This window comes from Crocuta crocuta, unplaced genomic scaffold (assembly GCF_008692635.1).
Source record: "Crocuta crocuta isolate KB4526 unplaced genomic scaffold, BGI_CrCroc_1.0 scaffold107, whole genome shotgun sequence".
Taxonomy (NCBI): Eukaryota; Metazoa; Chordata; class Mammalia; order Carnivora; family Hyaenidae; genus Crocuta; species Crocuta crocuta.
Window position 1 is genome coordinate 201,245 of NW_027531877.1, and position 72,089 is coordinate 273,333.

The following is a 72,089-nucleotide window of genomic DNA, read 5'->3' on the forward strand; positions in this document are numbered from 1 at the left end:
TCCTGTAACTTGGTAGTTATATCTAGAGTCTTTTTAAAATTTATTTATTTTGAGAGAGAGAGAGCCAGAGAGCCAGAGAGCCAGAGAGAGAGAGAGAGAGAGAGAGAGAGAGAGCATGAGCAGGGTAGGGGCAGAGAGAGAAGAGGGAGAGAGAGAAAATCTCAGGCATGCTCCATGCTGTCAGCATAGAGACCAACACAGGGTTTGAACTCACAAACCGTGAGATCAGGACCTGAGCCAAAATCAAGGTCTGATGCTTAACCCACTGAGCCATCCAGGTCCCCCTAGGTCTAGAGTCTTGGTTACTTGGACTTCTAGGCATCACGTTCTGTTGTCCCATTATGAGACTCCTCTTTCTTAACCTTTTGAGGGCATTCCTTTGGGTGACTGTGGCATAATTTATTTAGTTACTCCTTGGACAAGGATTATGCCACAAGGAGCTGCTGTGAGTAGGTACTTTGTAAACCTGTGTAATAAGGGAAGTGCAAAATCTATTGTCAAATGGTATGCCCCAAATACTGTTTATGAGATGTAGCCATCTGCAGTCTTTTAACTTCCCCTTATTAAGTTTCTATTTATATATGTTTTTAATTTATGAATGGATGGAGGAACATACAGGTAGAATCAGCAAAACAAACAATGGATAGAAACCAACTTGCAGAATATGAAAGCTAGGAGTCTAATTCCAACATTTGTAAAGAGTTCATACAAATTATGTACATACAAGTCAAGGCTGAGATGCAAGTCAGTTAGCCCAAACACACAATATGATGATAGAGAAGGCACTATAGGTTCTTAAAGTGGTGTGTTTTAGCCTAGTTTTTTTTTTTCTAATTATAATCTTTTTTTAAAACTACACTCCACTTCCAACGTGGGGCTTAAACTCACAACCCCAAGATAAAAAATTACATGCTCTACTGAGTGAGCCAACCAGGTGCCTCCCTTCCCCACTAATTATAATCTTTTAAAATGCTAATTGAACAAGTGGAAATAGAGAAAAGTAGGAATGTATAAATAAACCCTCATAATTTCGTTACTTGGAGCCAACAACATTTTGGTTTTTGTACTGTTCTTTCCCATGTATTATTAGCAGTTTTCACAGTTTTGAGCATACCTGATAAATAATATTGTAAACTGTGTTTTTCACTTCACAGTGGGTTTTCTCTTGCTTTATTAAGAACTTTGTGCAAACACAGAGTGTGTTCATCGTAATTAACCATATTACAATTATGAGGCATTGATTATATATATTGAGTTCCAGTATGATAAACATTTTTGCTAATATGAAGAGCCAACAAATATTTATTAATCCTTTCATTGTTACAATGTAAGTATTTGTGACAGATGTAAAACTTTTCTTTTGCTTTGGACTACATTCTTCTTGATTCAAGAATAGGAAGAGGAGAAGGAGGTAGAGGAGAAGGAAAGGAAAGGTGAGGTAGAATAGCAGAAAGCAGATTAGCCTCCTGGTCCAGTGATCCTAAAGTGTCAGTGTGCATAAGAATCACTTGCCGTGCTTATAAACTACTGGCTCTTGGCTCCATTCCCAGATGCTGATGTAATAGGTCCAGATGGGGTCAAAAGCCTGGTTTTGTTTTTAAGCAAATTTGTGGATGTTTCTGCCACGAACAGTCTGTTTCTCCAATTTGGGGAAAATGGAGTAGTTCTTCAGGCACCAGTGTGCTGGTCATCCCAGGCTGTGTGTCCTCTAAATGAAACTGTTCAAGGACTCGTAATGGACGTTCTATGAGTAACTCATCCATCCTTGGCTCTGTTGACCACTTCGATCTCACCCATTATAAAGATATTGCTGACTTTCTGCAAAAGGAGAGGGGTGAATCTGTGGCTCCAAAACAATTTGTTTTTTACATGGGGGAGCTGAGCAAACACCCAAGGGTTTGAAGAGCCCCATTATTGCCAGGCAGCTCTACTCCAATGGAGGGAGAGATTTGGAAAGCTCCCTATCTTTCTGAAAGAGGAAGTGCTCTGGCGTGGTCATCCCTTTTATTTCTGAGGGTAACTCCTCATTCTGGCTCTCTCTGATTTTCTTATTGTCTCTACGTCCTCAGTAGCCCAGCGTTCAATAATTCTGATTCGTGCAGGTAAGTTTGCTCTTGGGCTCCCTGGAAGCCTCATACATGATTGGTCAAGATGATTTGTGGTGCTGCTGTCATGTATTACTGAGTTATGCAGTGAGGCTTTCTGCTGATAGAGTATGTGCTTTTGAGCAGGAAATGGCCTTTATAAATCTTTTCTTTAACAAGGGCTTCAAAAATTTGTTTCATTCATTGAAGCTCATAACTGTGTCCTCATATCAATAAACTTTGCACCAGAAAGATTGGTTGCCTAAATCGCTCCTCTGTCTTTGGATGCCACTGAGCACAGGACGATCCATCCATCGAGGCAAGGAAGCTATCATATTTCTCCAGGTAACTCCATGAATTATAAACAAGGATAAATGAAAGCAGGAATAATCCAACACCGACTATTGCCAGAATTAAAAAGTCTCATGAGTGATGGCATACACGGCAACACCCTCTTCTGGTGTCTAGACATTTTAGTAGTACTTCAAAATAGTGCTATGCGGTAGAACCTTCTGTGATAATGAAAATGTTCTGTAATCTGCCCCATGCAATGCTGTGGCCACTTACTCCCTGCAGCTCCTGAGCACTTGAAATGTCAGTGGCATGATTGAGAACTAAGTTTTTAATATAATCCAGTTTTAATTAATTTACATGTAAATGACTACATGTAGTTAATCGCTACCAAATTGGGCAGTGAACCTTGAAACTATACAGTGGATATTCTCACAGCTTTGAATTAGAAAAAGGTCAGCCAGATTGAGTTAAAATAAATGTAGTCTTATTTATTGTAAATGCAACTCCCCTGTCCTCTAATTGTGCCCCCCAAATTTGAAGACACAATCACAATTGCAATTAGATAGTTCAAAAGATGGTTTTTCCATTTCATCATTATTCAATCAATAGAATCCATGCTCTCTGGTTTTCTTTCTTCTTTTCTCTTGCTCCAAGCTCCTTTCAGCAATTTTATGCCTTTCCATTCCTCTAGGATCAAAACAACTCACTGAGTAAACCATGCAGATTACAAAACCATGTGGATAGTTTCTTGTAATTTTGGTAAGGGAAAAGTATACAAAGAAAATGTTTCATGGGACGCCTGGGTGGCTCAGTGGTTGAGCGTCTGATCCTTGATTTCAGTCAGGTCATGATCCCAGGATTGTGGGATTGAGCCCTACATCTGACTCTGTGCTGAGTTTGGAGCCTGCTTAGGATTCTCTCTCTCTCCCTCTACCCATCTGCCCTGCTCATGCTCTCTCTCTGTCAGAAAGAAAGAAAGAAAGAAAGAAAGAAAGAAAGAAAGAAAGAAAGAAAGAAAAAGTTCTGTCACAAATGAACTAGTATTTATCTCTAAGAGATAGTTTGACAGCTGACTTTAATTTTCTTGTTTTAACTTCCATCTTTCTCTAAAATCCATTTTGTACAGCGTTTATGTAATACTTGTGTTCTTTCATTTTTAATAAAATTTAAGTAAAATTTGAAAATGCAAAATTTTCTCCTCCACAACAAAGTTCTTGTAACTTCTACTTCCTTCTCATTTAGGCTTTCTCCAAAAATGCTCAGCACATGGACTCATGTGCCCATGAAATATAAACCAAAAGGAACTGGAAAAGAGCCACGAATATATTGCATTTTCTTTTATTCACTCTTTGAGTCACTTTATTATTTTTTAAGCCTTGAAAAAAATAGCTGTGTCCTTATTTTCATGTGGGTATTAAAGCAGACATTTCATTGCAGTCTCTAAGGGGCCAGGACCAAGTTCATTGCCTTGAACTTCACATAAGTTGCCTGTTTCCTATGGACTCCAAGAGGGAGGACACCATCCTTTTTTCTCTCTTTCCTGATCTTTAAAGACACAGAATACAAACCTACATGCTTTTTTCCCACATGTGAAATTGACAACAGAGTGACTTACAGCCATGGACATGTTAGAACATTTTGCAAAATCATGGAGGAATAAAGACCTTTTTTCACCAGTGCCATCCAACATCGCCAAGGTTGAGAGTTCTTGGCAGTTGCATTTCAAACTTATTATTGTCCATAAAATGATTTACTGTCCTCTTGTATACAAATGAACAAACTCACATACTTAATTTTAGATTCTTCAGCAGTGGTATCATTTCTATTCCAGTCCCACTGCTCGTAATTTAAAATGGAGAAGGCTTATCTGCATTCATTTCTTAGATCATTGCTTTGGCACTTTCAAGATTTTATCCAAGCATGACTTTTATAACCTTGTGGAAATTGCAGTGATAAAGGATGCATCAGCAATTTTCAAACCCATTTCTTTTTGTGGAGCTGTCCCTTAGCCTTCCTTAACAGGGCTGTAGAGAGAACCACAGGTCTTTTTACTGTCTTCATTTTTAAAGAGCTTTGTTTTGGTCAATGAGACATACACTATGGAAGCCAGGCCAACACAAAGTTTGTGGTATTTTTCCATTGCACATTTAACTAACCTTGATTAGATGTGAGGCAAGGGGCTGGTCTGCCATCTTAGCCCTTAAAATTGGTTTCTGAGGAATTGGTTGTAATGGAAATGTCAAGCCCTTTAAATATCAAGCCTTTAAATACCATACAGGCATATGGATGTGCACATAACTTAGCCCATTCTTAGATTCTACTATGTCACATGTTAGAACTAAAGGAAGAACGATAAAGGGAAATAAGCTATGGTTCTGGAAGAAATGACTGGAACAATTGGATATGATGAATGGCTGAGGCCAACTGGTTTATCTTTAGAGTAAGATCTTTTCCCTGAAAGAGCCAAAATGGGATGTGTAGAACATTGGCAGCTATGAAATTATGCACATACCTCATCGTTGCTTCCACTCTGCTTCTTCTCATGCCCCAGAGGACTTCTTTGAAATTAAGCAATTGTGAGAATAGGTCTTAGCAAATAAGTTCAGGACATTTTGCCCTTTTAAAAATAATACACAAGGTCCATCCATGTTGCTACACATGGCCAGATTTCATTGTTTCTCATTGCCATGTAGTATTCCATGGTATAGATAAACCACATCTTCTTGATCCATTGTGTTATGCTGAGCGAAATAAGTCAGGCAGAGAAGGACAAATATCACATGTTTGCACGTATAGGAGGATTAGGAGGAACTTGACGGAGGAACAAGGGGGAGAAGAAGGGCGGAAATGGTGGGGGAAAGGGAGAGAAGCAAACCATGAGAGACTCTTGAATGCTGACAAAAACTGAGGACTGATGGATGTGGGGGGAGGGGGGGATGGGCATGGAGGAGGACACTTGTGGGGATGAGCACTGAGTGTTATGTGGAAACTAATTTGACAATAAACTATTAAAAAAAATACACAAATCTCCTTATATTGGAGAGACAAATAAAATCTGCTGTTATATGCCAAATACATGTTAGCTACTAAATATATATTTACTGAATTGAATTCAGTTCTGATGACTGAGGACTGCACTATGCAGGGAGCAGTTGGAATCAGTGTCACTTGTTCTTAACTATTATGTGACCCTGGACAAGCCACTTCAGCTCTTTGGGCTACGCTGAAATAGTAATTTGAAATACCTACCTTGTGAGGGGGTCTGGGACATGATCACCACAACTACCTTGAAAATATAAGCTGCAAATAAAAAAGATCAAACTGATGTGCAGAGACAGACATTTGCATGAAGAGCAAAGTTAGACGGTAACAAATTCAAGCATGATCGAATCAATTTCATTTAATGGAGAGATATAGGGGGAGAAGGCACATATGTCTATATTAGAAATAAGGCCTCTGGGAGTCCTGCAGTTATGTAGGGTCTATAATTCTGTGGAACAGCAGCGATGAACTTGCTAACTGTTGCCCAGAGGAAAGGTCTTAAGTCAAAGGAGTCCCCAAAACTCTCAGACAAATACGATCTTAAAAAATATTGAACGTTAATCTTAGATCAGGGAAATAGAAAATACTGATGGAATGACATTTTTAATAGGAAGAAAGTCTTTTAGAGTCACCTCACATAACGAGCTGGCTCCATTTTCAGGTTGGAGATACTTTGTCACATAACGGAGACTTTCTCTGTAGGTAAAATAATAGAGCACTTCTGTGACACAAGTAAACTAGATCTTCTCCACTTTGTCAGCTACCACAATGAGCCAGCTATATTGCATTTATTATCTTGTTTCGTTGAAGTAGGTTAGCTGGGTTAATTATCACTTTCCAAATGAAAAACTGAGGACGCCCTCTATTTAGTGAGGGGGGATGCAGGTTTGGTCTGTTCACCCCACGGTCTGTGCATGTTTCAGAGCAGCAGTGTTTTCCCAGACTCTTCTGCTGAAAGGTTTTGTGATCAAATAATTTGGGTAAATTGTGCTTTGCCCTTTTGAGATATTTGCAATACCTACTAACAGGGAAGAGGCTCAGCAAAGTCATATGGCTGAGAATCTCAAAAATACGTTTACCTAAGTTTGCCCTTTTTGTTTATAACCAAAAAATACCCATTTCTTGTGTTTCTCAAGAAACACATTTGAAAGACAGATACTTGTACACTGCGAAACACAATTGGAGAAACGTTTGCCTCTTCCTTTCTTGGGGATAAGCTTGTTTAGTGTAAAACTCTCACCATCCAAATGTAAGAGTGAATAATTCGAAGGACCTATATTTGGTATGTTGTTTTTCTTTCATAGCAATATACCTTTGTTAGTGATAATTAACTTTGCCATTTCCTTCCCTCTAATATGTTGGAAAGTAAATACAAAATTGGAGTCCAAATTCCCACCCAGTGTAGACTCTCCTAAGTCATGGGATCCATCAGCTGATACTTGAATACCTCTATGCCTGGTAAGCTCATTAATTGACAGCTGGTACAAAGCAGTCTGAATAGCTTTTTGTGTACCTATAAGACATACAAATGGTGGGGCGCCTGGGTGGCTCAGTCAGTTAAGTGTCTGACTTTGGCTCAGGTCATGATCTCACTATTCTGGAGTTCAAGCCCCGCGTCAGGCTCTGTGCTGACAGCTCAGAGCCTGGAGCCTGTTTCAGATTCTGTGTCTCCTCTCTGTTTCTGCTCCTCCCCTGCTTGTGTTCTGTCTCTCTCTCTCTCGAAAATGAATAAACATTAAAAAAAATTTTTTTTAAAAGACATGCAAATGAAAAAGGAAACATTCAGTCAGTTGGTCATCCAAATGCTTGCTTTGAGTAGCAATAGACAGTTCAGGTATTTTCCAATATACAAATATTGGAAACCCTAGATACAAAGATCTAGGAGGCATTATTGATTGAGTCTGTTGCTGTTTTCCCCTGGCTGTGACCCTGATAATACCTAGCTTGAGTAGATTAACATAAAAAAGAATATTGTTTTTAAGAGGTAAACAGATATGCCAGTGGTGCGTCCTATAAGCGGGTAAACTTGGATAGGTTACTTAATCCCTCAAAGGTCTGAGTCACACTGGGGGCTAATAATTGTATGCTCTCCTTAGGGGTCTGTTGAGAAATAAATGAGTTAGTGCCTGTAAAACATTGAATAAAGTGTGTAACACCTAGTAAAGGCTTTATTTCTAGTCTGCCAAAAGAGAGTTCTTCTTTTTTTCTTAACATTATAGAATATTTTTTTACACAGATCTTCTTGGGTTTTTTTTTTCCTTTATAGTTTATTGTCAGGTTGGTTTCCATATAACACCCTGTGCTCATCCCAACAAGCCCTTCTCTATGCCCATCATCCCTTTTCCCCGCTCCCCCCCATCAACCCTCAGTTTGTTTTCAGTATTTAAGAGTCTCTTATGGTTTGCCTCCCTCCCTCTCCTTGACTATTTCTTCCCCTTCTTCTCTCCTATGGTTCTCTGTTAAGTTTCTCCTGTTCCACATATGAGTGAAAACATATGGCATCTGTCCTTCTCTGCCTAAGTTATTTCACTTAGCATAATACCCTCGAGTTCCATCTATATTGCTACAAATGGCCAGATTCCATGCTTTTTCATTGCCATGTAATATTCCATTGTATAGATAAACCATATCTTCTTGATCCACTCGTCAGTTGATGGACACTTGGGCTCTTTCCATGTTGTGACTATTGTTGAGAGTGCTGCTATGAACATTGGGGTGCATGTGCCCCTATGCATCAGCACTCCTGTATCCCTTGGGTAAATTCCTAGCAGTCCTATTGCTGGGTCATAGGGGAGTTCTATTGTTAATTTTTTGAGGAACCTCCACACTGTTTTCCAGAGGGGCTGCACCAGTTTGCATTCCCACCAACAGTGTAGGAGGGTACCCGTTTCTCCACATCCTTACCAGCATCTAGAGTCTCCTGATTTGTTCATTTTAGCCACCAAAGAGAGTTCTTCTACCTAATGTTCCTTCATGGATCTTCACTATTCCTAACACTCTAGAAAACATCATCAGTAACTGATATTTTCTCTCAGGCCTTCCTAATTCTTATATAGGGTCTCCATCTGATACCAATATGTTGAGGTCTAATGTGTAAGGATTCCTTCTGTATTCCCTTTTTCTGTGATAGCATCACAACTGAGAAGTAAAGCTCCATCTGAGGCCTAGGTTGATCCCAATGCTTAGGGACAGAGCTCCTAGGAGTCATTTATAGAAAAATAAGAGCAAGGCCTTCTGTGTTTTTCCATTCACATACATGACATTATGACACTTATCACCGATGTGTCTGCAATTAAATTGAGGTGTTGTTGAAAATAGTGATGATAATAATTAAGATAATTGTAGCAGTGACATAAACTGAACATGTATCATGTGTCAAGACCCATTCTAGTGGCCTTACTTCTATTATTTAATATTTCCTCAAACCCTCTGAGTAAGTTTTGTTATTAACTTCCTTAGAAGATTGATCCCACAGCTAACGAATGATCTAGGTGAGATTAGAATGCTAATCCTAATTAAAAAAAAATTTTTTTTAATGTTCATTATTTATTTTTGAGAAAGAGAGATGGAGTGCAAGCAGGGGAGGGGTGGAAAGAGGTGGAAACACAGAATCTGAAGCAGGCTCCAGGTTCCGAGCTGTCAGCACAGAGCCCGATGTAGGCTCGAACTCACGAACTGTGAGATCATGGCCCGAGCTGAAGTCAGATGCTTAACCAACTGAGCCACCTAGGCGACCCTCCCACTAAGGTTTTTAACCAGTGTAGTAGAATAAGGCAAAAAGGAGGATAATATGATGTTGATAATGATAATATTTTTTTTCATATTTTATTTATTTCTAGGAGAGAGAGAGAGACAGCGTGAGCAGGGGAGGGTCAGAGAGAGAGGGAGTCACAGACTGAAACAGTCTCCAGGCTCTGAGCCGGCAGTCAGCACAGAGCCCGACGCGGGGCTCGAACCCACGAACCGCGAGATCATGACCTAAGCGAAAGTCGGACGCTTAACCGACTAAGCCACCCAGGCGCCCCGATAATGATAATATTGAGGATAAGAGTAATCTACCAGCAGACATTTAATGAACACTTAATATATGCCGGATATTTTACTAAGTGTCTTGTATTTTGTTGTCAGATTTTTATAACACTTGTATGATCATTTCTACTATTATAATTTTACTGAGGAACAAATGTAAAGATACTAACTTTCTCAAAGTCACATGGCTAGCAAGTGTCAAAGCTAGGATTCAAATTCAGGTCCCTTTATGGATTAAGTTATTTTGCTAAAGATACAAACAATTTAACAACAGAACTTGCACTGTACATGTTGGCTTGCAAGTTAGGGTAGGTGTTTAGACTTAGTCTGTATCTACATAAAATTTTCATTGATCCAGGCCCCACTGGTTGGTTTTCTGCATCTCAGCAACGGATTCATGTTTCTAAACCTGGCACAGAGGCTCTGCAGAGTCCAGGGAGAGGCTTTGCTGAGACAGAGTGCAGGGAGTGACAAATCAGCAGGAGCAGTGAGCCTTCCACATTCCCTTGATCTTTCTCCTGGCCTAACCTGAGCAAGGACTGCTTAAGATGAGTCACACTCCCAGTATAGGAGACTTGCCAAACAGTTTTCCAGCCCTTGTCTTCAATTATCAAGGTTAGAGTTCTCTGCCTTTACCCTTTGGGAGAAGCGCCTGATTTACATGTGACCAGCAAAATGCAGCTTTTGACACAAGTCAGAAGTAAACAGCAATTACCTCCCTTGTCAAAACAGTGCCTTTTAGGAGAGAGAAAGTAAATGAAGAAGTGGCCAATGACTTTAAGTCTGGGTCAAAACAGCTAACGGCTGGAGACCCAGCCTAAAAACTCAAGGTGAGACCTAGGTGGTGCCTTACTCAGATTCCTTCCACATGCACAAAGTTAGATGATGCAGGTGCATGCCTTGTAGGATGACTTCTGGCTTCAGCTGTATTTATGAATGCTGTGGATACATGCAACAAATGACCATCATCCATACAATGAACTAGACCAAAGAGCCCTGTCAGTGGCTGAATATAAACATATATGTGGACTCTCAAGCAAAAGCAGAATTTAAGCTCAGGGCTTCACTACTCTCTTAGGGAGTTTATTTCCAAATAAACATGCCCATACACCCTGCTCAAGACTGGACCAGGACTTGGAGAGAGCTTTGATAAAGATAAGATGTCTAGATATTTGCTCTCTCCTCTTCGCAGTATTTCTCCACCCATGATGGAGTTAGCCTTCTTAGTAATTGGCATGTCCTAGTTCCAGACGGCTGCATTTCTCCTTGGACCATTGCGACTATTACTGCTGCTCTCCTGCCACCAGCCATGCCTGGCTTCCACGCATTCTCTTTCCACCTCCAGAAGGCTTCTTGAAAGTTATTGATGGTATGTTATTACTCACAGCTCTCCACGCTCCAGTGACTTCCATTTCAGACAGAACAGAGCCCCGATTTCCTAACTTACCATTCTGTACCATTGATGATTCAGCTGCTGCTTACTTGACAGAACTCATCCTCTGCCTCTCCCCACTTATTCTGGACACTATCCCTCAGTCATCAGGGTCTAACTGCTGCTTTGCTAACTCATCATTGTCCTTCCTGTTTCTCTTTAGTCATTTTGCTCTGGATCAACCTGTCTTCATTCTCTCTTTGGTAAACCCCTACTCCTCCTTCAATCCTGCCCTTGATAACTTCTATCCCTTCCTCCCTCGGGTGTTATCCTTTTCTAATGATTTTCCATGTCACTATATAAATGTTTTTCCAGCTAGGCTAAGGGCCTGATAAGGTCAAATACAGTGTCTATCACTCCGAATAATTTCCATCCACCAGCAATGAGCAAAGCCACTATAGAGACTTAATACATTTGATTAAATGGAGTTATCTCTACTAGAATTATATTCTGGGAAAGACATTGAACTAGAAGTCAGCATTCTTGAGACTGAGTCACCTACTTGCTGTATCACCCAAGGCAAGCACTGTCTCTTCACTTGGGCAACAGAAATAACAATGCCAGCTCCTCAGAATGAAAGGAAAAATAGATGTAAAAATATCTGAGAGTGTAAAGTAATATTCTAATACAAAGTATTGCTTTTAGTAAAGCAGATCATAGTGATTATATGTAGTCCTTGTGCTGGCAAAGGTGTGAGCAGGAAGAAGGTTGAAATAATTGGTCACCTCAGGCACTTTGATGGCTATCTGATCTAAAACACTGCCAACAGTATAATCAAGAAACGGCTAGATTTGTCAAATCACTATGTTGTACACCTGAAACTAATGTAACATCGTGTGTCAACTATACTTCAATAAAAAGTTGGTGGATATGTAGGAATAAGACAGTTCTTAGACATATAAACATGGACTTCAATACTTATGCTCAAATGTTGTCTCCTCAGAGTCCTTTGTTTAACACACTATCTGAAATAGACACATAGCTTTTCCATATCACATGTTATTTTGTTATCTTCATAGCTTGTCTATGTTTTCTGTTTATATCTATGACTAGAATGTCAGTCTTCTTAGAGGAGAAACATTATCTTGTTCATAGTTGTGTGTCAGTGCTCAGAACAGCATGTGAGACCGTTCTCACATGGAGGAGGCATTCAATCAATACTCGTTAGTAAATGAATAGTCTATCCTTGAGGACAAGTGACGGGATTGCTAAATTTCATACAGAATCACAATTCTCAAGATTATTCAAGTGAGATAATGTACATCCAAGTACGTTGTAAACAATTAAATTATAAGAGCTGATTCATAGCTGTTGTCCAGTGAAAATTCCTGGTCTGACCATTCTTGTACCTGCTGGCTTGTCTGCTTCCTTCACTGGCCCTGAGAAGTTGGTGCTATTGTATTGCCACCCCTATTTCACAGATAAAGATGTGGTAACAGAAGTTTCTGGCACATAGTAGGCATTTCACAGGTACTGGCTCTTTGTTATGGCTTGCAGTTTTTCAACGGTTTAAATTCATAAGTTAACTGTGCTTAAGCCAAGCCAGGATACGTAATGGCTGTCCCCCTCAGGACATCTGTGGATGTCTAGCTTGTTTTGGGACTCCCATTTAGCAAATGAGCCCAAAGACTGGTTCCTTGTTCAGAGATATTTCATCCTCAGGTCTCTCTCTGCCAAATTCCAGACCATCTTGAGAGGTTTATGCGATCACAGAAGCTGTGAAGAGAATTACTGAAGAACCTCATTTCAGGCATTCACCTCACAAGCTTACCCCCCACCCTTTTTACCACAACTAATAGCTTAAGGACAGGTGATGCTGGTGTTTCTAGGTGTCCTTGCAGCCAGTTGTCTATTGGAAACATCTCCATCTGCCCAGGTGTCTGGTCTATCTCTCCAGATCTATCCCACTGCAGTAGATGGCTGTGAGACCAGATCCCAGTCCCTTCCCTATGCTATTATTATTATTATCATTGTTACTGTCACTATCATACACACCCTGTGAAATAGGTATTATTAATCTTATAGGTAAGAAGGCCACCTAGGTGGCTCAATCAGTTAAGCATCTGATGTCAGCTCGGGTCATGATCTCACGGTTTGTGAGTTTGAGCCCTGCATCAGGCTCTGTGCTGACAGCTCAGAGCCTGAAGCCTGCTTAAGATTCTGTGTCTCTCTCTCTGCTCCTCCCCTTCTCGTGCTCTGCCTTTCTCCCTCTCTTTCTAAAAAATAAATAACCATTACAATTTTTTTAATAAAAATATTACAGCTAAGAAAAGTGAGGCTTTGAGAGATGAGGTGATTTTCCCAAAGCCACAGAGCTAGACGCAGGATAAATCAGTCCTGTTGGGCTCAAGGTATGTTTTCTTTCCATGTTAAGTTTCAGAATGATCATTTGATTAGTAAGAGAAAAGTTAAGTTTTTTTAAAATAGTGATCATGTGTTTGCATGTGTGCGCGCCCGTGTGCACCTAAAGAACACTTAAGATCTACTCTCTTAGGAAATTTCTAGCATAAAACACCATATGATTAGCCATGGTCACTATGCTGTCCATCTCTAGATCTCTCAAACTTGCTCATCCTACATAACTAATCAACATCTTCCTTGATCAACATTTCCCTACTTCCCACTTCCCCTTCTCTCTGGCTCCCATTACTCATCATTTTTTGTGCCATCTTCACAACTCAAGAAAAATAAGACTCAATGAGGTCTCTGTTGTATTTGGTCATGTGTTCCCATTTCTTGGAATTATATAGAGACTTTATAACTAGTTTAAATGCTTTGACAAATTCAGTATGATTGCCTCTGGTTAGCACAGAGTGGTAATTAAGTCCGCAATTATATGTTCAGATTTTCATATTTTTCCTGTATGTGCATTTTGACAGTAATTGAACAAGGCAGTATTTGCAATATCCATTTTGAAACTGTTACACAATATTTCATTATGTGCCAGATTAATTTGTTAAACTCACATAGCAAATGAAAACTTCAGCGTTGATCCAATTAATCCAACTCTGGGAACTTTCTGCTAATATACCATAGCATAGAAAACTGGAAGAGTTGTTGGACATGGTGTCTGGAAAGATTAGGGGCTTAATTGGGGGATGGTGGAGAGCTTGATGTAAGCTTTATTTTTCTTCTTTTCTATGTTGCTCCTTTTTTCTCGAATATCATTTATTTCCATGAGAATCAGTACAGGGCAAAGATGAATAAACATTGATGAGATAATGCATCTGAATCTTGAAAAAAAATCTGTGGAAATTCAATTTTCTCTTTAGGTATCTTTGTGTGTGAAGGAGAGTGACATGTGTGGGGGAGAGCTGCTTCAAAGTGAAGGGCTATGATCCAACACACAATGGAATTTTGATTGTCTATGGCTCTATTTTTTCCATGTATTCCAGTCTGCCTTATGAAGAGTAAGTGAATTAAGATCGCTTTAACTCTGATAAAAAGTGAAAGATATGGGAATTTTAGATGAGATGTCAGGTCCCTTCAAGTGCAAGTGCTCTCTCTTGTGAACTGATGATGGATAAGAAAGCCTGCCCTCCGTTGGGTGAAAAGTTTTCTTTATCAAGTACTGTATGTCTGTCAGCTTCTGTCAAGATAGGCTTATTTACTTTTTTAATTCAGTCTCTTAACAAATAGTTCCTGAGTATTTGCAATGAGTCTAGGACTGTGATAAGTGCTGAGTACATTGTGGAGAACAAAATCAGATCCAGTTTTTAATCTCATGGCGTTTAAAATCTAGTGAAGAGGATTGTCACTTACATCGAATCCCAGGTATATAATGAAACACTTACAGATTTTTTAAAAGTTTGAGTAGAGTTGACATACATTGTGACATTTGTTGAAGTGTACAACATAGTGATTTGACAAGTTTATATATTATGCTGTGTTCACAAGTATAAATACCATCTGTCCTGATACATCACTATTACAGTACCAGAGTATATTTCTTATGCTATGCTTTTTATTCCCATGACCTATATACATTGCATAACTGGGAGCCCACTTATGCATTTTGCCTCACCCTCTACCTCCCTCCCCTCTGAAAATCATCAATTCTCTGTACTATAGGTATGATTTTGCTTTTTGCTTGTTCATTCATTTTTTAAGATGTCATTTATGAGTGAATTCATGTGGTATTTGTCTTCCTCAGTCTAACTTATTTCACTTAGTGTAAGACCCTCTAGGTCCATCCACACTGTCACAGATGGTACAATCACATCCTTTTTTATAGTTATGTCATATTCCATTGTGTATATATACTACATCTTCCTTAGCTATTTGCCTCTTGATAGACAATTAGGTTGTTTCCATATCTTGGGTATTGTAAATAATGCTACAGTAAACATAAGTGTGCATATATCTTTTTAATTTGTGTTTTTGGGTTTTTTTGGATAAATACAAATAGGCAATTTTGGAATTATTGGATCATTTGGTGTTTCTGTATCTAATTTTTTGAGGAAGCTCCACACCAATTTTCACAGTGGCTATAACACTTTATATTGTCACCAGCAGTGTTTGAGAGTTCTTTATTCTCCACATCCCTGGTAACAATTGTTGTTTCTTGTCTTTTTTATTTTAGCTATTCTAACAATGTAAGGATATCTTTCTCATTGTGGTTTTGATTTGCATTTCCCTAATTATTAGTGATGATGATCACCTTTTCATGTATCTGTTGGCCATTTGCATGTGTTCTTTAGAAAAAAAGTCTATTCAGAGTGTCTGCCCACTTAAAAAACTTTTTTAATGTTTATTTAATTTTGAGAAAGAGAGATGGAGCACAAATTGGGGAGGGGCAGAGAATGATGAAAACAGAATCTGTAGCAGGCTCCAGGCTCTGGCCTGTCAGCACAGAGCCTGACACAGGGCCCAAATTGACAAGCCATGAGTTCATGACCTGAGTCGAAGTCGGACTGAGTTACTGAGGACCCCCTCATCTGTCCATTTTTTAATCTATTGGTTTGTTTTATTGGTTGTCTAAGTGATATAAGTTCCTTATACATTTTGGATATTAACCCCTTACCAGATATATATTTGCAAATGTATTCTTCTATTTGGTAGGTTGTCTTTTTGTTTTGTTGATGGATGGCTTCTTTTGCTGTACAAAAGCTCTTCATTTCGATGTAGCCACAAGAATTTATTTTAGCTTTTCTGTCCCTTGTCTTAGGAGACATAGCTAGAAAAATATTTCTATGTCCAATGTCAGAGAAACTACTGCCTGTGCTCTCTTCAAGGGTTTTTATGGTTCAAGTTCTCACATTTAGGTCTTTAATCTATTTTGAGTTTATTTTTGTATATGGTATAAGAGTGGTCCAGTATGATTCTTTGACAGGTAGCTGTCCAGTTTTACCAGCAACATTTATTAAAGAGATTATCTTTTTACCATTGTATATTATTGCCTCCTTGTCATAGATTAATTGACCATATTACCAAATGGGTTTATTTCTGGGCTCTCTTTTCTGTTCCAGTGATTTCTGTGTCTGTTTTTGTACCAGCACCATATTGTTATAACTATAGCTTTGTGGTATCTCTTTATTTCAGTTACTGTTTTCATCAACTCCAATTGGTTCTTTTTTTTTTTTTTTTTTTTTGAGAGAGAGAGAGAGAGAAAAATGTTAAGTAGGCTCCAAGCTCAGTGCAGAGCCTGATGTAGGGCTCAGTTCCATGGCACTGGGATCATGACTTGAGCCAAAATCAAGAGTTGGATGCTCAACAGACTGTGCCACACAGGTGGCCCTCCAATTGGTTCTTTTCTGATATTATCTCTTTATGGAAGATTATGTGTATCTTTATAATAATTAAAATTATTTATCAGACATTTTGGTCCTCTCTATTTCATATAGCTCTTTTTATGAATTTTTATTCTTATTGCTTCTTTTAGAGCACAGTCCTCTGTTTCCCCATTTTGCTTGACGTTGTTTCTAGGTTTCTTTGGATTAGGTGGAAGAGCTACTTGTGCTAAACTTAAAGGAATGGTCTTGTGTATGGTTATCTCCTATGTAATTGTGTGTGTTTGGTGACTTTGTGGGCTGGCTAGAGCTGTGGCTGGCATAGATTGAGGGTTCTGGAGCCCTCCACACAGCAGACACCCTGTCGTGACAGATAAAACTGAAATAGGCTGGGGCGTCCTATTCTGGGTGGCTGGAGCTGATTAACTGTGTGGGCCAGGAGGTTCCTTAATGCTCTGCACAGAGGATGCAGAATAGTTGAAACTAGAGTGGGTGTAACCTAAGTGGACTTGGAGCACTACACACAGCTGGCACCTTGGCAGGGTAGCTGAAATAGTAGTGGATGTAAATCGGGGTGTCCCTAGACTCTATGTACAGAGGATGTCCTGAAGTGGTGGCTGGAGCCGAGGCATGGTGTAGTCTGAGGGTCCTGGAGTGCTCTCTGTAGGAGGCATCTTGGCAGTACAGCTAAAGCTAAAATGAGCACAGGCCAATGTGATTCCCAGGCTCTCTGCACAAAACATGCCCTGGTGGGAGAGCTGAATCTGCACTGTGTTCAAGCTGAGTGGTCCTGGAGCTCTCCACAGTGAGAGCAACCCAGCAGGACAATTGATGCTGAATTAGGTGTAAACAGGCGTCCCAAGGTGTTCATTGCAGGAGGTACTTTGATCTGAGAGCTGGAGCCAATGCTGGCATAGGTAGGCTACAGAAAGGGTGGCCTGGCAGCATGGCTAGATCTGAAGCAGAGATCATCAGCTGAGATGTTCTGGAGTTCTCTGCACTATGGTACCATAGCAAGCCATCTGAAGCCAAAACAGTGTGGGCCTGGAATGTTCTGGAGAGCTTTGTGGCTGTGTCACCTCGGCATGAATGTTGGGGCCCTAGTGAGTCCTACCCAAGTGTGTTCCATTGTGCACCATTCTGTGGTTGTTTTGGTGGAACAGTGAGGGGTGGGTGGGTTAGGTACCGAGAGCCCCCTGAGGCAGCAGGGTGGTTAGAGTGTCTTGACTGTGCGCTGCTCTGTGCTTTCAAGATGGGGGGAGAGCAGAGACCCTGGCCATTAGCACCCCGTACTCAGATGGCGTTCCAACAACTCCCTCCACCATTTGGGAGGGTTCTCTGGCTCCTTCTTTTTTATGCTAGTTGCTCTTTTAAGCCATGGATTTTGAAAGAAACATAATGGTAATAATGATACTAAAATAAAAAGAAAAAAGAAAATGAAATGAAAAAGAAAAAATGAATAAAAGAGAAAACAAGAAAGAAAAAGAAAGAAAAGATAAAACCAAAAAGAATAAAAACAAGAGAAAAAAACCTCCAAATCCAGGCTTATTTTCTGTGTCCCAGAGCCACAGGGGCTGGTGTGGGCTTGTAGACCCAGGGCTTGCAGAGGCCATAAGCTCACTCTGATGACCGGATCCACCAGCTGTGGTGTCCAGACCCTGCTCTGTTTGGGCTTTCCGGGTAGGGTGGGAATGTAAACCACGTCATCCTTCAGTGCCTCTGACCTGGAAAGTGTTGCCACGACTCCTGCCCAACTTGGCAGAGTTCTAGTGTTGTCTCTTTGATGTGCTAGTTGCTCTCTATGCTAGATAGAATTGTCCCTATCTGTCTTGCTCTTCTCCTTTGGTGTTCTGTCTGCCTTTGGTTGTTCAGGAACTGTTCTGTCAGCCCTCCATTCCTCTTCAGGAGAAACTGTTCTAAATAGGTATAATTTCATTGAGTTCCATGAAGAAGTTGAGTTCAGGTTTCTTCCTACATCACTCTTTTGGACCAGAACTCATGAAATACTTTTTTTTTTTAAATTTTTTTAAAAAAATTTATTTCTAGGAGAGAGAGAGAGACAGCGTGAGCAGGGGAGGGTCAGAGAGAGAGGGAATCACAGACTCCAAAATAGGCTCCAGGCTCTGAGCTGGCAGTCAGCACAGAGCCCGACACGGGGCTCGAACCCACGAACCGCGAGATCATGACCTAAGCGAAAGTCAGACGCTTAACCGACTAAGCCACTCAGGCGCCCCAGGAAATACTTTCTAAACATTTCTACCATCTGAGATAAACACTAGGTAGTAATGAGCTTCAAAAGAGCTGATTAAAGGAGTATTTGACCTTGTTAGTGAGGTCCAAGAAGAATTGTTTAAGGAAGTTAATACTTGCATTAAGATTGGCATGTGTAAATGGAAAAATTGGCATGTTGAATGACTGTAGTAGGTGGTGGTCAGGGAAGGGGACAGTCTGTGGGAAGATTCTGAAGTGGGAGCTGTTATGGTCAAAGCAGAGCATAGGAATGGAACACAGGGCAAGAGGAGACTGAAGAGATTGGCAGAGACTGATACATGGCAGCCGAATTGATAATAATGTGATTGGTATTCTTGTAAGGGCTTTACTATATTAACCTATTTAATCCTTATAGAGGTTTATAAAATTATAAATTACTTCTTACTAGTCAGGAAACTGAGACACAGTTTAAAAAAACTTGCCTGAGGTCAGTGATCCAGTTCTGGAAATATTACAGTCAGGGTTTGAATGCAGGAAGCTGTAGAGTAAAATCTCTTAACCCATCTCAATCCTTGGAAGGGCAAAGTATTGATTTTCTGGGTGTCCTTGACTCTCTCTGTATAATGGAAAAGCACAGAGATTCAGAAGAATTTCAGGTTCTTCCAGAAGTTGAAGAAATTTGATGAAAAGATTTGGGGCACCTGGGTGGCTCAGTCAGTTAAGCGTCTGACTTCAGCTCAGGTCATGATCTCACGGTTCATGGGTTTGAGCCCGAGCTCAGGCTCTATGCCAACAATTCAGAAACTGGAACCTGCTTTAGGTGTGTGTGTGTGTGTGTGTGTGTGTGTGTGTGTGTGTGTGTTTCCCTCCTTTGCTCACACTCTGTCTGTCTCTCTCTCTCTCAAAAATAAACATTAAAAAAATTCTGTGTTTTTTTGTGGGAAAAGAATCTATAATTTTCACCACATTCTCCCTAGAACTCAATAAATTTAGAACTGCAGATTATTCTAGATTATTTTCTAGAATACTTTATTTTGAGATAATTGTAGATTCACATGCAGTAGCAGGAAACAATACACAGAGATCCTGTATAATCCTCACCCAGTTTTTGTCAATGGTAACATCTTGTATAACTTCAGTACACTATCACAACCAGGAAATTGATATGGATACAATGCAGATTTCACCAGTTTGACATGCACTCATTTGTGTGTGTGTATGTATGTGTGTGTGTGTGTGTGAGAGAGAGAGAGAGAGAGAGAGAGAGAGAGATCGAGAAACAGAAAGAGAATTTAGTTGTATGCATTTTTAGTATATGTGGGTTTACATAATTACCATTGCAGTCAAGATACAGAACAATTCTGTCACGAGGATCCCTTATGCTCCCCTGTTATAGCCACAGACATTTTCTTACCCCAACAACTGCTCTCTTGATTATTTTTAAGAAAAAGAGCTTATGTATTACTTTATCATTGTTTATCGTATGAGTCTGAGACATATTGATATTGTACAGTATTAAACAGTTTACTTTATAATGGAGAGAGATTAATGAATAAGACATCTCAGTTGACTTTCAGTTAGCCATTTTCATAGAACAGTACCCTGCAAAAACCAATGAGTAAAGACTTCTCCAAATTATAAAATCTTGCTTTTCAAGTCAGAGAAGACATCTTTTCTAACCCCAAAATTTCCCAAGCTGTATGTTCTCTCTGGATCTCATCATTTCCTCCTGAGTCATTGCAACAATGACAGCTAGCTGCTGCTGTTCTCGTTGGTATTGTGAATAGTGAGATACATCTCCCATGGTCCAGTTTTGCCACTCTCTGATATATTTTTCACAAAGCATTCAGAGTGACTTTTATAAAAGTAAAATCCAGACATGAATTTTTTTCAATGTCTGTCTATCTATCTATCTATCTATCTTATCTATCTATCTATCTATTTGTAGAAAGAGAAGAAGAGAGAGAGAGAACAAGAAGAGTGCAAGGGAATGGCCAAGAGAAAAGGAGAGAGAGAGAATCCCAAGCAGGGCTTGATCTCACGACCATGAGATCATGACCTGAGCTGAAATCAAGACTCAGACACTTAACCGACTGAGCCACCCACATGCCCAAGAAGTAGATGAATGAATGAAGTAGACCAAGAGGGAACAAAAAATGGATCAGGCTTTCCATTGCTTCAGTGTCTGTTCTCTTCAGAAAACTTCTTGTTTAGCTTCAAGTCACTTTTTAGTATGCTAGACATTTGCACCTTTAGATACAAATCCCAAACTCATTCTTACCCCCAGAAGAAATAATAGGTTTCTTACAGATGTTTGTTTGTTTTAAATGCTTACACAGTTGTTTGTCTGTCCTTGAGAGTGAACTGAATCCTCAGAGTCTTTGAATAAAAGCTTATTTTTGCCTGAGGGAAGAAGCATGGGATTTTAAAGAGGTTGAGAAACCATCTTATGGGACAACCACTGACCTGATTTGGAGCCTGCAATCCTCCTTGAGAAGAAGAGTGTTCATCATGGGCTTTCCCTCTTATCTTCCCAGAGCTCCTCAAGTAAAGAGGTAGGGAGGCATCAACTGCCTACAGAACTCAGATGGGAAAAACTCTAACTCCACATTACTTAGAAATTTTAAAAAGCCAGTATATTTGGGACTTTTACTTGTGCCCTGCTCTTGGGTACTGGGTATACATTAGATCCTTCCAGAGATTGCTCCCCCTCCAGTTTACCTGCATCAGGAAAAGCTGTGCAACGTGGTTTAAAATGGTGCAGGAGTTTGGGGGCAACTGGGTGGCTCAGTTAGTTAAGCATCCTGACTTCAGCCTAGGTCATGATCTCACCATTTCCGAGTTCGTTCAGGCCTCCTGTTGGGCCCTGTGCTGACAGTTCAGAGCCTGGACCCTGTTTTGGATACTGTGTCTCCCTCTCTCTCCAACCCTCCTTTACTCATGTGTGGTTTCTCTCTCTCTCTCAAAAATAAATAAGCTCTAAAAAAATGTTTTTAATGGTGTAGGACTTTGGATTTGCTACAGGCTGGATGAACCTAGAAGATATTAATTATATCAAATGAAATAAGCCAGACACAGAAAGAAAAAGTGCACCATCTCACTTATCTGTGGAATCTTAGGAGAAGTTGAATACACAGAGAGGCAGAGAGTAGAAACAGTGCTTCCCAGGGGCAAAGGCACAGGTAAATAGGGTGATGTCATTGAGGGTCCAACATTGCAGTCATGCAGGATGAGTAAGTCTAGTGATGAGATTGGCTAAGAGAGTAGATTGCAGGTGTTTTCATTACAAGAAAAAATTGTAACTACTGAGGAGAGGATAAATGAATTAGCTTGACTTCAGTGATCATCTCACTATACATAAATCATCATGTACACTTAAAATTCCTAAGAATTTTGCTAAGGAGGCTTTGGAATTGGCCTAATTTAACATTAGTCCCATTTCTGTCTCTCACTCAGTGTCAACCTCGGACAAGCTACTTAACCTTCTGAGTCTGGGTTTTCTCATTGGTAAAGAGAACGTGAAATAACCCACATCCTGCTTGTGAAGCATTGAATGAGATGACATAGACCAGAGGCGCAGAATAATAAATGTTTTCTGGCGATAGCTTTAGTATTAGTATTGGTATTAATTTTAGCATTAGTACTGATTTTGATTACTTTTAAAATGAAAAGTGAAAGATACAGCTAACTTGTATCAAATACTTTTTAATATAACAGAAACTCCACAAGGTGTACCACATGCGTTATGACATTTAGGCCACAGAGTAATCCCATGAAATACAGATATTTATTCTCGTCTTGTAGAGGAGAAAAGTAAGGCTTAGAGGTAAAGGGACTGGCCTTCTGTATAGAAGTTATAGAGGTAAAGGGACTGACCTTCTGTATACTGTTCTGTATAGAACTTGTTTGTGTAATTTTTCATGCTTTTCTTTTTTTTTTTTCTGAGAGAGATACAGAGAGACAGAGAGAGGGAGAGACAGAGAATCCCAAGCATGCTCTGCACTTTCAGCACAGAGCCCGGTGTGGGACTTGAACTCACGAAGCATGAGATCCTGACCTGAGCTGAAATCACGAGCTGGACGCTTCACCCACTAAACTACCCAGGTGCCCCTTGTCAGGGATTTCTGCCCCGAGCCACACATACACAACATGAGGGCTCAGCTGGCTTGTGCTCCTTATTTGGCCTCGGGATCAGAATTGGCCCTTCTGTTCCTGACGCCAAGAGGGATTAACTTGCCTCGCCTCCTTGACTTAGACCACAGTGGTCCCCTGGAACGGATCAGGGAGGGAATGGAAGGCATATACACATGCCCAGGTTCCTAAGATTCTGGGATATGATAAAAGAAATAGAGGAAAAAACAAAAATGGAAAACCCAGCTTTCTCAGGCCGCACTTAGGCAAGCTTAATGACTAACCATAGATCACACGTGGGTAGTATATATATTGCTCTGGCTGGAAGAGTTCGTCAGAAGCCTCTGGGGAGGCTTCCTGAGGGAAGGACGCTCTGCCCAGGACCTTCGACCAGGTCTCCAACGGGGATGTTCACTGCAGGCTTCCCCAGCCGGAAGGTTGGATGTTGTGAGTACCCGATTTGATGTACTAACCCTTCTGTGTTCTTCTCTATACTTCTCTCCCTCTTTGTGTTTAACTGTTTAATTTACATATTTTCTTTCCCTATAATTAATTAAGCTTCCCTCCATGAAACAGAGAGTGCGGCTATCATGAATTACTATTATTCAGAACAGTCTCCAGAAGTCGAACTGTTAATCAAATCCCATGACTATAATATCTCTGAATGGTTGGTTGGCCCAGAGTTTTCCATGGTCCTTGAAGCTGGGCCTTTTCTCCGAGGATCTAATTTTGTGGGCTTATGTAATTCCTGATGCACTTTGAGCTTGCACTTGAGCAAGGGACAGACTTAAAGAATTACCACATAGAGAAGCGAGCAGTGTTTCTTCTTTTGTGCTTTGCTTCTAGATCTGCTGCTTCTCCAAGTTACTAATGGCTTCTATTTTTGCTCAAATCCTCACTAGTTTCACTAAGCTGTTTAGCTTAATCAGAGAAGGTATTGTTTTCATCTAGGGCCTCTTTGCCCCTTGAGGCATCTCTCTGCTGTGGAAATCGCCAACACCTTTGAGTGCTCTGGCTGGAGTGCCCCGCATGCCTGCACTGATTCTTGTTCTGATACCCGAACTCCATACTAATGAGGAGGGCAGTCTACTCTGCAGAGATGGCCCATAGGTAAGAGGACTGGATCTCTTGTAGCTGACCTGTGACCCATTTCTGTGAACGGTACTGGAGATGGAGGTTCTGGCCAGTCCTTAGTTCACAAAGAGTGGGTGAGGGGGTCAGCTGAGGATGATAATCTCACACAGCGAGTGCTGTGCTACGGAAGTCTGCCCGATTAGAGAGACCTCTGAGCAGAGCTGACCTGGGGTTTCTGCCTGTTTCTTGGTGGCTTTTTGACCCCTGGAAAAATAAGTCCTCTGAGGAGCAGAATTCTAAAGACCTTGCAGAATGAGAAAGCAATATGCCAATTTTCCTTCTGGGCTTGGACACTGGAGAAATTCTTACTGGCGACGTGTGGGAGGGAACCTGTGCCGGGATGCTCATTGCTACATTGCTTTTAATAAAGAAAAAAATAAAAACAGTTTATCACGTGCATAAAGATAAGGCAGTTTCAAATATACAGATATCACCTCCCATGTTTTCAATGAGAAAATTAAAAGAGATTTGGGACCAAATTGCACATAGGAACATATAGGGATGTAAAAGAAACTGCCAACTCCTTACTTAAAACGTTAAATATACATGTTTGAAATCCTAGAGTGCATAAAATTTTAACTAAAGAGCATTCTTTTTCTGAAGTCACGTATTTGAGAAAATGATTTGACTTCAACTCCTCCTCTGTGCCTCTGACCTCAGGGTTCTCATTAGCAGAGAACCGCTTTCTGAGTCCTCTAGTGTCCCAGGGTTTAGCATACTGTGTTGTTTAGGAGTCCATGATGTTTCCTTTGGAAATTTTGCATTTCTGACTAGAAGAGTACATCTGCTTTGACATTAGGATGGGTCATTTTTTCATGAGTCTTGTAGTTATGCATTTGCTTTCCAATGACAAAGCCAATTACTGTATTGATCTAAAGTGATCTTTAAAGGGCTTATGGATAATGGCACTCAGCACTTGGAGTTATGAGCTCTTACATTAATAATTACCTGATTTCTGTTCAATTTGTATGTAGTATTTTTATTTNAACCGACTAAGCCACCCAGGCGCCCCTGTAGTATTCTTTTTAAAAATGTATTCCATTAGGTGACTTACTTTGCTTAGTATGTAAAGCAAAAAGTTGCATAGTTTTTTGTTTGTGTGTGTGTTTGTGGATAATGTGGCTTCCCCAGTGGTGCTATGCTAAAAACTAAAGCAATTCCAAGATTGCGTTGTGATGTGAAAGGTTTTGTATGAGTACTTCTTTTGAGTGGTAATTTTTGGGGAATTTTTGGCATTATGTTCTGTTGTACATGCCATCATTTAGGAAAGAAAAATGCGGGTGCCTGGGTGGCTCATTCGGTTGAGCGTTCGACTTCAGCTCAGGTCATGATCACCGCTTGTGGGTTTGAGCCCTGCATTAGGCTCTGTGCTGAGAGGTCAGAACCTGGAGCCTGCCTCAAATTCTGTATCTCCCTCTCTCTCTGCCCCCCCCACCCCCGACACACACACTCTCTCTCTCTCTCAAAAATGAATAAATGTTTAAAAAAAATGTTTTTAAAAAGAAAAAAAAAGTATAATGAGGTATATTCATATAATGGAATATAATACAGAAGTTAAAAGGAGTAAAGTGCTTGTCTCTGTCTCTCTCCCTGTATAGATAGATTTTAAATACATGGATGACTGGAAAACCACATTGCAGAATTATACATACAGTATGATGACACGTGTCCTAATTAAAACTCCTAAGATAATATAAATGCTGTTATATATACACATGTCAAAGATATAAAAGGGATTGGATAGACAGATGAAAGCCATGATCTTGAGAAAAAGGGAGGGTGATTGGGAATTAAGAGAGAAATTGTACTTGCGTTTGTAATAATATCATTTATTTAAAGAAAAGACCTGAAGCTAGCATGATGACATTTGAACAGTTTACTTCTTGGTAATGGATACACATCTTACTCAATTTTTGGGGCTATATTTTAATGTCTCCATGCATATGAATGAGTCAAAGAAATAAAAAGAAAAGCATTGTGGCATTTTATTTCCCACTGGTAGAGAGACAGGTTGCATTGCGAAGGGAATAGGTTGAATGAGGTTAACATTTTCTCTGGCAGGGCGCTATTGTGTGGTCAAACACAACCCGAAATGGTGCTTTTCATCCGTAAAATTACGGATGAAATTTCATCTGTAAATTACGACTGTTATCACCAACCTGGTTTTCATAGAGGGAGTGAAGATTGACATGTTGTTGGCAATGGGTTTTTCTTTGAGCTTGGGTCCAGGAAGATGCCACCTGGCTGTGACTGCCTTTTCTGCCCTATACGGTATCTGGGTCAGCCCCAGACAGCATTTCTCACCCCACCAGCTCCATGATCCTTGAGGAACTAAGAGAAAGCTTATGGAGCAGAACTTGCAAACTGAGGGCCCTTGAATGTATCCCTCTCAGAGGTGGGTTTTGTTTGTCCTCCATGGTGACTTTTAAAGAGATTTTAAAATGCTTAAAAATAGGGAGATTTCACAGCCACACCATGCCCCCATTTTTAACACGGCAGCTGTCAACTACATTTAACCCGAGTCTGCTTCTTCCTGTGAGGTGTGGGCTCTCGGTTTGCTGTGTTGTTCCCTCCCAGCTTTGCCGACCTTAACTGGCCCCTGCAAGAATTTGAGCATGCTGTCCCCTCTGAAGAGTAACTGTGTGACAGGCAACAGCTAACACTTTGCATTAGACTGTGCCAATCTTCTATAGAAATGCTGGCAAAGCGTTACATGGGAGAGTTCATTTTAGCTCCCCACTGTGTCTAATTATAAGTAAATGGTTGGAACATTTAAACATGCCACAAAAGAATGACTAGAATCTCAGCAGCCTGCAAGGCTCCTTTCTCCCCCGTCTGGGATTAACTAACTGACTTTTCCTCATCTTTAATTTCTGCGACTGAAACACTGCCCTTCCCATAAAGGCTGCAAATTTGCTACCTTCTTGTCCATTTAGGATCTTCATGCACATTGATTACTTATGCCCCTGGGAAGTATCTGGGGGTCTTCTCTTGCCCGGAAGTTCAAATGGGACCATTTTTAATGTAAACTGTGCTCAATCTTGTATAATCAGGGGGAAAAAATGAGAATGAACAAAGGGAGGATGTGGTCTTAATTCACAGAAAGTATATTTCAGTTCATTGATTCAACAAATATTGAGTGCTAGGTTCCAGGCATTGTGATAGTGGCTAGGGGTGAAATGATAATATAAAGCAGACAATCCATACCTTCTTGAGGCTTACATTCTCATGAGAGATACCAAAACCCATTTAGATCATTATTTAATTACAATTGTATGGTATCATGGGAAGCTCAGAATGCTAAGAAAGGTTTTAACTCGGGGAATTCACCTGGTATGCGATGTTGGCCATGAAAGGAAGGGAATGCAGAGAGGGGAAGGTGAAGGGAGCAAGGGGAAAGAGCATCCCACTGTTGAAAAGAACAGGTGAGCAGGTGAAAGGAATTCTGTGTGTCTGGAGAACTGAAGAAGCTGGTATGTCTGGAGCACAGAGGTATGATATGAGACCCGAGAAATCCTCGGGGATGGACCAGCAAATGTGAGGGTTCAAGCTTGTCATTCTACCTCTTTCTGCAGACAGGTTAATAGAAAGATGATTCCTACTTTTCCTTGCCTTACGCCTTCAGCTCAGATAACACCGGAATGGCTGCTTTTGAAGTCACTTTGGACACTTGGGGTGAAAGGCCTCTAAATTTTTCATCTTTCTGTTGAGTAGTTTATCCATCAGTTTCCCACTTGAGTTTTCTCAGGAACAGTAAAGATGAATGCAAAATGCAGACAATAATAATAATACACTCTTGGTTTGGGGAAAATATTTTTCCTATTCAGATATTTCCTGCCCCATAAAGACATAAAGAAGAAAAAAAATCTCACTTAAATAGATGGGTTTACACAGGTTAGATGCTCCAGGTTCTCCTCAGGTGCTCAAATTAGTTGGAACTCTTGGTACTTTCTCAATGTTGAGGTCTAAGTTATCGGTAATAAGTACTTCAGTATTTAAATTACAAGGGGCATAAGTGTGATTTGGAAACTTAATATTATCTTAATGAGCTCTACAATAATTTCATTTGAGATGTTTCAGTTGTAATTTTTGGCTAATTCTTCAGGGCAGAGGCTAACCTAGCACCTCCCATTTTATTTAATTTTTTGTAATACAAAATAAATCAATCTTGAAATGGTTCAGTAGTTTCAATTAAGTTTAATGGTCTGCTGCTCTCCACGTCATTGGATCAGAGCCTATGAATTCAGATATGTAGCTGAGCTTTTTAATAAGTCCTTAAGCATCATATGTAGGCTATATTAGAAACAAGCTAAAAAGAGCTCCTACTCAATTGGTTTATCCTGAGACTCTGTCTCTGAAATGAACATGGCTAATAAACCTTCATTGGAATCAACTGTGTGGCTTTTATAGGCAAGGCAGGTAATGTTTTTTAGGTGGGTCATCAGGAAACTGCAAGAACGAGTGACCATTACAGGGAAATCACGTGGTGGTTTATAGGTACATAGCTAGTCTTGACATCAACCTCAAAAATTTAGGGATGTGTTTCAAACAGCAACACCTATCATGTTATAAATCCATCCTCTGCAATTTATGTTCCTCAGTATTCTGGGTTATTTCTTGGGATAGAACATTGTATCTAAAGTAGTCCTTCTTTTTACATGTTTTGGAGGTTACTTTCACACATTTAAGATGCCTCTTAGAGTCAGTATCTTAGAGTGGTGATGGAATTCACTGATAATAACTTTTTCTATGATTTCAATATTCCAGAGATTCTTAAATTGTCAACCATAAACAAGGTCAGATTCCTGGTTGTAGAGATGATTTGAACCATAACTTTGGCCAAGTCAACAACAGTGCTTGTCTCCATGCATGATCACCAGAGGAGTCTTTGTGGTAGAAGTTGGTTCTGGAAAATTTCTATGGAATGATGTCATGGCAATTTAAAAATGGTGGAGATGTCAGAGGTTTGAGGGAGTTGGGGAAGCTGAAAAATGGAACATTTGGGGACCATGTGGTCCAGAGGAGTGTCAAGGTCAGAAGTGAGTTTATCATAGAGCAAGGTTTCTCAACCTCAGGTCAACTGACAATTGGGACTGGGTAAACCTTTATTGTGGGTGGTGTTATGGGTTGGATGTGTCTTGTGCTTTGTAGAGTGTTGAGCAGGATTCCTGGCCTCCTACCCCCTAAATGCCAATAGCATTACCCACACCCCCTCTTCTGCGTTATGACACTGAAATTTCTCCAGACATTGCCCAGTCTCTCCAGAGGGAAAAAACTGCACCTGCTTGAGAACCACTACTACAAAGGATTCAAGAGAGCAAAGATAGAGGTAAAAAAAAAAAAAAAAAGATTGGAAGCCCCAAGTTGATACAAATAATGGGTAATCACAAACCTAAACCTCTCACATCTCCAGCCTAGACAACTTATCTTCTTTGGAAATATTTTAAAGACCCTTCAGTGTCACCATGTTCCAACTGTCTTCATGACCTCCCATCTCTAGAATCTTTTCCTTCTTAGTGACTCCCAGTGTCAGTGAATGTACCATGTTAGAAACCTAGGATTCATTCCTCACTTCTTCTCTCTCATCTCCTGTGTGCAGCCATTCAGCCAGCTATGTCTGGTTTTTACCAGCAAGTATCTCTTGAGGCATTTACTTCTTATTACCCCTGCTGCTCTGGTTCAAATCAGCATGAGCTTTCTTAGGCCTGTTCCCACTGTGCAGGCTGCAAAGGTTCAGTACTTATTTTCTATGTTCCCTTGAAAGAAGGAATAGTCATGTGTCTAATTTCTGACAAGTGAGACATTACTGGGGGGGAGGGGGAGACTTTAGAAAGTTCAGGAAGACATTGTTTTCCTAACAGAAATCACAAAGGTTCTCGTGTTGTCCCTTGACTTCTTTCAGCCACTTTGAATACAGACTTCCTGTCCAGGTTGGAAGCAATCATTCTGTGACCATGAGGGAAAGGTCACTAGAATCAATAGAGTTGAGCTCATTTTTGAACCATTAAACCAATGGACCGTAGCTACCTGGCTCCCATTATATGCTTATATAAGAAACACCATTCCCATCTTGTGTACATTGCTGTCTGAATTTTCTATTCCTTGTAGATACTTTCCTCACTGATCTACTAGCTTAGTGATTTTGAAAAAGGTGTTTAAGAGAGTTCTTTATTTGTTGATTTGTCCATGTATAAATGACAACCTCCTAATGACTGGACTGATAGGACATTGTGAGGTTTGAAAGAGGTAACACTTGACAGTAAATATATAATGGTAGTAATTTGTAAATTACGACATTGGAACTCTTAGACCTCTTTAGGTCCCACCTCACTCTGTGTATGCGTATTTCACAAAGATAACCACATCACAAATAGCAGATGATAAGTAGTGCCTTCTGTTCTCATGAAGACAGGGACAATGTGTCTGCTTGCTCTTGGGGATGGTTTCCACTGAACTGGCTTCCAGGAGAGCAGATAGAGGCTGAAGCCACTACACTCTTCTGAATCAAGGGACCACATGCCTGAAATTGCCTTTGAGCTTCCAGGGTCCTGGTGATACTGTTTGCTTGTTTCTTGCATCACCTACCTTAGCCAGTCTTCTTTGCCTTGCTTCCAGGCATCCATAAATCATATCACCTCTTGAAAGATATGACATATTTTGTGTGGAGCTGCTGAGTTCCAAAACTGGGCACCTCCAGGCTGCACATGTGGGAATAGGTCTTCTAATCAGCTGCACTGACTCCACATGAAGACTTTGCAAAGGGGAAACTACAGCCTCATGCTGAAGACGAGATGACAGGACACCCAGAGTTTTCCTAGTTTAATTTGTGAGGCTTCCCCCCAGCATGTCCAGAAAAAAAAAAAGTAGATGGGGAAGCAAAAATATAGAAAAGAAAATGTGTGAAATTGGCTTGTGGGAGAGTGTCAGTTTGTCAACTGTTCTAGGAGATGGTTGGCATCACCTCTGCTTTGTTTCCAACCCTCTGAAATTATTTTTAGCTCTTGGTAAGATGGATTCTTCCTTCCTTTCATATCAAATGCTGTGCTGGAATACAGTCAAGCGTATGGCCAGGGCTGAGAGTCCCGTCAGCGGTGCTTCTGAATCAGACCAAGGCTGAGATGTGGCCTGCTATGAGGCATCTCACTGCAGAGCCCTCGGCGACTTGGAGGATAAAAAAAAATCTGGAAACTTTTGCAGCTTTCTGTCCTATTAAAAAGCAACATAAAGGGGGAGCAAAAATTTCCTCATAATATTCTGTATTTTCCTAAGGAGTCTGGGAGCAGGTGGGATGGGAGAAGGGGCACAGAGAGGAAGGGAGAATGTTGCTTTCATACGTGAGACAGCAAATGCATGGCCCTAGTTAGATAGACATATGTCAACAGCATTCTTTTTTGAGGAGATGACTATTCAGGTTTCTTTTTAAAAGTTTTTAAAATGTTTTATTTTTGAGAGAGAGAAAGAGTCTGAGCAGTGGAGGAGCAGGGAGAGAGAGAGAGAGAGATAGAGAGAGAGAGAGAGTGAGAGAGAGAGAATCCGAAGTAGGCTCCAAGCTCTGAGCTGTCAGCACAGAGCCCAATGCAGGGCTTGAACTAATGGATGGCGAGATCATGACCTGAGTCAAAGTCAGACACTTAACCCACTGAGCCACCCAAGAGCCCTGACTATTCAGTTTTGAGTGTGAACCAGGCTTATTTGTTTCATGTAGAATATTTATTCTATTTGAATAATAGATACTCAAAATAGCCTAATATTATAATACTCAAAATATCCCCATGAGGTGGGTGAAAATATTTCCATTGGACAGATGTGTTTGGAGAAGTTAGGTTACTTGTTCAGGGTCATGCATGTAGTACATGACTTCCAAGTGTGATGTAACTACTTATCAATGAGGGCAGATGCAGTCTGTTAAATGCATCCTCTGTGCTCTGAACTTAAAGACATGATCTCAACCCACTAAGGGCTGGATATTGCTATCTCCAATTTCTCAGCAAGGAAACAGATTCCAAGAGGTTAAGAAATTAGTTACGTAGCTCAGGGCAAGGTGCTTGATGTTATCAGAGCCTCCATTTCTGCCACAGGAAAAGGAAGAAAACAGCATCTCCTTTATAGTGTTAACTTGTTGTGATGAACAAAATGAAGGGGGTTGGAGAAAGAAGCAAAAGGTTGGGTTTCTATCCTTAGAGCCCACAGACAAACCAAAACAGCTTGGGAAATGATCAATACCATGATGACTATGCACTTCACACGTAGCTATTACTTATGGTTCCAGCAAAATTCCTTTTTCAGAGGTGGCAAAATAGAAAGGCAGAGTGGTGATGACATGCCTTGGTCCAGAAAGCTTAAGTCTTGGATGTTCTGACTGGTGGAATTTTCCACCATTATGCAGGGCAGCCCAAGTGACCCTTCCTCTCTCAAAAGGCAGTTAGGAAAAACCAAAGCAAAAATAACAGCATCTTCTAGTAGAGCAGTTAAGATCATGGGCTAGAGAAATCAGGCCAGTGGAGTTTTATTACTGGCTCTCTCACTTAAAAACTGTTGGACAAGAATTTAATCTGTAAGATGAACATGATATATTGTGACTATTCAGTGGGAAATAGTATATAGCATACTCTGCAGCCTGCCTAGCTCAGAGTCCATCCTCAACAAATAGCCATTGTTGTTCCCAATACATATCACAGGGACCCAGCCTTTCTTACAAAACGCACCAAAGTTTTCCAGTAGGATGGATGGTGTCTAGTCCATATATTACCTTTTGCATGAATTCTAGCATTTGACCTTAAGTGAGTGACCGACCCTCCTAAAAGCTTTTCCATGGATTACATTTCTTTAAAAAACTTTTAAAAGATTTTATTTTGAGAGAGAAAATGAGAGAACAAGTAGGGGAGGAGCAGAAAGAGAGGGAGACACGGACTCCAAAGCCAGCTCCAGGCTCCCAGCTGTCTGCACAGAGCCTAATGCTCTAATACTTCCAACACGGGGAGACAAATTTCCATGCCGAAAAGAACCCAAGGACAGTGCAGATGCTCTCCCCCAGGATGACATCAGGTGATGATGGTGTGGTAAAATCTGGCTTGCTGACCCTCCCAGGCTGGAGACTCCCTGTTTGTTTTCCCCTTAGACTTACATCATTTGTGGGTGCACCCTGAGATGCTGAAGAGAATCAGCTCATTTTAGGAAGAATGTGTATGTTGTCTGATGTAGGAGCATGTGGGCCAGGAACATAAAGAAAATAAGTTAGGTGCCCTTACCTGTCTACTCCACACAATCCTATAGGGCCAGATACATTTTCTTTCTCTTTATTTGGTTAATAACATATTTACAAAATTTAAAAAAGCAGTCATCATCCCATAAGTGGAGAATAAAAGTTTTCCCCTTCGGCTTGCCACTCAACCATCCTAATAGTTTTGTGTAACCTTTTAAAACTTTTCTGAGCATATCAAGTTTATATTTATTTCAAATTCAAATGCTGCTGAGAAAAAGATTTATCTACATATAATTTTTATATGTTTACCCCTTGGGTATACATACATATATAAAGCATACATTTGAGCAAGAACAATCATAGCCTAGAGTATTAGAAATAGAATATGTTGGCCAAAGGGAATGTACATTTTAAATTTGAAAGGAAATGGCAAATTACTCTTGGAAAAGACTGTATATTCACACTCCCAGTAAAGAAGAGTGACTGTTTTCTTCAACCTTTGTCACAAAAGCATTATTATATTACTCAATTTTGGTAATCTTTACAAAAATAGGAGAATTGAGTATATATGGGAGGCTAATACTAATTGGGAGGTCAACTCTAAAATAATAGAATCAACTTGATTTCATCTGAAGTTGAAGAACTGACTCTGGGATGAGTTCCTGCTCTTGGCCTTAATTTATTCTTTTACCGAAACAGTGCTGTCAGGTTGATTTCTTACCTACTCCATGGGAAACTTAATTCATTAATACAGTTCTTCTGGGAGGCAGACTGTTCCAAAATAGGCAGAGAATCTTCTAAAAAACAAAAAGATTTAATCTAACTCTGTGTTCTCAAAATGGTATTTTACTGGGGTCAGAAAGAAGTGTGACCGTATCGTTAAGGATTGATTTAGAGATTGTTTCACAACCTGAAGCACTGCTTGGGGGAACAGAAACCAGTAAAAAGGAAGGGCACACAGCGTCCCACAGCATGGAAGTGTAAACAGGCTACCTGAGAATGCAGCCATCTGCCAACCTCAACCTAGGCAGCCTGTGTGACAACAGGGACCCAGGGTCTGCTGATCCACTTGTTTCAAGGGAGGATATAGGGGAAATTGAGTTGAAAAAGCTCAGGAATACATGTCCCATCCGAGTTCCCCATTAACAAACATTTTACATTGTTCTACAAGGCCTCCATTGCCCAGGCTTGATCTCCCTTTCCCATATTACTACATGGCACTCCCCCATCTTTAAGTATTGTATATGTATCATCTCATTTAATCCTTGTAGAAAATCTCCATTTTTTAAATTCCCACTCCATACATAACACCGAGGCTTAGGTCATATGCTGCTGGAGATTGAGTCTCAATGCTTTGTTCTTAACTGAATTACACTGTAGATGTGATCATCATCCTGGATTCTCCCACCTCCATGTTTCACACATTTATTCATTTAAGGCAGTGATTAATTGAAAATATGGTGAGAGACTAACATTGAACTGAAAAATAGAGATGTAAATGTTCATAAGAATACAGGTTTCGGTAACATATTTATTCAACCAAGATTTATTAACCAAGATTTATTAACACCTTACCCTGTGGCAGGTGGTACTCCAACTCTGGTTAAAGTAGTCAGTAAGACAGGGAATGTCCTTGCTCACATTCTTAGTGGAGAGAGACATGATCGAGAAGTAAGTCAATAAATTAATTTATTAAATTAAATCTCTCTCTATCATGCACAAAACAAAACTGGATAATGGATTGGAGAGTCATTGGGGATACGTGAGTTGGGGCCATAAACCCCAATGTACGTGGAAGTCCATGTACATTGGGAATGCATTGGCCAGTCTGCTGGATTGGATGATGGGTCTCGGTGATTTCCTGTTCTGTAATAGGATGACACGTCCATCCATTTGCCCTGTGACTTTGCAGAGCACTTCTGTCTTGCCCCTCTGATGCTGAGCATGATCATATGACTTATTTTGGTCAATGGGATGGTCTCCAAGGCTATAAACATGTTTGCCTGGTTCAGCTTGGTCTCTTATATTCCTGCCACTTTTGATGAAAAGAACAGGCTCTGGGTAGCACTGCCTCCAGAAGGATATGATATGCGTGGTTCAGGTCTGAACTCAGTGTGAAGCTTGAGGCCAAGCTCAGGCATCCAGTAGCCTGAAGCGGAGCTGGCTCCTGCAAAGGCATAGCTGACTTGCATACCTAGGCACACATGTCCCTCCCCACCCCTGCCAGTGTTTATTGTGGTGAACCAGTGAGTTGGGGGTGGGTTGGTTAAGCAGTTTAGTTGACTAATAGAAGGAATAAAAACCTTAAAGTGAGAAGACACTTGGAGTGGCCCAGGAACAGAAAGAGGTCATTGTGGCTGCAACAAGAGGGCAAGAGGGCAGTGTTCACAGTGAGGATGGAAACGGTCACATCTGGTACGGCCTGATGAGTCATGTCAAGAGTTTTCTATTTTATTCCAAGGATGAGGATTTTCAGCAGGAACGTCGTATTATATGCTCTACATTTTGAAGAGATCAATCCAAGTGCTACATTGAGAATAGGATGTAGGTTGTTAAGAATAAGAAAGAATGAAGACCAGATTAGAAGTTACTACACTAATCTAGCAAAAACTAATTATGGCATATATACAGTTATTGGGGATGTACATTGCTGAGATCATCCAGAAGGGGAGGGGGACATTGAAAGCTGAAGTCTAACCCAGACTTGGCCTACTCCAGAGGGAGTGCCTTTTGCTTATTTGCGTGAAAGCATCATTTCATCTAGTGGTGGCTTTGGCAGTGATGGTGGCTTGTACTTGATGTCAAGTAGATCTATGTCATTTCCCCTTTTTTGGTTACTTGATAGGTCCTCTTGATCAGAAGAGGAATATACACCAGAGGAGGAAACGTATCACATAAAACATATGATATGTGTAGAACTAGTATGTTTGCAAAGGTATCCATTTGCCTTTATTAATGCTTGGAAACATTCTGCATGTTATTGAAAGAGAACATATCAAATTAGTAGGCTTGGAAGAATATGGTGTCCATGCTTCAATACATAAAGACAGAGGCCAAATGTGGCCAATGGAACTGTAGAGTTTTTCAATCCTGAGCAGGATCATAGTGAGGTCACCTGTTTGGGGAAAGTCTGGGTGGGGGTCTCAGCTGCATGGACACCATTCTTGGGTAGCTCATGTTAACTGGACTCGTTATGTAATAATACGAGTAGATAAGCCATATGTAAATGAAGTGAGCAGCCATCCAGAGGGGTGTCGGTATGAAGAGAGCTGCTAGTCTTTAAGGAGGGTCTCAGTGGGGTCTAGAAATGGTGATGAGAACACAAGAAAGGAAATGATGAGGAAGGATTCAGTTACTAACTAAAAGGGACATGCTGAGCCTGTGTGTTCAAGTGTGTCTCCCTTGTGCAACTGCACCAACTGGACAAACAAACCAGGTGTTTGTGATACCATGTTGCCTTCCCTGTCCCGCCAGTTTTCATCTATGTGTTGGAATAAATTTCAAGGGAGACAGTATCACCCATCTTACCTTGAAAGATAAAACTCTTCTAGAAAATATGTACTCTCTTGGGAATGAAGTGAACTTATTAGCTTGTGTTTGTCACTTGTCTAGTGTGGACCAATTACTGTGCTACATCTTCAGTCTTCATTTCAACCTCAAGAATGTATGTTTTATTTTTTTAATGTTTATTTATTTTTGAGAGAGAGCAAGAGAATGAGCAGGAGCGAGGCAGATAGAGAGGAAGACACAGAATCTGAAGCAGGCTCTAGGCTCTGAGCTGTCAGCAGAGAGACCGACTTGGGGCTCAGGCTCCTGAACCAGGAGATGATGATTTGAGCCAAAGTTGGATGACTAACTGACTGAGCCACACAGGTGCCCCTGGAATGTATGTTTTATTGCTTCCATTTCATAGACCAAAAAACTGAGGTAAGGTTAGGTTGATCCAGCCTGAGGTCACAGTCAGGCTCTGTCCTCTAGTCTATGTTACTGCCACAGTAACAGGTGACTACTCTGAGATTCTTTGCTGCTCACTGCACAATGTGGTGGTAACCTTGTACTACAGTTCAGTAGTTCAAAACACTGAGGTCAGTCTCCCTGGATTTGAATTCTGACTCCACCACTTGGGAAAATTGGGCAATCCTCTCTAAACCTCATTTTCTTGATTTCAGAAATGGGAATCACACCTTACTACAGAGTTTGGCTCAATGTAATGGCAGGTGATTTTTCTTTTTCTTATTTTTCATCATGTGCTGTGAGATTCTCAGTGCTTTCATTGGAAACATCGAATAGCTTTCCAGAGACTTTGCATTTAAGGCAGAGGCTAAACATACGGTGTGTTCCCCAAACTAGCACAGTTTCCACAAGTACTAAAGTGTGACACGAGCGAATGAATTTTGGAAATAACCCTTATAGAATTGCAAGGCAATGAGCATGTTAAAAATGGTGAAGTCTCGTAGTAAAGAAATTTTGTTCGGTTTATTGTTTCCTACGTTGATTTGGCCTTGGAAACAATGCTGTGACTCAGTACACAGGACCAGAAAACTCCTGGGTTTGAATGCTAGCTCATTATGTTTTGTCACCTTCATTAAATACCTTAACTTCTCTATATGCTTTTGTTTTCTCACCTGTAAAAGAGAACAATAACAGCACTTTCTTTGTAGGGTAGTATGAGGATGAAGTGCATGGAAAGTGACTGGCAAGTCATAGAATCTAAATAAACATGAGTTTATTATGATCATGACTATTTGCTTAAAAGTATGCACATGGATGCTGTGCATACTTTTGTGTAGTCCAAATATTTGTTTCTGTGTTTTATCACTGTTACAGCATGTGCCTTTTTACTGTATGTGGCTATGTAGTGTGGAACTAGGTGGATGGAGGTAGGGATATTAAGAGTAGGAAAGAGAGCCTCACAATTGCTTAGAGGATTAAATGGGGTCATGGACTTGCGGAACTAGAAAGTTCCACACCAGTGAAGTAGTTTTTATCCCTCTTACTGGAGCTTTCAAACACCGGGTGATGGGGGAATTGGGTTGTGTCACACGCCTCTGGCCAGAGGCCTTCTGTCATTAACCTCCCAGCTTTGAAGACCTCTCAGCTTCCAATCCCTTGTGAGTTCCCTTTCAGCCAATCTGCTGCTTCTAAGAGCTGCTGCCAGAGGCAAGGAAATTAAAGCTTATTTTAACAAAGTGTGTAGTGCGTGAGTCACATCTACCCTTCTTTTAGTGAAAGATGAAAATAAGTTTTGGACTTCTGGTAGTGAGCCTACCAGAAGTCCAAAACTTATCTCTCAGCACTTATTTGAAGACTTTATTAATGATATCTATCCAGATATGGCAGAAATGGAATTTCTGGGGATCAAGAGTCAGAAATCATTAATTTGCTCATGTGCATCACCATTGGAGAGTACAATCACGGCTACTGGTTACCTGGTGATAATTGTTATTAATAAATGAACGTGCCTACTAAGTCATTATACGTGTATCAAATGGTTATCAGGTACTGTGCTAAGCTCTGGGTGAGCCAAAAGATGAATGAGGCTTGGTCTCTGCCCTTGAGAATCTCCAAAAATTCAGTTGGGAGGAAAATTGCATGTGAGCAAATAACTTGAAATTAAAGTGATTTTCTGATGCTGATGCATAGGAGCACATGTACCGCAGTGTTCATAGCACCACTCTCAACAATAGCCAAAACATGGAAAGAGCCTAAGTGTCCATCAACGGACGAATGGATCAAGAAGATGTGGTTTATCTATACCATGGAATACTACATGGCAGTGAGAAACAATGAAATCTGGCCATGTGTAGCAACATGGATGGACCTTGAGGGTGTTCTGCTGAGCGAAATAAGTCAGGCAGAGAAGGACAAATATCATATGTTTGCACGTATAGGAGGATTAGGAGGAACTTGACGGAGGAACAAGGGGGAGAAGAAGGGGGGAAATGGTGGGGGAAAGAGAGAGAGAGGCAAACCATGAGAGACTCTTGCATGCTGAGAAACAAACTGAGAACTGATGGATGTGGGGGGTGGGATGGGCATGGAGGAGGGCAGTTGTGGGAATGAGCACTGGGTGTTATATGGAAACCAACTTGACAATAAACTATTTGTAAAAAAAAATAATAATAATAAAGTGATTTTCTGAATGTGTAATAGATATGTAGCAGGATAAAACTTATTAACCTAGCAGTGGTTATAATACCACTACCCCTTCAATAGGGCTTCTTGGTCCATCTACCTTAATTCCATCCTACTATCCCCTAAAGAGTCTGCCTCTGCCAGACAGTTTCTCAGGATGTATGTGAGATACAGAGACAGTGAGGGAGAATTCTGCAGAACCAGAAAATGTATGGAGGAGAACAAAAGAAAGACTTGGTGAAGAGGTTTAAGTCTTATTTATATAATAAAGATGGGAGAGAGGAAAAAAGGAAATACAGTATTGGATTAAGTAGGAGAGGCTTCATGATAAAGAGGGTGTCTGGTGTTTGAGAGCTCCTTATAATTAAGATATGAGAAGCCCTCAAGAAAGTAAGAATAGAAGGATCGTACCTCAAGATCATAAAAGCTACATATGAAAGACCCAAAGCTTATATCATCCTCAATGGGGATAAACTAAAAGCTTTCCCCCTAAGGCCAGGAACATGATAAGGATGTCCACTCTCACCACTGTTATTTAACATAGTGTTGGAAGTCCTAGCCATAACAATCAGACAACAAAAAGAAATAAAATGCATCCAAATCAGTAAGGAAGAAGTCAGACTTTAACTCTTCAGATAACATTTGGAAAACCCAAAAGATTCTGCCAAAAAGCTGCTAAAACTGATACATGCATTCATCAAAGTCACAGCATATAAAATTCAGTGCTCATAAAATGATTGCATTTTGATACACCAATGAAACAGCAGAAAGAGAATTCAAGGAATCGGTCCCATTTATGACTGCACCAAAATCCATAAAATACCTAGGAAGAGACCTAACCAAAGAGGGGAGAAATCCATACATTGAAAATTATAAAAAGCTTATGAAAGAATTGAAAAAGACAAAAAAATGGAAAAACATTCCATGCTCATGGATTTCAAGAATAAATACTATTAAAAAGTCGATCCTACCCAAAACAGTCTACACATTGAATGGAATCCCTATCAAAATAACACCACAATTCTTCACAGAGCTAGAACGAACAGTCCTAAAATTTGTATAAAACAACAAAAGACCCTGAATAGCGAAAGTAATGTTGAAAAAGAAAACTAAAGCTGGAGGCATCACAATTCCAGACTTCAAACTGTATTACAAAGCTATAATCATCAAGACAGTATGGTACTGGCACAAAAACAGACACATAGATCAATGGAACAGAATAGAGAACCCAGAAATGGACCTACACATGTATGTCCAACTAATTTTTGCCAAGGAAAGAATATCCAATGGAAAAAAGACAGTCTCTTCAGTAAATGGTCTTGGGAAAACTGGACAATGACTCAAAATGGATGAAAGGTGTAAGCGTAAGACAGGAAGCAATCAAAATCCTAGAGGAGAAAACAGGCAACACCTCTTTGACCGTGGCCCCAGCAACTTCTTACTCAACATGTCTCCAGAGGCAAGGGAAACAAAAGCAAAAATGAGCTATTGGGGCCTCAAGATAAAACCTTCTGCATAGCAAAGGAAACAATCAGCAAAGCTAAAAGGCAACCAATAGAATGAGAGAAGATACTTGAAAATGGTATATCAGATAAAGCGTTAATACACAAAGTCTATAGAGAACGTCTCAAAATCAACACCCCAAAAAACAAATCATCCAGTGAAGAAATGGGAAAAAGACCTGAATAGACACTTCTCCAAAGAAGACCTCTAGATGGTTAACAGACACATGAAAAGATGGTCAACATCACTCATCATTTGGGAAATACAAATCAAAACCATAATGAGATACCACCTCATACCTGTCAGAATGGTAAATACCTGTCAGAATGAACAACTCAAGCAAAAACAGATATTGGCAAGGATACAGAGAAAGAGGAACCTTTTTATACTTCATTTTTTTTAAATTTTTTTAATGTTTTATTTATTTCTAGGAGAGAGAGAGAGACAGCGTGAGCAGGGGAGGGTCATAGAGAGAGGGAGTCACAGAATCCGAAACAGCCTCCAGGCTCTGAGCTGGCAGTCAGCACAGAGCCCGACGCGGGGCTCGAACCCACGAACCGCGAGATCATGACCTAAGCGAAAGTCGGACGCTTAACCGACTAAGCCACCCAGGCGCCCCTCTTTTTACACTTCTGATGACAATGCAGACTGGTGCAGCCACTCTCGAAAACAGTATGGAGTTTCCTCAAAAAATTAAAACTAGAAGTCCCCTATGAACCAGCAATTGCACTACTAGGTATTTATCCAAAGGATACAGGAGTGCTGTTTTGAGGAGGCACACCCCCCCCCACTGTTTATAGCAGCAGTATTGACAATAACCATAGTATGGAAAGAGCCCAAATGTCCATTGACTGATGAATGGATAAAGAAGATGTGGTATATATATACATGGAATACTACTCAGTCAATAAAAACAATGAAATCTTGGCATTTGCAGCAATGTGGACAGAATTAGAGGGTATTATGCTAAGTGAAATGAGTCAGTCGAGAAAGATAGATATCACATGATTTCACTTATATGTGGAATTTTTTTTCTTTTATGAATATAATTTATTGTCAAATTGGCTTACATACAACACCCAGTGCTCATCCCAACAAAGTGCCCTCTGCAATGCCCATCACCCATTTTCTTCTCTCCCCCACCCCCTTCCACCCTCCATTTGTTTTCTGTATTCAAAAGTCTCTCGTGGTTTACCTCCCTCCCTCTCTGTTGGTAACTATTTTTCCCTCTTCCCTTCCCCCATGGTTTTCTGTTAAGTTTCTCAAGATCTTATATGTGGAATTTAAGTTACAAAACAGATGAACATAAGGGAAGGGAACCAAAAATAATATAATAACAGAGAGGGAGATAAACCCTAAGAGCCTCTTAAATACAGGGGAGCCTGAATGCCTCACTCAGTTAAGAGTCCGACTCTTGATTTGGGTTCAGGTCATGATCTCCCAGTTCATGAGTTCATGCTCCACATTGGGCTTTGTGGTGACAGCTCAGAGCCTGAAGTCTGCTTCAGATTCCGTGTCTCCCTCTCTTTAGATTCCTTCCCTGCTCATGCTCTGTTCCTGTCTGTCTCTCAAAAAATAAATATATGTTTAAAAAAATTTTTTTAAAAGCATCTCTTAAATACAGAGAACAAACTGGGGGTTGCTGGAGGGAGTGGGAGGATGGGCTAAATGGGTGATGGACATTAAGGAAGACATTTGTTGGGATGAGCACTGAGTGTTATATGTATGTGATGAATCACTCGCTAAATTCTATTCCTGAATCATTATACACTATAGGTTAACCATGATCTCATGGTCAGTGATTTCGAGCCCTGCATGGAATTCTGCGCTGACAGCTCAGAGCCCGGACCCTGCTTCGAATTCTGTGTCTCCCTCTCTCTCTGCTTCTCCCCTGATCACTCTCTGTCTCTCAAGAATGAATAAATGTTAAAAAAAATTTTTTTTAAAAAAGAGTGGATGCACAGGGAAACATCATGGAGATGATGGCTTTGAAACTTGTCCCACAAGAATGGATGACTTCTGCTATAACATCATAGAGTCTTCAGGGAGACTGTCTTCTGGGCAGGAATGCTTTCTAAATAAAGGTGTGGAGTGAAGCACCATCTCTTTAGGAGACTAAAGATACCCTGTCCACTAATCCTTTATTTCTCTGAAAACAAAATATATTCACTTTATGGGAAAATAAATTAGTAAGTATATTCTATATTTTTGCTTTGTGTGATAAATAAAAGCTCCTCTTTTATTAAATAAGAAGGCATCTGGGTTCTAGAGGCAGTAATGAAATAAGACCAGAAAAGCTGGTTGAGGTCAGAAATCAGTGAACTCGCTTCTAATACAGCACTGATTTTGGTCACGATAATTCCATCTTCAATTGAGTTGATCATGTGGTGACCTGGATTCTTTGTTTGGCTTTCTGTGGTGATAAGAAAGAACCCAAGGGCCATTATCTTGTTCCCATCATGAATGGGCCTGCTGGCAGGGTTATTCCAGGAAAGCACTTCCCACTGCAGTGTTAAGGAGGCCAGATCCTCTTCCTTCTCACCTTTGTAAAATCAGAAGAGAAGCACGTGACGTGTGCTCTGCCAGTTGGAGAACTGTCATTGGAGTAAGTGGCGGGAGCACAAGAGAGAGTGCTGGAGATGATTTTGGACAGCAGCAGTGGAATCAGCCTCACCTAACAGCTGCTCTGGCTACAAGGCTTGGACATCCAGACTCAGCTTAGTCCCTTCTACTTTTGGATCTAGTGCCCCAACATTCACTCTTTGCTTTCTCCTCCTCTGATAATCTTCCAATAAATCTCTTTTAAGTTATTCAAAAATCTATTTGTTACTGGGAACCAAGAGCCTCACCTGACCCTTGGGCCCAAAGCTCTCCATCATTCTGTGAACAGACCGGTATTAGCTCAGACACTCTTTGAAGAAATCCCTCCCTTAGCTCAGAGGGTTGCAAGACGTCTGAGGGTTCTGCAGCTTATGGTTTTCCACCTTGCTGCATAACCTCTCTGGCAGCAAGGGTAGGATGATTACCATGCTTTTCCAGATACCAGAATGGGAAATCCTGGGAGGTTAAGGGACAAACCCAGGGCACCAGAGTCAGACAGCTCTTAATCCAAGATTAAAATCCCATGTGTGATGATTTTCAGGTATGTGTGAAGAACGTTCACCTATGGAATTTTATACTTGAGCACAAAGCCTTTGTTACGTGTGTTTGAAGGAATTAACCTCCTTTGTTCTGGAGGAAATGGTGGGGAACAACTGAGAGCCTTCTGTGATGTCCTTTTGTTGCAGGGTCAGGAGTTGACACAGCTCAGGCTTGTTTTTCTTAGAGCCCAGAAGGTACTTGATGACTCCTTAGATCTGTCACTAATTGTTCTCTTGCTGGGAAGAGTGACCAGGACTCCCCTCAGGCCCTGCAATACAGCTCAGGACACAGAAGGAAATTTTTAAAAAAGAAAAGGAAAAAAAGAAAAGAAAAGAAAACCCTTGCTTTTGGCTGATTCAGTGTAGGTGCCTGATGCCTGACTCCACCTTCTCCCTGCCCCTGTCAAGGTGATTTCAATGGTCTTTGGGGCCCCCTGAGAATTTTCTTCTCTTTATTAACTAATATTTACCATTTTTTCTTTCCTGATATCAAAGGAAATCATATTTCTATTTTAAAAATGGTGATGTTCAGGAAAACATGTAGAAAAAAATTGCTGATAATTTTACTGTTCAGAAATAACCATTTGTGATATCCTTCTAGTTTTCTTTTCTACATATAGGTTGTACAAACACAGATCTGTATATCCTACATGTAAGTATATATAACACATGCATACATACATACATACATACAAAATACACTTTAAAAATAATGTCTATAGAAGGGCGCCTGGGTGACTCAGTCAGTTAAGCATCTGACTCCTGATTTGAGTTTAGGCCATAATCTCATCGTCTGTGAGTTCAAGCCCCAATGTAGGGCTCTATGCTGACAGTGTGGAGTCTGTTTGGGATTCTCTGTCTTTTTCTCTCTATCTTCTCCTCCCCCACCTCATAAAAAAAAACCATTTACAAAAATAATATCCATAGAATTGTTTATATTCTCTAGTTTTATTTACCAGTGTATCAGGAGCATCCCTTCATCATTTTCAGTGACTGTACAGCAGTTTTTTTTTTTATTTTTACATTTTTAAAAAATGTTTTATTTCTTTTTTTTGTTTTTTTTTTTNCATGTTTTAGCTATTGTGGAGAGTTGTACAGCAGTTTTTAAATTTATTTTTTTAAGTTTTTATTTATTTTGAGAGAGAGAACATGAGCAGAGGAGAGGCAGACAGAGAGAAAGGATCCCAAATAGCGTCCATGCTCTTGGCTCAGAGCCAGGTCTGGGACTGTGGATCTCACAAACCATGAGATCATGACCTGAGCTGAAATCAGGAATCAGATGCTTAACCAACTGAGCCCCCCAGGCACCTCAGTGACCATTTAGTATGTTAATCTTGCAGACACACTATTTATTTAACATATACCATATTGTTAGGCATTCATGGTTGCTCTTCTTTCTATAGAAATAATCTTGATCCTCCTTAATTATATTTCATTTAGATAAAATTTTTACAGGTGGAATTGCTGGCTCGTAAAGCAGATGCTCCAGGAACCATGTTAGCTTCCTAATAAGCTCCTCAATCTTCTTTTAAAAGGGCTTTGCAGTTTAGCAAGCATCTTAGTTCATTGGGGCTGCTATCACAAGGTGCCACCGATAAGGTAGCTTATAAACCTCAGACACTTCCTTCTCATAATTTGAGACACTGGAAGTCTGAGATCAGGTTGCCAGCTTTGGGCAAGTGAGGGTCCTATTCTGGGTTGCAGCCTTGTCGTTGGACCCTCACATGCTAGAAGGGATGAGCTGGCTTTCTGGGACCTCTTTAAGAAGAGTACCAGTCCCATTCATGAGGGTTCTGCCCTGATGAATTTATCACCTCCCAATGTCTCTACCTCATCACCTCTCAATGTCATCACCCTGGGAATTAGGTGTTCAGCATAGGAACTTGAGAGGATAAAGACTTTCAAAAGAAAGCAATCAGTTATCCCAAGGCAGTGTAGGGTAGCGTGAGAAAGTTCTTAGCCACAGAGAATGTGTTATTAGATTATGAAGAGTTCACTAAAACTCAGGGCCTCAGACAATTACTAGTGGTGCTCATGGAGGGAGGCTTTCAGGCCCTAGTTTAGTCCCACACTGGACTGGGAATGTTAACGAAGGGCTAGCGTAGACAAATGGGAACACAGGGTCCTGGGCTGACCAAGGCTCATGCTTTGGGTAGCAAGAGACTTCCACAGATGCCTTGTGAGAAGGTTATGACAATTCTCAGTTCTTTGACAGCAGAAATAACCCTGGTGATCTATGTCCAGCTGCCCAAATCTTTCATCCAGATGTGTGTTCCAGCATTTGGCTCACTTGTTAAGCTCCTTCCCATTAACTGCACAATCTCTGCATATAAATAAATCCAAGAATATTTTAGCCATCTGTTGTGCCACTGGCTCTTGGGAATGGAAACAGGGAAATCTGAGACACAGAGTGAGCCCATGCAGCTTTGTGGCCATTTGAAACTTGGAATTGCTAGTATGCGGGTGTTTGGATCTACCTGAATACAACCCCTCAAAATAACAAAAATACACCCTTACTGCAGGAAAATGCTTTAAAATTTGTGATTACTGTTCTCCCTATAATATCTTAGTATAGATTTCCCCTGAGAGAGAGTTTCAAATGCAATTAGTTTGTTGGCACATGCAAGGGAAATGGGCAGGTAAAGAGGAAGTGAAACAGGGAAAGGAAGGCAGACAATGAAAAGGAGGTGGTTAGTCTAGAGGCACAGTGGATGAGTGGAGCCTAATGCCCCCGAGAAATGCTGAAAAACACTGCAAAAATACAGCCTGAGAATTATCCTAATTGAAAAAGCAGACACTATGCTGGGAACAGACACACCAGGGATTTAGTGGGGAAACATCTATGAGAGGGCCAGGGGCCTGTGTGCAGGAGTAAGAAGGGAGCGTTCAGACCTTGTGGCAGGGCTGATGAAGGGAGAGAGGGACAGAGCACAGAGTAGGAGGGGCCTCACACCACAACACAATCTGAAGACCTGTCAGCCAGACCAACAGAGTCCCCAAGCAGCATTGGTTCGCTGAGGAGGATTAGGCTCACATGGTATCCCACCATGCCCAGTCATTGCCTGGGACAGCCGAGCATAGAGTGATGTTGACTGTCAGGAACATGATTTTCTCCCTTACTGGACACTCCCTTTCAGTTCTTTTGGCTGGTTTTCTTTCTCTTCCAGATTTCTTAGTGTTGGAGCTCCCAGGCCATATCTCACTCTCACTCTCTCCCTCTCCCTCTCTCTCATTCTCTCTCTCTCTCTTCCTGTTTATATTCACTACACATGTTTCCAACCAGTGTCAGGGACTTAATGATCATTTATATACTCATGACTTCCACTTCCAGTTTTATATCTCTGGACTAGATCCCACCTCTGAGCTTTCCATTCATATATCCAACTGTCTCTTTAGATGTTGATAGGCATCCCAGAGTTAATACGTTCAAGATAGAGCCCAACACAGCTCAAATACATATATTGCCCTGATGTGTGCTTCTAATTCTTTCTCCTTTATCTGAGTGTAGGCTTTAATAAAGACAGGGATTTTGCATATCTTATGCTCTATACCCAAGAATAATTTCTATTTAAAAAAAAATGAATAAAGGATATTCCCTAACCTCTGGGATAGAAAACCTGGGCTAAAGCAGACATATACAGGGCACATAGTATTTGAATACTTGACTCAGTCTTGTGAGCTAAGCTGATGGACCCAGATAATTGTTATTCAGTAAGGAAGAGTGAAGACTTGGTGCAAAACCCAGAGGCAGTAAAGAGTTTAGTGCACACTACCTTAAAAGAGATAATGAAACCACCATCCTAGCAGAGAAAAGTCCAATGAGCACAATTAAACTAACAATATTAATATATTGCACTAAGTGCTCTACATAAATCATTGGCCATAATGGCCAGAACAGCCATGTAAAAGACCTACATACACCATTATCTCTTTTGCAGCTGAGGGAAACAGGGCTCTGAGCATTTAGGAAATTTTCTGAAATAAAATATTCTGGGGCTCAAATCCAGGTTTATCTGATTCCAGGTTCCTTTTTTCTCTTGGGCTATCTTCTGAGATATATGTGAACATTCAAGGGACTAATCTGAAGCATCTTTAAGTTCCAGAAGTAAAGCTGGGTCTATCCATGATGAAATAGTTTGTGTAAGGGGAACCAGAAGAAGTTCTGCACTTAGGTTATTTAAAGCAAAATGAGGGGCGCCTGGGTGGCTTAGTCGGTTAAGCGTCCGACTTCAGCTCAGGTCATGATCTCATGGTTGGTGGGTTCAAGCCTGCATTGGGCTCTGTGTTGACAGCCAGTTCAGAGCCTGGAGCCTGTTTCACATTTTTGTCTTCCTCTCTCTTTGACCCTCCCTTGTTCATGCTGTCTCTCTCTCTCAATCTCTCTCTCTCTCTCTCTCTCAGAAATTAAAAAAAACTTTAAAATTTTTTTAAAAAATAAAGCAAAATGAGAGCAGGTTAAAGATTTGGGTCTTGGAGCAGTGTTGGGTCAGGAGAATGCTTGGAGGGACCAAATGTGGAATTCAGTGCCCTATTTCCCGAACAATCCCACCTAAAAATAGATACAATAGCTGACTCTGTGGATGCTCCATTCATATCTTCTTATGTCCCTCTCCTGTCCTGGTCACCAACCTATTTCCAGTGTTCAGGCTGCTGGCAAGAGTGGAGGACAGAGTGCCTGGTAATGGCACCACTGGTAGACTGTGCCCATCATGCAGAGAGACCAAGTTAGTTGAGGGAGAAATTGCGATTGGATTTAGCAACTCTTGGTGGCCTGGAGCACAGCAGTTTGGGTTGGGTGGTGGAGGCAAAAGATTTATGGAATGGATTAAGGACAGAACGAGAGGAAAGAAAACCAGTGTACTGAGAAAAATTCTATGAATGATTTCATAGGGACTCTCACCCTTTAAAAAAAAATCCCACAACTCAAATTACATGTTTTTTTTGTAAGTTTGTGTATTTATTTTGAGACAGAGAGCTTACCCATGCATCCACAGGGAGGGGGTAGAGGGGAATAGAAAGAGAGGGAGAGACAGAATCCCAATCAGGCTCTGAACTGTAAGTGCAGCCCCAATGTGGGGCTCCATCCCATGCACCATGAGATCATGACCTGAGCCAAAACCAAGAGTCAGATGCTCAACTGACTGAGCCACCCAGGCACCCCTGCGTATTTTTCTCATAGTGGAGAAGGGCTGTCCTCAGCACATTTAGATATTAGAACACAGGGAAGAGCAGCATGATGTCATATGCGTTAGGAATCCTACAACAAGCCTACCTTAAAATCTGAGTAGGTTTATGGCTCTGAGGAAGTCATTTCCCATTTTCCTAATCCCTTATCTATACAATGATGATCTTTCCAGCTATAGCCATCATGATTCAATTATTTTTCCAAAGAAAGTAATTGAATTTTTTCAAGTAAGATCTCATTTTCTTCTCATCGTACATAATGCACGTCTTTTTACTGACAATATCTTTAGTAAGAATGTATTTTAACAATGTTCTATTCTTCCTTTATAAGTTTTCACCTGCTCACAAAACTATTTCCTTAATGCCTCTGGATTATTTGATGAGCTAATTCTCTTATTTCCCTTTGGATATGACCTGCCAGTTATCATTAATTTACGTGTGTGATCTTATCAGGACATTACATCTATGGGATGGATTTTCATTTAAGCCACTCTTAACTAATTAGGTGCTAATTGTTGACATTGATACTAGAATTAGAACTTATAATATTTCACAATGTTTTCAGCCAGAAATTTCCCAGTATGTGGAAAATTTTCCAAAGCAGTTTTTCCAAAGACTACATACTGCTTCATGTCTATTTTTCCACTTGTTTAAAGTGCATAAGTATATAAAATTTTTGTTCAGTGTTATAATTACTTTAAAATAACTTTAAAAAATTAACATTGAGTCAAGTTTAGTAGGGCATGTTCTTTAGACTTAGAGCCACCTTGTTTTCAGCCTTGGTTCTGCCATCTACTACTGTTAGTACCTTCTGCTAGTCACTGGGCACCTCTAAGGCTCATTTTCCTTTTGTGTAAAATGAGAAAGAAATAAAGAAAGCATGCTTGTGAAATGTGAAACACTGTACACACAACTGAGTCAGTGTTTAGGAGTTGATTATTACTATGAACAAACACTTAATATGTTTAAAAAATGTTAGGGGTGCCTGGGTGGCTTAGTCGGTTAGGCGNAATGTTATAACCTGATAACCGGACTCAAGGAATTTATGCTCCATTGAGAACATGTGACCCAGAGCACAAGGGAATTTATGAGAGCTAGTTACATAAGCCAAGAGCTAAAAGGATACGAGGAGGGAAAGAGTACCTCCAATGTGGGATGTGAGGGAAGACTTCATGAGAAATATGATATTCTTGAGAGACAGGATGTTGTCTGGTGGGTAAGAAAGGTGGAGGGAGGAGAGAGACAGAGGAATAGGAGATGGGAAAGGAAGGAATGACTATTTAGGCAGAGCAGCAGAAGCAAGGGATGGTGAATAATTCCATGTGACTGGAGCAGAGAGTGAGGGGTGAATTGAATTGGGAGATGAGAGTAGCAGGTGTATTGGGAGGGGGAAAAAGATGATGGAAGATTTTAAAAGCCAGGTTATGGTGTTTGTACTTTTTATAATCAATGGTAGAAAGAAAGTTTTAGGCAACAGACTTCCAAAATCAGGGCATTGAAGCAATACCTTGGAGGATGCAGGGGAACCTGGAAGTGGCATGTTTTTTTGGCGGTCTGTCAGAGTAGTTCTGATGACCCATAGTGAAAACACTGAGTGGAGGCTTTGGAATTAAAGAAATGACAGAAATAGATCTTTGTTAGAAGTGGCCCTCAAAGGATTTGGCACCAATGGAAACACAGACAGTGAGGGAAGGGGAGTATTAAATCTGATACCAGGGTTTCAAGATACCAGGGTTTCAAGAGGATACAAGACAGGAATTGAAGACATGTATTGGTAGAAGGGGATAGATTAGGGGCTAAAAAACCTCATACCTCTAGGGACCACACAGGAAGGGAATTATGAAGTTGACTAGATTGTAAATATGATGAGGAAGGGTAGGGACTGTGGAAAGAGAGGAGAAAGAACTCTTCGTCTTTTCTTTTTTTAAAGTTTATTTTAGTTACTTTGAGAGACAGAGACAGAGGGAGAGGGAGAGAGAGAGAAAGAGAGAGAGAGAGCATGGCAAGGGGGGAGGAAGAGAGAGAGAGAGAGAGAATCCCAAGAATCCCATGCAGGCTCCACACTGTCAGAGCCCAATGTAGGACTTGAATTCACGAACCATGAGATCATGAGCTGAGCCAAAATCAAGAGTCAGATGCTTAACCAATGGAGCCACTCAGATGCCGCCAGTGCGTGGTCTTCTAAAGGCAGTAGCATCTACTCCACACTTTCCAGCTCTTACCATAGAGGAATAGATGTCCAGTGGTATTAGATCTTTAAATTTTTAAGAAAGAGCAAAATCTCAAAATTACAAATAATATCTCCTGGTTTGTTTCTTTAGAGTTGATTATTTTTAGGCACTGTTTGGATCAAAGCAAGGAGTGAGCATTGAAATGTTATGTATTTATCATTTTCCTGACTGCTTGATATTCTCATCCATATATCTGTTTAAATTATTGTTTTTACTAGCATTTACATGCACTTTTCCAGTTGCTTTATGATGAATATTAGGCATACTTACCAGTTACTATTCATATATATCCCAAATAAGTGTTTTTTTTTTATATCCTAATAAAGTCTTCTGCAAGAAATTAGTTTTAAGGGGTGCCTGGGTGGCTCAGTTGGTTAAGCGTCCAACTCTGGATTTTGCCTCAGGTCATGATTTCAAGGTTTGTGGGATCAAACGCCTCACTGGGCTCTGTGCTGGCAGTGTGGAGGCTGGTTAGAATTCTTTCTCTCCCTCTCTTCCTCTCCCCTCCTCTCTCCCTCCCTCTCTCCCTCTCTCTCTCTCTAAGTATATTTTTAAAAAAAGAAGATAGGACTTCTGGGTGGCTCAGTCAGTTAGGTGTCTGACTTTGGCTCAGGTCATGATCTCACAATATGCTAATTTGAGCCTCCTGTGGGGCTCTGTACTGTCAGCTCAGAGCCTGGAGCCTGCTTCAGATTCTGTGTGTGTCTCTCTCTGCCCCTCCCCCGTTCATGCTCTGTCCCTCACTCAAAATTACATAAACATTAAAATTTTTTTAAGATAGTAGTTTCAAGAGATCTTAAGTGATTAAAGCACTGAAAATAGGAACTCTGAAATAAATGGTTTTCCAAACTGGGGGATATATGTATGCACATGTGTGTATGTGTGTTTATGTAGTTTCAGGTATAAGGCATAGACAATGTTGAATAAACTGAACTTCTAGGACTTGATAGGTAAGCAGAGAAAGGACATTTTTAAAATCTAGGAAAGAGCACAAAGAAAAGAACATGATCCAAGTGAAAGATCTTTTAACTTGATATTAATAAGCTGATTTGTCAGCTTAGCCATAAAAAATTCTGTATGTTTCATATGGGGGTTTGATGGTTGCTCAGTTGACTTTATTTTAACCAACACCTTTTAGGAAATACTCTGGGGGGGAAAAAGCATTGGTATGAGGTAGATTGTAGGTATCGTTTGCAAAATTTAAGTTGCACCCTTCATTATAAGCATTCACATCAGATCTAGTGCAAAATTGGTCTTTACATAGGAAGCTTTGATGTCATTGAAATAGAATTTTTTTTTTTGGTGGAAATATAATCTGTTACAGTATTGAAAAAATAAGACTTGGGGCATCTGGGTGGCTCAGTCAGTTAAGCATCTGGCTTTGGCTCAGGTCATGATCTCACGGTTCATGGGTTCGAGCCCCATATCGGGCTCTGTGCTGACAGCTCAGAGCCTGGAGCCTGCTTCTGATTCTGTGTCTTCCTCTCCCTCTGACCCTCCCCTTCTTGCACCGTCTCTGTCTCTCTCTCTCAAAAATAAATTTTTAAAAAATTTTTAAAAAGAAAAACTAAGACTTTTAGTACTGAGAGAAAGGTAATGGAAGAGAGCAAGGTCTGAGGCATACTTCTGAAGGGAAAATGGATCACTTAATTTTCCTCCTAATCATTGCATCTTCTCAAAGTGCTGTTCATCTTGCAGCTGGTTGCCTGGTAGCCTGCTGATCATTGGGGATAGTCATGGTATATCAACACTGAGGATCCAGGTGATGGTGCATGTGATTCCTGCTCTCTTTCAAGTGGAGTAGGCATTAATAGGTTGCTTTCAGGTCTGAGGGGAAGGGTTTTGTTGGGGCAGGGAAGCAATGCTGGGTACCACATAATCCCACTTCTATCTCCTACTGCCTGTGGCTCTTGGGAAAGTAATTTTACTCAGAATATCTCAGTTTCCTCATCTGCGCAGTGGCAATAATCTAAGCACTTACCTTTCAGAGTTATTGTAAATCATACATGACATCATATACATAAAACGTACAAATATGAGATATAACTATTTTTAACTTCAGCAGTACTACTCTCACTATTATTAAAATGAACAAAGTTTGATGTTCTTGTGTGCTGATTAGAAAGAGGGAAGCTGAATTAAATAGCTAACGATGATGTTTTATAAAACACATGGAGTTCCTTAGTTGAAATGAAAAGAAACTTGGCCTGTCCAATTGAAGCCAAAAGGAATTTGTTGGAAGGATATCTGGTACAAAAATTCATGGGGTGGCTCAAGACCTTTATTCCCATCTATTAGAGAATTGATGTTTTTGGTGGTTTTTTAGAGAAGTCACTACTCATGTCTGTCTTAAAATTGTCCTAATAAATACTGAAACTTAGGACATGTACAAAGTGAATAGTGCCCCTAGGATTGGATAGTTCATGGTCTGTCTGTACAACTCTGTGAATTCCTAGACGTTTTTTGAGTCCTCTACTTACAGAGGATGTCTTGTACTCTTTGAGGGCATTGTAGCATGAAGAAATATCCTTGCCTGCTGAAAAGCTAGTCCTGAGCACAGCCACTGGGAAATATAACTATGAATGGAGCAGAAGACATAATTCTACTCAGGCATATAGTTTTCCATAGACTCCACCTTACAGCACATACCACCTTACAATGTACATGTATCTGCAATAAATTTTCCTCATGAGCTATCTTAAAGAAAAAAACACCCCAAGATGCAGCTAGTGTTCTTGCTGTAGGGTGTGTCGTGTGATGTTCAGAAGTTGTGACTGGCAGGAAGAATTTATCAGCACCAGAGTCATTGCCTGAATTTGTTTTACATTGAGGAAGTGTTTCTGAGGAATTGCTTCATTTACTCATTATTCAACAAATTATGAATATAAATTTCCCAGGCACTGGCTATACACTGGGGATAATGTGATAAGCAAGATCAGTACAATTTTTATCCTTACTGGCTTAATACTCTAATGGAAAAGACAGACCTTTAAACAAACTACAACAATTAAGTGTCATAAGTGCTTTGATAGCAAAAGTACAACCACTTAGGGAAATGAGTAGAAAGAACACCTAATCTATGGGTTCTGGGAAAATGTTATCATCTTGTTTTTAATTTGGCTCTGTCCCCTGTAATGAAATTATTGGCTCTTTGGCTCTGTGATTTAACTGGTCACCTAGACCAATTCTAGTTGAAAACACTTAGAGAACTCAAATCGGAACATGACCACCTTTACTTGCACTCTAAACTTGGGATCGGTGGCAAAGGCGGACGGATGAGAGTTGGAAAGAAGTCTGACAAGTAATGCATGTGTCCCCATGTCCTTGTTGCAGGCAGAGATAGAGAGGTCTCTATAGAAAATTTTTCATGGATAACATAAAAATTTCAATTAAGATCTCAGTAGGCACTTAATACAAAACTCGTAAAAGAAATTCTTTTCATTTTTCTTGGTCAACAAATTGTTTCCTGGGGTGATAACTGCAAACAATGTGATGTGGCAGAAGGCTGAGCACACAACATCTTACATTTGTGGAGAAAAGCGTGCTGGCTGATGGCTCTGAGGTGCTGAGGAGACTATGGTCAGGGACTGACATGGGGTGGGTGGGATGTGCAAGTGGATGGCAATGATTATGATTGCCATTTTAGCACAGGCATCCAGGGGTGTCAAGAACGTGACAGCATGACATAGAGCTAGAGGGGAAGCCAGGCCAGTTAGGGGTGGGCTCCAATTCATGGTTGACAGCCAAGGATAATTTGTGGGTAACAGAGCAGGAAAACTCATGTTCTACATGGGAATGCTCACTCTGAAAGTGCTCGAAGTGAGCTTGTCTCACTGGAGTGTGTGGCTAGCTTTGAACTTGAATCACTGACTGATTCATATGCTAGTATCTCTTTCTAACCAAGAGCACACTGTATCCACTGTATGTTAGCCAACTTGACAATAAATTATATTAAAAAAATAAAAACAAAGGACTTACTTCACTTGAAATAGTTAAGTATATATGATAACTGAGCAGTTATCTGATATGCTGATATATCATATATAAGTATATATCATATGTAAGTATGATATATTTAAGTAGATAACTGATATATCATATATAGGTATATATGATAACTGAGAGTTAAGGCCTTTGCATTTGTCACTCACATTGCCCAGAACACGGTCTTCAGATCATCCCATGAAGCGTAAATATAAATTCTTCAAGGAGTCTTTCCCAAGCTCCTATTTAAAGAGGTTAGGCTCCATCATTTCTTGTTACATTGCAGTGTTTTATTATCTTGTGGCATGTATTACTTATAGGAATTGGATTAAGGTTTTTGAAATTCTATTTTTCTTTATTGTAGGTATTCCTTTTCTGGGCTGGAAGCTCTCTGAAAAGAAGGTCCAGACTCATTCACTGTTGGACACTCAGAGCCTAAAACAGTCATGGCACTTACCTCTCTGTGCTTGTGAGGACAAGGATCATACCTTAAACAACTTCTTCAGCTTGATGCCCAGCACAGTAAGTGGACATAAAAGATTCCCATTAATATATAGATTTATCTAATGAGAAGTATAATTAAGCTGTGTAGAGGTAATTGATAATGAACATTAACTGAGCACCTTATGGGAAAAAAGGGCCAGTTGTCACTTAATCAACTTTTAAATTAATTTAAAACCAGCTGGCATTTTTGTGTGTTTGTGTATTAGCTTACATTTCAGCAGTGTTTTGTGATGGGCTCTTTGAGAAATCAAAGAGAAGAGTAAAAGTGACCTTTGCCTTTCAGAATCTTACTTTCCCCTTTAAAATAGTGGATGAAAACACTCTCCTTTCTTTGGAAATGGTACATGGTACTTAGCTGTGTTCTTAGATAAATAACATGGAAAGGAAGAATAAATAAAAGAATCAATGAAAGAATTAGGGAGAGATGAATTAAGTGATAGGAATTAAAACCAGATGCAGCTAACTGTCAGAATCTATTGCCAGGTAGGGATTTGATCCCATGAATTCTGGTTCATAAAGTAGCCTTAATTTCTTTTTCACCCAGTGGGAAAAAAATCCTTATTTCCTTGTGTTCATATCGTTGTTTCTTATTTCCATGCATTGTTCTTGACATCCCCATGCTTGGAATGCTCCATGCTTATAATCTTCATATATTCAAAATCTTTGTGGTGAAGGCAATAATCAGACATCATCCTCTCCATGATATATTTACTGCCCCCCTGTGCAGTAAGGAATTTCTTCTATTTCTGAATTTCAAGAATGCTCTACTGATTCCTTCCTTGCCGGTTGTATTTAACCATTTGCATCTTATATTATCATTATTTATGTCTCTGTTGGGTCTTCCCTTTGAGAATCTCAGCTCCTCAGGGCCTGCTTATTGCTGATGTGTCTGAGTGGCCAGCCTTGAGTAATTCATCCAACAAATATTTACTGAAGACCTATTACATGTCAGGCATACTGCTAGTTTTGGAGAAAAAGTGTGAGTAACTGACATTGATGAGGCAAATGCTAGTTTTCCGTGGATTGTAGAGATTCATAATAGAGCACTGTATTAATGGCTTTTATTTGTTGAGCATGTCAACCAGTTTGACAAGATAATTATCTTAGCATATTGTAGTAGATGCGGATATAGGTTTTAGATTCCCTACCATACGGTTCCACTTCTGGCTCTATTGCTTCCTCGTTATGTGACTATAAGCTGATAATGCCACCTCTTGGAACTTCTGCCTTAGTTACTTATTACCACACATGATGCTGTCTGATAATCCACCCCAAAGAAGGCAAGTACAGAATTTATTAAGCTCATAAGCCTGGTTGCCTGGATGGTTCTTGTGATCTGGGCCAGGACAGGCTGGTCTCATTTTGGCTAGCCTAGATGTCTGTGAGGAGCTGATAATTGAGCAGGGAGGATGGATCAGTCTAGAATAATCTCAGCTGACCTGGCTCTTCCACACATGTGCTCCGCTGTGCAAGCCTGGACTTGTGTACAGGGTGGCTGTGAGGCTCTGAAACAGTTGGAGCACCTGGGTGGCTCAGTCGGATGAATGTCCAACTCTTGATTTTAGCTCAGGTCGTGGTCCCAAGATTGTGGGATCAAGCCCTATGCCGAGCCCCACACTGGGCTCTGGGCTGAATGGGGAGCCTGCTTAAGTATCTCTCTTTCCCCCTCCTTCTCTCTCTGTCTCTCTTTCTCCCACTTGTGGGCTCTCAAGAAAAACAATTAAGTTGAACAAAATTAAGACAGCTACTAGTCTAGGCTCAGAACTTGCCGTGTCACTCTTGGCACCTTTTATTGGCTAAAGCAAGTCACAAGGCCAAACCAGATTCATCAGGGAGGGTTTCCATTTTTTTTTTTCATGAGAGTTACCATAAAATCACATTATATAGGGCACGGATACAGCAGAGCATGAACAATTGTTGGCTATTTCTGTACTCCATTTATCACAACCTTTGTCTATAAAATAGACATGATAATAGTACGTACTTTTGTAGGTGGATTATGAAAATTTTATGAAGTGTGGAAAGGCTGGGATGTTACATGACCCTTCAGAAATGTTAGAAATGTGTCATTATTGTATCATTTATGCTCACACCAACCACATAGAAATATTATAATCCTTATCTCGTCAGAGAGTTTATTTGTTCCTGAACACATAGTCAGTTGAGCCAGGATTCAGATCATGGTATGTTTGAAAGTTTGTAGCAGAAACTTTCTAACTGTTCCCCAAACCTGTTTACCTGTTTGTTTCTGGGCCCGTTTGTGTGTGTGTGTGTGTGTGTGTGTGTGTGTGTGTGTGTGTGTGGACATGTAAGCAGACTACATACCATCCTGCCTTGTTGCAGGTGTGACTATGTGATTGGGGTCTAGCCAAAAACATTGAGCAGTACTGGTCAGGAGGGAATGAGTTCAGAGCTCAGAATCTCCACTTCCATAGAAGAGAAATGCCTGCAGATTAGAAACACTGGTGTTGGATTTTAGTGAGCCAGAAATAAACTTCTTGTAAATAGCCAATGAAGTATTAGGGTGGGTTTTGGTAACAGTGAGCTAACAGCTACAGTCAAGTGGTACCAAACTGGCTGTAACAAACTAGTAGTAACCATAACAAACGAGTGTAACAAACTAATACTAATGGTACCAAAGCAGAGCATTATACAGTGTTGTCACTGGTGACAAACTAAGCAATAGAGTTTAATTTCTAAAACACTATGCTATACAGCTCTGGAGAATGAAGATTGTTCCTGTTGTATTTTCCACACATCAGGTATTCTAACAATCACGTGTTATTGTAAGAAATGAGAGGTTCTTTTTTTAAAAAAGTTTTAATGTTTATATATTTTGAGAGAGAGAGAGCAAGCAAGGCAGGGGCAGAGAGGGGGAGACAGAGTTACAAGCAGGCTGCACGCTATCAGCGTATAACCTGATTCGAGGCGTGAACTCACAAACCAGGAGATAATGACCAGAGCCGAAATCAAGAGTCAGATGCTTAAGTGACTGAGCCACCCAGGCACCCAAGAAACATAAGCTTTCTGGTCCCATTTTCTCTTAGTCTGCGCTCTAACTCTCTGATTTCTCTGCTTTGCTTCCTTGGAGAAAACTGTTCCTTTTTTGTCAAACCTGACTAGCTACAGGGTGAATGTACATCTAACCTGGACCACAAGATCAAATCCTGTTTTTAGAGTACTGTTATTAGGATCCATTTATCTACACGAACACATACACACAATATTTTTGAGCAAAATGAAAAAAAATAGGTGGTCTTTTCTATAGATGGAAAATGCTTGTCCCAGGGCCTCTATTCAGTTCTAATGACATTGTCAGGAATTGGAGGTCAAGGAAATTCTTAGAGGATTGTGAAAGTGGGCTTTAAGCACTCTCCTGTGAAAAGAGGAGAGTTAAAAATTAAAAGTGAAGAAAATTAGAAAAATGAAAAATGCTGGTGAAAATAGACAAACCAACATTACTTGAAACCAAAGGGCATGAAATTTACCATCCCACTGGCCCAGAAAGAAGAATTTGTACTAACTGGCACCATTACAGAGGCTTTAGTGAGACAGTTAGGGTTTTAAATTAGGATAATTCTAAAATACCTCTACTATTGACATCACTAGAAGAATTTGCCTGTTGCCTTGGAGGATCAGAGAACTAGAGAGAGGCCCACTATATAAATTTGGAGCCATGGAATAAAGTCAAGTTGCATGCCTTAAATTTTTTTTTATGTTTTATTTATTTCTGAGAGAGCATGAGCAGGGGAGGGTCAGAGAGATAGGGAGATACATACCAGAAGCAGGCTCCGGGCTCTGAGCTAGCTGTCAGCACAGAGCCCGGCTCAGGGCTCGAACCCACGAACGAGATCATGACCTGAGACGAAGTTGGATGCTTAACCGACTGAGCCACCCAGGCACCCCAGGTTACATGCCTTAGAAAGACAGTTCAGGGCACCTGGGTGGCTCAGTCGTTAAGCGTCCAACTTTAGCTCAGGTCATGATCTCATAGTTCGCAAGTTCGAGCCCTTTGTCAGGCTCTGTGCTGACAGCTCAGAGCCTGGAGCCTGCTTCCGATTCTGTGCCTGCCTTTCCCCTGCTCATGCTCTGTCTCTGTCTCACTCTCAAAAATAAAGATTTGTTAAAAATGAATTTTTTAATGTTTATTTATTTTTGAGAGAGAGAGAGAGAGACAGAATGCAAGTGGGGGAGGGGCAGAGAGAGAAGGAGAGAGAGGATCAGAAGTAGGCTCCAGGCTCTGAGCCATCAGCACTGAGCCCAACATGGGGCTTGAACCCACAAACTGTGAGATCATGACCTGAGCTGAAGTCAAATACTTAACTGACTGAGCCACTCAGGTGCCCCTAAAGAAATTTTTTTTAAAAGATAGTAATATTGTGAAATCTTAGTGCAATAGAATCCAGCTTTTAAAAAAAAAATCTGATTTCTATTTAGTAATTCACTTTATTTAAAAGAAAGAATAATATATCTAACATTTAATGAGTACTTATTATTTGCCAGTCACTCTGAGTTGAATGAAAAAGAGGCAAATAATAAAATCAAGATCCAATTAGAAATTTTGTGAAAGCAAATTCTTTCTAAGATGCATCAGACATCAGGAAGGTTTTGGGAAGAGCAAAGAGAGTAAATTTCAAGTCTTGCACTGAGGTTTGGTCTTGGTACTTGGGCAAGCATGTTACTTCTCCAATCCTGGGTCAATTCACCTGTAAACTGAAAATAACGATAACTTTGAGGATCAGTGACATAAAGCATGTGAAGACACTTTTCAAGCTACAAAATGCAGGGCACACAGTGATTTATGAATCAATTTCTTACATATACACACACATACCTCATTTATTTCATTCACACAGGGTCTGGTATGAATAAACAGTGCAATCGAGGTTTGAGAAAACCCCCTATACCTGGCTCATGTCCCTTTATGGCCCAATAAACTAGCAAAAATCCACAACAAAACAGACCCATCACAACAAAAATCCGGCTCTAATATAAAGCAAGGGACAATATTTAGAAACATATGCAGATGATTGTTCCATGATGGAAATAGTAAACGAGGTATTTCATTAATACATTAAATTTATTCTGGTAAGTCGTTAGATGCTTAAGGGAAATGGCTTGTGCCCGTTTTCTTTCCATTAAATATTCATATTTTCTAATGGAAACTGTTCTGACAAATTGGATAAATTGAGCAACTTAGAAATTTATGCCTCAAAAAGACGAGTTTGGGAATTCCCAGGGTGCAAGCTGATGCTTAAATCATTAACACTCCATTGATTTTATAATTAAAAGCTGGAAAGTAAATATAGGGTGTGTTTTAAATGTTATGATAGCTGCTTGTCTTGATGCTCAGATCACAAGCCTTCTGATTGAAGTATCTATTAACTGCAGCCTGCTACCGTGATTGCATCAAAAGAGCATCTCGATCCTCTCATGACAAAACCCCTCTATTGTGTCACCTTTGAGGGAAAAAAATACAAATGAACCATTCTTGCCATTTAGGAGTGAAGAAAAGGATCATGAGTTCTAGAAAATTTGTGTGGGGGATACGCTTCTTACTGATGGAAGGAGAGAGGAAACATGTTTCTTGGACAACTAAAAGAGTAACTTAACCTCAGTTCTCTAGCAGTAGTGCAATAATTACTTACTGAGTGCATACCGTACGCCAGGCCCAGAGTTCAGGATACAGTCATGAACAGGGAAAGCCTAGTGCCCGAGGTCAAGGGACTTGGAAGGTAGACAGTTAGACAAATGGTAACAACACAGTGATAGCAGTGAGCTGTGAGAACATGTAAAGAGCACAGAACAGTCAGGGAATGTCTTCCTCAGAGGATGCCTTGTGCTAGAACCCAAGGAGGAGTGTTCCAGACCATGGTAATGACATGTGCGATAACCATGAGATTAGAAAGAGTATGGCACATTCTAAGTACGAAACGGCAGTGTGGAGAGAACAGTGCTCACCTAACGTGAGCCACAAATATGTCATATGGGCGAACACAACATAGATAATTTCAAATTATCTAGTAGTAACATTAAACAAGTAAAAAAGAAATGGAGGAGATTAATTCATATATTTTATTTAGCCCAATATATCCCAGATATTATCATTGCCGTGTGTAATCCATAAAATACTGAGAGAGTTTACATGATCTTTTCATACTAAGTCTTTGAAATTCTCTGTGTATTTTCTTGTCAGCGCACGCCTCAATCTATACTAGCCATGTTTCATGTGTTCTGCAGTCACATGGCCACTGCCTTGGACAGTAAAGGGCTAGATAGTAAAAGAAGGGATTAAATGGTGAGAGACAGAAATGGGTATGTACAAAGGAGCCAAATCCTGATATTTTCTATTTCTTCATCTACAACCCACTTAATGAGACTAAGTGGTCTTTAAGGTCCTTCTAGGTCTAAAATTGTATGACCCTTTATCCTGTCTCAATGTAGGACTGCAAACAACCATTCCAAACTGAATGTTCTTAACATTTCAAAAGTATTTTGTCACTGTTGTCTATTTCTTTTTTAATTACAAAAGTATTTATACATGTCTCAGACCCAGGAATGTCATAAAGAATGTACTTACACAAATGTTTCTGTAAAGCCCATTTCTCTTGTTCCGCAGGGCTTTGATTTGACAGTATCTGTAGTTGACTTTTATATAGTGAATCTTACCTTAATTTTTCTTTGAGAACTAACATCCTCCCTTCTCAGTTCATGTTGTTCGGATGTGGCTAGCCGACTCACTTTCTGAGTCTAGGGGAAGTGTGTCTCAGGCCTAAGCATGTGTGCTTGGCCATAGTGGTTGATTCAGTGATGGAAGTGTGGCCTAAGTCATGTTAATCAGGTCCAATAGAGGTCACTTGGAGGGAAGTTTGCTTGAGCTATCAGAATAGAAGTGCTTTGTTTTCTTTCTACCGCTAAGAGTATTAGTAAGATAGATGAAAATCTGGTGCTAATGGCAGCCTTTTTGTCACCAATAAAAGAGAGGCTAGCTTGCTTGAGAGCGGGGTGACAAAGAAGTGGAGAAGAGAGAAAGGAGTGCTCAAATTAAAAACAAAACAAAACAAAAATAAACCAGCAAAGAAAACCACCAAACTTCTGTGATGCTGGATCCAGCTGTATCTGAAGTAAAAAAATCTACTCTTGGTCTTTCCCACCTTTGTAAATCTGTGATCTTTGCTTTTGTGTGTGTGTGTGTGTGTGTGTCTAGAGGACATCCAGATGGCCAACAGACACATGAAACGATGCTATGCTAATGACTCTTAATTGGAGTTTCTGCTACTTAGAATTAAAAGACTACTGGCCAAAAACAAAATAGATGTATTGTCACCCTTAATATAGTTTCACAGAATGGATCCCAGAGTTAGAAGACAACTTTATCAAATTCTAATATCTATAAAAATATATTTCTTCCCACAAGCTACTAAAATTATTCATTAGTTAAAGCACTTGTTCATTTTATTCAACATATGTTTATTGTAAACCTACTTTTTCAGGTACTGTGTTCTGTTTTATACATTATACGATTATTTACTTGATTGTCTCTCCCCGATTCTCTGTAATCTTTTGGTGGGCAAAATACTCTTTCCCAACCCCCAAATAAAACAAAGATTTTGGAGCAAAAATAAAAGCAAAACTCTCTCTGAAAAGAGTTTCATTCTTTTTTAAATTATGCATGTCCCATGCTCTTTAAGAAGGAACAATTAGTTCTCCCAGACTCTTTTCCTACTCCTTTTATACACATCCCATATTAATTTTCTCCATAATTTTCTGACTGTAATTTTGGAACACTTATGAATTGTCTTCCAAAATTATGACTAGAATAAATAGGCAGTGAAAAAATAAATCCATGACTAGACCTTAATCTAGTGAATCAGAATCCACTGGGATGATTACTTAAAATGAATGTTCTTAGGCTCCTTTTTCTCAGAGATATTAGATGGGAGTCCATTGGGTAGAGAGTTTGCATTTTAACCAACCCTCTTAGAGAATCCTATGCATGCCAGGGTTCTGAAAGTACCTGGTTGCTTAGCAAGAAAATTCCATAAGCCTTCTAGGATATAGTGAAAGCACAGATTGGCTTTCAGAATTGGATCATCAGCATTTAAAGGTTATTTATCTTCTCTAGTCTTTCTGATGGCAAATAATTCTAAATATTCACATATTAATGTGTGAGCAGAATATTATTAATCATGGGTAAACACTGTAGATCATAGTAATCATAATTCCTAGATTTAATTATAGAGCCTGATCTCTGTCTAATGAGGGATTAACTAGCTGGCCAATATTAACTTTAGCTGGAAAAGTTCAGCTAACACTACATTTTTCAAACAAAAAAAAAAATGGCTTGCTCCCAAACTCTATTCTTAAATATTTCATTCCAACTCTTATACCATCTTGGTCAAATTTTTTAATCTCAGCGTATTTGTAGTATTAATGTTTATTTTGAAATTTGTATTGCCTAAAAAAAATTGGTACAATGGATCCATGTAGTTAGAGCAGATGTGGGAATAAGACTGGCCCTGTAGACACAACCACCTGGCATTGGGATTCGGGCAGGAGAATGGACAGACAAGCTCACAGTGAGTGTTTGGCGTCATCTTTTGTCAGTTTCCTAGGCCAACTGGAAATCTCACTATGCTCACAATACTTTCTATGCCCTGGTAAGTTCTTACATAGTTATACTTGGATAAAACACTAAAGCCAAATAAAGCAGGAAAGAACAAATTTCTTTCTCAAGAACTGTAGATTACTCCAAATGTTAGCCTCTGACTCTGGCTAACTAGCTTACCTTTGCTGACCTCATTCATTCATCAGTGTTGATAAAGTGCCTGCAATGTGCCAGCCACTTGTACTAAGCATCTGGGGTGGAATATTGACCAACAGGGACATAGCCCTGCCTTCCTGTAGTTTATCATTTGGTGATGTTGCTTATCTGTCCATGTGGTGTTACGTGGAGGAGTGCAGAGCATAGTTTTTCCTAGTTTTCAGAAGAGCCCAATTCATCTCCCACAAATTAAAGACCTGTTAGTATACTAGATGTTTTATCTAACATGCATGATGATACCTTGTTTTATACCCTGCAGTACTGTTCATCTCTGTCTAGTGTGTCACACTACGTGTGCATAGGTTATTCCATTAATTATTATTACCAGACTACTTTCTTGCAGAGAATTCTTCACAGATTCTACAAGATAAATGTGCCCTTTACTAACTTAGGACTTCATACCTGTAGCATGCACACCCCACTGTACTTCATTAGAAACAAGTTGAAACATGCACATTGGCCCCCAGAAGAACTTTAGGAGGGCCTTTAGACAAGAGGCCTGTCTTGTGGGGCCAGCAGTGACATGCATTGCTTGTTGTGTTTCATCAGCCAAAATGGGCAATTTTGATCAGTACTAATCAGGTTGGTAATTAAATCAGGTCATGCAGGTGTAAGTTCTTTCCCACCTCGCCTGGGTATGGCTTCTCAAGGAGCAAGTGCTCACACAGCTGTTCCATGAATTATAGGGCCTGCCAAATAACTCATATTCTCATTAAGGTCTGATCAATCTCCCCTAACTTTCCAAGCTTCTATGTGTTTTCAGTGACAGAAACATATAGTTTTGGGGATTAGTACCTAGGAGAGTCACATCCATCTTTTCTAGTTTTGTACATTAATTGATAGGAAGAGAAAATTGGTGGCAATATTGAGGCCATGAAAACACTGTGTACCGATGGCTTTAAGGAAATGTTTAAATAAAATAATTACACAGGACTAATCATGTCTGTCTCCTACATGGTTTTCTTTTAATGTTTTTTATTTATTTCTGAGAGAGAGAGACAGTGTGAGCAGGGGAGGGTCAGAGAGAGGGGGAGACACAGAATCTGAAACCAGGCTCCAGGCTCTGAGCTATGAGCACAGAGCCCGATGCAGGGCTCGAACCCACGACCTGTGAGATCATGACCTGAGCCGAAGTGGGAAGCTTAACCAACTGAGCCACCCAGGTGCCCCAATCTCCTACATTGTCAATTCTGTATTCTGTGATGTGGGGAGTTGAGTTAAATAAGCAGATTATTATTTAATATTGTCATAAGACTTGGACTCATATCCTGCACATGCAGGTACAAGACTTTGGATTCTTTTCTTTGTCATCAACATTGGGGTAAAGTTGTCGATGTTTCCTTTAATGGAGCCAGAAATGTTTTCCCTAACTTTCTATAATAGGGTAAGGCAGCTTCTGTAGGCATTCCTTTATAACTTGGCTCATGGTAATGGCAGTAAAACTAAAACATTTCACATAAACATGATCATGTAGTATTTTACACTACACAAAGGATTGTCATACACACTTCCATATTTGATGTTTAAAGCTATGCCATGAAGTCATGATGGTTAAACTCACTTTGCAGATGAGGATGTTAGACCTCAGCAGAAGGTGTCTTTAAGGTCATGTGACTTCGAAGAGTCAGACCTGCTCTCTCATTGCAGTTACCCGCTCTTTTCTCATACTGCTGAATGCCACCCAGAGGGTGAACTGCTACATCATGTGCTCTCCAGATTTTGCCCTTACCTGTTGTCAGATATATGCCCTCAAAAAGATGAGGGAAACACAAGAACAGTAAAAATGATTGCATAACGGAGGGTTGAGTGTGTGCTCTCATAGAACACATATCTCAAGGATACTATTTAGTCATTGATCTTGAACAAGTAATTTAAATCCTCTAAGACTCAGTTTCTACATCTGTTGAAAACAGTAAATATTTCCCAATATTTTGAGGATTAAACAATATTATACACATAATAATAATAGTAAGATGGTAGTGATGATGGTGATGACTTCCTGCTTGGGGTCCTAGGTGTCTCATAAGTGCCAGGTATTTTACATACATTATCTCTAAGTCTTACAATAATACTGTGAACTATGTATTGGTAGTCCTAATTTGTATTCCCAGTTTATATATGGGAAAATGAAGACTCAAGAAGTTATGTGACTGGCTCTGGATCAAATGGCCAGCAATATTTGAACCCATGTTGGCCTGGCTACAAAACCTGAGTTCTTTGCTCAAGTTACTGTAAAGCATTCTTGGAAAAAGATGAAAGCTTTCAAAAACTCCTGGCTTTACCTGAGATCAGCTATCAATGAACTCCCTCAAGTCATTCACATTCCGTGAGTGCCAAGCCATGTTACTGTCATATTCCTGGTAGAATTTAGTGTACAGGGGATATGTACAGTAAATGGGATTTGAATTTTGCCATTTAGTACAAACAGTTGGCTGCTGTAAATGAAAATGATACTTTTTGGGCTAATGAGCTTATATGTGTTACCCTAGGTTAAAGGGGGAAACTACTGAGCAAGTTCCCAAGAAACTATGTCTCAGAAAAAAAATAATTTAATGAAAACCTAAATTATGTCCCTGAAGTATAATTGTGTATTAGCAGACTAGCAGGTCATATTGAGGCTTGCAACTATAAAGGGCCTTTGGTGCTTTTTTGAAGAACTTACACCTGTACTTTTATATCTTGTTGCCTCTATAAATCTGGAGATAATCAAGAAAAAGTGTTCTGCACATAAGTGAGGAAAGCTGACCCAGAGAAGTTGTATTTCCAATCAAAGATCACACAACAAGTGGAATTTGGTTCTATCTCCCAGTTTTTCTTTATGACCCTAGATAAGTGCAAAGGGCTGGGGGATATTTCTCAGGCTGGTTAAATTTGTGGAAGAAGATCATTTCCCCCTAAGGCATTAGAAAGATTACTGTAAAAAAGATTTTTTCCCCCAGTTAGGTTGGTCTTCAGTTTAATGAGTATAAACTGTGAGTCAGAAGGCACTGGTCCCAGTACTGCTCTGTCCCATACCACCTGATAAACTAGATCACCTAGCCAATCAGTGCCTGCACTTCCTCTTGTGGAAAATGAGAATCATACTTAGCATTACTTTCTCACTGGGCTATTGAGAGTATCTAACCAGAGACTGTAGGTGATAAGAAAGTGATCTCAGTATCCAAGTTGGGGCTAGACTCCAGCCACCCAGCATACACCGTCCCCCTTTTTCTTAACTAGATTATGATTTCCTTTTTGGAAATCCCCTCTCTCCCATTATGGGAAGTCTCAGAGAAGCTGTGAAGTGAAGTCTCTGAATTCCTAGGAGGACAAAGATATCTTGGAGTCCCTTATAGACTTCTTCCACCAGATTATTCTTTACCATACCAATTAGCCATAGGGCAGGCACAGAGGAGTCCATTATAAAAATCTCTAGATTGCTCCTCTAAGAATTCTTGAATTTATTTGCCATTTGGTGTGAGAAATCCAGTTTTGGCTGCTAGCTAATTTCCAGTAGTTGAAGGTTTATAGCGAGTGGGAGGTTTGCAGGAAAATAGCACGCAGCGAGGAGAGGCTCTCTGAATTTGTTCTGAGTGTACAGCTAATGGGCAACTATCTTTGAGAGAGATTTTTATAGCTTCCTACATACAGTTGGTGAAAAATTAGCCTGGATGTGGGGGGGAGAGGCTTGTCAGTTTTGCTTTTCATCAAATTCAGGTTTATTAACTAGCTAATTCTTAGGTGTTTTTACAATTTATTACTAAGATAGGTAAGTCTCTGTTGGCAGTCTTGATTAAGAGCTTAATAATCACTTCTCCCTGCAATGTAATCTTCATTGTGGCCCCAGTAGAAGTAAAAATTTACCTCCAGGGTTAGAAGCAGGTAAGGGTGACAATCGAGCAGCCAGAGGAGGAGTGAGGATTTGGGGCTGTTTCAGTGAAGACAAAGAAATGCCCTAAAGAAATAATTTTCTAAGTCACTGTTTTAACATGTTGGTGGCAGGGACTTAATTGGAAGATAATGTGATAATGGATGACAGCTAGACAAAGAGGTGGGGGTCTATGCATAACTCCAGATCCACTTGCTGTGTGGATTTTGTAGACCCACTTGTATTTCTGCCTTCTTCTCTATAAAGCAAGAGCAATTACTCATAATTTGACTGCTGTTTGTATCATGCTTAATGATTTAAAGCTGCATGTTCACATGGCCCAGCTTATCACAGATGGGCTGTAGATTTAATGAGGTGATGTATCCTGCTTCTGTCTCTTCCCAGCTCTACAAGCAAGTTATGTAACCCTTTCTGTCTCAGTGCCTCATTTTGTACATGGGAATAAGAGTAACATTTTGTTAGAAAGATTACTCTACCTAGTACCTATGACAGGCTTAGCCAAGTGCAAAGAAATTACTCACTTAATGTTAGCTACTCTGATTTAGTAGAAGGGCGTGAAGACATACACGGATGGGTGTTGTGTGGGTTAATTGCAGTGTTAAAGGATTCTTGTTACCAGAGGTTTGAGGAATGGTGGCCCCCAAGTAAAATCTAGCCTGACACATGTTTTAGAAAGTTTTATTGGAGCATAGTTATGCTCATTTGTTTGCCTAAGATCTATGGGTGCTTTTGTGCTATAAAGCAAAGTTGAGTGGTTATGATACAGTTCTCATGGCATGTAAAACTAACATATTTGTTGTCTGGCCCTTTACAGGAAAAAATGTGCCAACTCTGCCTGGAATTCCTCACAAACAAACAAAGAAAAATCCCAGTTTTGTCTAATTGACATTTAATAACAGATTGGTTACATATTCATTTGTTGAGTCTTCACCCTACTCATAATTAATAGACAGTCACAAGGTTTCCATTTTTTTCCCCTCTGCAAGTGGTTCTGCTATAAATGACATAGCAGACATGGGAATAGCTCTGTATGATAGGTTCCTACACAGGAAATACTTAGAGGTAATTATTTGGGTCGCCTCAGTTGATGTGCTTTCAGATTTACTGATGGGACCCAGTAAATCCCACCAAAGTTGTCAGACCCAAGTACAGAATTAAGCTGTCAGTTCTCATTCCCCATAACAGAGTTTATCATTAATTAGCTTCTTTGATCGAGCCAGAGGTTGCAGTCCCCATAGAAAACACCCAACACTGAAGCTCAAGGAATTGACGACTTGTCAGACCAAGTTAGCTATTGAGGTTCCTACCCATCACAAGTAATCTCACGCTGGTCATTGCTTCCATTTTTCAGTTCAGTGTGGTGGCTGTCAGGCCCTCTGATAGGTTAGAGTCATCAGGCTTAAGGTAATTCTCCATCTGGATCATCACAGCTGTAGTCCATAAAAGGGCGGATGAGTGCATAACCCTGGATAAGAGAACAGTAATATTGCTCTTGTATGCAAGTAATACTCTTCCTCAAATTTTGTTCCTTCATGAGACATGCCTCAATGTGAAGAGCTGATGGTGGAAACACAAATTTTAGCCTTAGTAAGAGGCCCTTTGTTTTTTCTTCTGATGTACTTCAAGTGATGACACCTGCCAAAGACATAGCTGAAACTTCAATATTTCTGTTCAAGATTATGACATATTGGTTAATGGATGGCAGAGATTCACAACTGTGTCTGGGTAGTATTTTATTTTTTTTAATACTTGTTTTTGAGAGAGAGAGAGAGAAATAGAGCGTGAACAGAGGAGGGGCAGAGAGAGAGAGGGAGGGAGACTGACACAGAAAGAATCCAAAGCAGGCTCCAGGCTCTGAACTGTCACCACGAGCCCAATGTGGGGCTGGAACTCATGGACCCCGAGATCATGACCTGAGCTGAAGTTGGACGCTTAACCCACTGCGCCACCCAGGCGCCCCTGTCTGGAGAGTATTTTAAAACAAAAGAACAAATTCTTGTTTGGAGCCTAAAACACAAAAGCTGAAAGGGGCCAGACAGACAACACTAATGGCAAATGGGAGCGCTCATGTCCCATCTGAACAGAGGGGCTGCTCTCTGGTTCCTTGTCAGTTGCTGGCACTGGTTATTTTTCTAAAAACAAAAAACAAAAAAAAAACAACAAAAAAAACCTCTGCCAAGTTTTAGAGTCTGCAACTACTTCAAATTATCAACACAAAAAGTATAATGGCAGGCCAATTGAAGTCTGTCTGCTTTAGAAGTTACTATCAGGACTGAGAAGGGTTGGGATGTGGCTGAAGTGGGAGGGGAGGGGTGGATCACAGGACTAGAAGGCTAAACTTCTAAAGCAAACCAGCACATCGGAATTCAAGGAAGAGCTTAAAACATGGTCAGGGATAGGCCAAAGTCACAACAGTCATAAGTGCAGTGTTCGAGTGTTTCATCTCTAGAAGAACAAAAACATACAGTTAGAAGCTGGAATAATTGAGAATAAGAATGGTTCAGAGTGAGAAATTCACAACTAAGACCACAAACATCCACAAATTCTCCTTAAGAGCGAAGGGTCTGTCATCAGACAGACTAACTGGTAGGGAGAGTGACTTCTTTAACTTTCTCTCTCTCTCTGTCTGAAGACCAAATGAAAAAAAGTACAGAAAATCCCTGATGCTTCTCAGGTACTAACTACATATTAGCTAATGTAACATAAAATGTAAAATAGCCCTGCAATTTGTGAAAGAATATTACATAATGCACCTTTGATCTAGAATTCTTTTCTCTTCAGAATTAGCATATATTGAGACTTGGAATTATTTGCCATACACTTATTTCCCAGAAAGTCACTATGAATTCCTGTATTGTTACCATGTTATGACTGGATTTCGGAAGGACCCAGAAAACTCTGTGAAATGTATCAGGAACCAGAGCACTGGAAATTGCATGATGCAATTGGAGTCAATACTAGTGACCTAGTCATTATTTTGTTTCTAAGGCCAGATACCTTTTTCCCCGACAGTGGTTCCTCAATGATTTTTATGAGCTGTGGACCAGAATAGTGAATTGAATCAGGAGAGGACTTTGAAGTATGTTGTAATGTAGAGAGGGTCTTGGAGCCGCAACTTCTGTGCGAACTAGCCCTTCGAGATGCTGGTGAATGTTATAAGATAATCAAAGTCATCAAAAACCCTTCAACGTTTCTAGAGGCTCTGGGGAGGTCAAGACCAATGAGACTGTTGATCTAGTGCTAAGAATATTTGTTTTTAGATTTGATACTAGGTTATTGTCTCATTTTTAAGAACAAAGGAATTTGAGTGTGGTGGAAGAGAGAGGTTGTAATGGTCTCTACCTTAATGGTCTGTACCTTCCTTGCTTGTTTTAAGTTGAGTGGTTGGAGTTGAGGAGGTCTGGGTGGATGCATTTTCGAAATCTGTC